The sequence below is a fragment of the Symphalangus syndactylus genome, chromosome 1 (assembly GCF_028878055.3).
Source record: "Symphalangus syndactylus isolate Jambi chromosome 1, NHGRI_mSymSyn1-v2.1_pri, whole genome shotgun sequence".
NCBI lineage: Eukaryota > Metazoa > Chordata > Mammalia > Primates > Hylobatidae > Symphalangus > Symphalangus syndactylus.
In genome coordinates, this window is record NC_072423.2 from 16,434,603 (window position 1) to 16,506,691 (window position 72,089).

Here is a 72,089-nt window from a genome sequence, read left to right on the forward strand (position 1 = left end):
CTCTGCAAGGGTGGCTGGAAAAAATGAGTATCTTGCTTTTTCAGCATCTACATTGAGAGGCAGGCAAGGAAAAGGTGGATGAAGACCAATTAACTGAAGTGTCTGTCACGACTAACAAATTCTTTTTCTCTTTTCCTCTCTTCTACTCCACAGAAATCATTGCCTGTCAACAGCCCCTAACCCCACCTCCCCACCCCCACTCTTGGGAATGGACTCTGAAACTCACCATCAGGAAAGTTGATGTTTCCCATCTAGGATGGAAGAATGGGATTCTGAACTTTGTCACTGTTTCTGAAACATCATCAGCTCCTGTAATTGCATGGTTGGGACAGATCTGTTTAAATTGCTTTGAAGTTTTCCCAGGAAATCCCCACAAAATTGTGCAACCCAAGGAATTGAGGTGGAAAAAATGGCACTGGCATCTCACCACGACCTTGTGAAGGAGGCAGGTAGCCACTCATATTTATGATTTAAAAAATGAGGGATCAACAATTAAAGGGGTAACAGTTCTAGGTGCTTGGACTATTAGTTTTATCAAAAACACAGTCAGTATAGGTTCATTGACAGCTGGTATTCCTCATGTGAAATTAGATCCCCCTTTGAAATTATTGTTTCTCTCATTTTCCTTGCTTTTACATAAAAGTTTTTTTTTTTTTCTGTAAATAGTTAGATAATGGCATGGGATGACACTGTAAATAGGCAATATACCATACAATCAATTCTATGTATTAATTCCATAACAGTTTCCTCATTAATAGAAATACAGGATGCATTCTGGTATCATTATTGTTGACATTTCTCTTTGTTTTTATTATATTCAATAAAATATTGTATTCAACAGCTTACCTCAGAAGAGAAGTTTGATGAGGTTTGATTGTCCTTTAGTTTTACCTTTATCACCAAGACAGGACCCAAAACCTGTCCTCCTCCTAGTGTGGCAGGGCTGTTGCAACGAAGCATGCAGACAACAAACACATCCTTCTAAAGTTCTCCTTCATCTGAAAATAAAGATGACAACTTGATATGAATAAAACCCATAGAATTTTGGAAAATTTTGATGTTTCTCAATCTGCACTCTCTGGTTGGGATTGATTTAACTGAGAGTAACAGAAACGTTGACACCATTTAAACAAATAAGAGGTTTATTTATCTTGCAAACACTACGAAGGTATTCATTTCAGGGCCCAGTGCAGCTGCTCCAGGGCCAGCTCATTTGACCTTTCAGCTTTTCTGTCCTGCATGTGTAACTGCCGAGCATCGGAGAGTTACATTAGCAAGCCAAGAGAAGAAGAAGAAAGATGAAGAAGGAAGAGTAAGTGGCTATAGCAGGAAGTGGAACATTTCCAGAAACCCCAATAAACGTGTATCTTGCCTGAACTACGTCTCACAACCACCTTTAGCTGCAAGAGAGTCTGGTAACTGTAGTTTTTTCACCGGGCACACTGCCATTCCTGTAAAAATTAAAATTTTCTTAATGAGGATGAAATAGAGACATGATGTTGCCTCAGCAACTAGCAGTGTACACCACACCCATCATCACCAGGCAAAGTGTAGTGTCTATGATTTCATTTGTTAGTCATCACTTTCAACATCTATTGCCATAGTAAACGTAAGCCAAAATGATTAGATATCAAAAACTGATTTACCATATTATTTTGTTTTTCCAATAAGTAATAGTAGCCTTACTCATTCACCTTTGAGAAGAAGTGTGATTTTGTAGGCACAATTTTACATATATTTCTATTTTGGGGTGTGGGAGTAAGTAAAGATCTGTGTCTTTGTTTGGGCTGCTGTAACCCAATGCCATACACTAGGTAGCTTATACACAACAGAAATTTCTAATAGTTCTTCAGGCTGGGAAGTCCAACATCAAGGCACCAGAAATCTGGTGTCCATGGAGAACCCACTTCTTGCTTCATAGATAGCACTTTCTCCAGGGGCGAATGAGCTCTCGGGGGCCTGTTTCATAAGGGTGCTAATCCCATTCATGAACGCAAAGCCTCATGACCTAATTACCTCTCAAAGGCCCCATTTCCTAATACCATCACCTTGGGTATTAGGATTTCATCTTTTGAATTTTGTTAGGACTTAAACATTCAGTCCATTTGGATAGTAAAGTGAGCTTGAGAGGGACAAAACTCACTGGATTGTCAAAGGGGTCTGGGATTCATCTTGGGACTGCTGTTTCCCTGCTACACTGTTTGAGCACCTTGGCTTTACCCTTTAGAACCATGGCCCCTCAACCCTGACTAAACCTGGAAACAATTTGAACTCAAGGCTGAAAAACAGCTTCTGAGTCAATGGGTGGCCTATTTTGGGCTCTGCCTGACCTAGCTGTCTGGCTGGGTCTGTAAGAACACTCTTGATGGTGTCATAGGCAACAAGTCAATGGTGTATTTAAACAGAGCTTGAGAAGTGCTCCATGCACTGCCTGGTTACATCATGACTAAAAGGCTCTTATCCCAGGAACTTGTATGAAATGGGCATACCAAACCGATGGACTCATTGTGGACTCAGCCTATTGCAACTATGTTACAAGTTTGAACTTTTTTTCCTTCTAGCTTTTTTTTCCCTCCAAATCTTTTATTCTTTTTCTCTATTTAGACTTGTTTTAGAAATCTTATTAGAAATTTCAAGTTGGAAAGACTTTAAAAAGACCTTTTCCAGCTCCCTACCTGCAGGAATCCTAGAGCACCACACCTACATTTTTCAAATGTGGACACCTAAAGCTGAGACAATCATTATCTCACAAATCTGCCAGTTTTGAGTAACATGTAAGAAAGGTATTTCTTATTATTACACTGACAGCTTCAACTGGAAAATTTCATAATCTCATACCCACAGGGAAACTCTAAAATCCTATTTAACAAAATGACCAAAAAACCTGATGCACTGAGTGGGAATTACATTGCTAGCTCATCCCTTTTGCATCAGCTTTGTTGATTCAGAATTATGGGATAGCTTAAGGGTCTCTATGAGAAAATTTGGAGAACTCTATAAGAAGCATAGCAACAATTCTGTGTAAAAGCTGAAGGTTTTGATGGGGTGTGAAAAAGAAAAAAACTGAACAGTGTCATGTGCGTTTCTGTCATCTTTAAAATTAAATTGTTCTATGAGGACATACATCCTTATAGGGATCATTGAACATATTCTCCTTCATTTTCAACAGTGAAACAGGTTGTATCTCCTCCCTTCCTTTCTTCTTTCTAAGGCTTATGAGAGTTTCAAGGAGAGGTTAATCAATTTGATTTGAGATAATGAGAGAAGACATTGTGAGATAAGGCTTGAATTACCTTCAGAGAATGAGTATTGAGTGTCTGGTTGGGTGGGATGGGAAAGATTGAATAAAGACAGATGAATAAATGCAGTAATTTTTATTGACTCTGCTTGGGTGGCTAAGTCATGATTACTCAAGCCACTATTATGCAAAGTAAATATGCAGCCCACAGGCAGCCATTACTGTTCATACTTCTTTATCCCTTCCTTTGGGGAAGGCAAAGCATTTGTTACTATTGACTCTGTATCTGCTGGTTTGAATCCACAGAGCTAGAGGCCTTTCAGGGGCTTGAACATCAGTAGATTTTTGTATCCACAGGTGGTGGGGGGGGGGAGGGTAGAGTGTGGTCCTAGAACCAATCCCCTGCAGATACCCAGGGACACCTATATATTCACCTTGTGACCTAGTGTAATTAAATCCTAGTGTCCCTGGATGCCACCATATTAGACCCATGAAACCAAGTGAGAGATCCAGAAAAACCCTTTTATCCGTATCTGTGCTTCCTAGAGCTTTCTTGGTGTGGGGAAATCCATTGCTTGTGATTACAAAGTGAGTCTTCCTTTTCAATTTAATTTTTTTTTTTTGAGATGGAGTCTTGCTCTTTCACCCAGGTTGGGGTGCAGTGTCGCAATCTCGGCTCACTGCAACCTCCGCCTCCTGGGTTCAAGTGATTCTCTTGCCTCAGCCTCCTGAGTAGCTGGGATTACAGGTGCACAACACCATGCCTGGCTAGTTTTTGTATTTTCAGTAGAGACGGGGTTTCACCATGTTGCTCAGGCTTGTCTCGAACTCCTGACCTTGTGATCTGCCCACCTCAGCCTCCCAAAGTGTTGGGATTACAGGTGTGAGCCACTGTGCCCGGCTCAATTTAATACTTACTGTTTGTAAGCCAAAGTTAACCAAGGACAGGATTTGATAGCCCACAGTTCTCTCTAGGAAAGACAATTGGCCCTATTCATAAACCCTGATCTAGCAAGCTCTGCTTGGCTCTTACTATGTAAGGGAGCCTTTCCCTCCTATGACTCCTCCAAAACTGGTCAAGGTGAGACTGCCTGGTATTAAGGAGGGAAGAATATAGGCTGGTACGGAAGTGTTCTAGGAATCTGGCTACAAAACTCAGCTGTGCTCCGAGATGAATGCCTGCCCAGATATTCACTATTATTGGTTCTTTGCCAGCGTCAGGCCTGGGACACTCCCAGGGGTCTCTGGATTTGACTTCTATAATCAAATCTTAACAAGCAAAAGGTCCTTTTCACTCTCAAATCCACTGGTTGTTTCCTGGGGTTTATGACTGATCTTCCTACTCGGACTGAATTATGTAATATCATAAACCAACACTTCTCCATCCAATCTGCTGTTTCCATAAAGGAACACGAAGACCCTATGGAACCATAAAGTCTCACAGGTGAAGGTCTAGGAAAACTGTCCTGGAAAATTCCAACATAAGGGGGAGCCTGACTAGAGCCGCAAGGGTCAAAGCAGCTGTAAATCCATCAGCAAAATGAGCCATACACAAAGGGAAGGAAGAGAAGAGTCACATTTTGCTAAAAAGAGGACTCAAAAGGTTAGGTAACCCCAAAACTAGAAACTGAAATACAAATAAAGTTAAAAGAATTAAACAACCATTAAAAAAAAAATGAATTGTAAATGAAGCTGAAGATTTGAAAGCAGAAAAGCCACTAGGCCAAAACAGCAGACATGAAAGCTAAATTCAACAGAAATAAAGGTTAAACTATTTTTGATCCAGAAAGCTGAAAGCCTAGGAAAAGCAGAAGTAAAATCTGTGAGGCTTTAAAAAAAAAAAAAAAAAAAAAGAAGTAAAAATTTAAAGGTGGGAGTAAAAAAAAAAATTGGCTATAGCAAACGAAATTATGTTATTATTGAAGTTCTGAAACAGGGCCAGTATTTTCTGTGTTATCTGGCAGCCTAGCAGCTGGTCTTTCATCTTCTGAGAGCATCTGCCTGCTCTCACCCTCGCCCTCCTCATAGGTGGCCTTTCGGGACCATGAGCACCTACAAGGAATGCAGCTTGGCCTCAACAAACTTCCCTATTCCTCTATCTTGTTAAATGAATACCCCTAGAGAAGAGGTAGATGAATATGAAACATTTTCTAAAAAAGTTAAAAGTCTGTTTACCTGGTGATGGTGTACGTTTGTGAAGTCTGTTCTTTTGCACAATTCTTGATCCCACGATAATCTCATAATACAGTATTTCGTTAGCACCGTCATCAGCAAAGTATAACGTTAACATCACAGATTCCAAATTGGGTTTCACTGAAGTGAAAATTTGTGATACATTCTAAACAAGATCAGTTTAAAATTCATCTTTGAATTAGCCATGGTTTTTTAAAAAAAGAATGTCTACAAAGTATTCAAACAAAATAAAGTGGGTTTTAATCCCATGTTTAAGAACTCTGAAAGATACAATACAGTGGATATAAGAACTCTTTCTTATCTATGAAAAAATTTCTAAATGACCCCTATATAAACTTCAATGACCTGGTTCTATTTCAATGAAATATTAATAGTGATACGCTTTTTTAATGTCCCAATCCAAACCCTGTATCATTTAGCCTAGCCTTGTTTCAGTGAGGTTTCATTACTGTGTCAGTTTTTAGTCTTTTTGCTTAGTACAAGTTCTCCAAACTCACTCCAGCCTTCAGGGGGAAGGCTTTCATAGATTAGCACCAATAGCTGACATCTTCCACTAGGGACACGATTCTGCTTTCCCATTCTTACTAAAATTTGCTGGTTCTCACCCTCCAGCCCCTGCGCAGTTCCTGGGACACCCAGAAATTATCTAGTTAACTCCATACTAATTAATATCAGGCACCTCTCAGGGTATTAAGTAGACTACAAGGCAGGTCTTGTGAACGAAATTTTTTATTTACACACTGTATCTAGAAGCAGATACATAAATTCTTATACAATTAATTTCCAAAAATGTGCAAGAAATTACTATAATTTGTTTACAAACCAAAACACGTATTCAAATCAATGGACTTTGGATAATTCATTCTGTGGTGTTCTCGGTACAAATGGTACACACCTGATTTGAAACATACAGAAAAAGTGTAAACTACCGCAATCTGAATTGCAAGTATTAATTTCATGGCACTCCAACAACTATGAAATTTCTTTAACCCAACATGTATATACTTATTACAAAATTCTATAAGAATTTTTCATAATCTCTGGATGTAGAGTTTGGATCACTTTTCAGAAACAGCAACTACACACTTTGCCATGTTATGACTGATTAATAAAAAGACTGTTTATAAAAAACCTTCTTTACAGGATTAAAAAAGTATTAAAAGAAACCACATTTGTGATTGCTAGTGTACCAACACTTTTAGAATTTTAAAGTTATTTATGGAACTGGCTATTGTTCCTTATTAGAGTTTTCAAGAAAACTGTCTATTGCTGGTAGTGTGATTTCATTTTGAAATTAAGACTTCGCATTTGATGAAAAGCAATTAAGATTTAAATGAAAATGTATTATTCCGATTCATTCATAAAGCAGTATCTCTCATATACAATCAGTAATTAAAACTGGCATTTCTGAAAGCATTGTTACAAAGATATTTTAGACTTGTAGCACTAGCAGAGACATTGCATTAACCTATGTTAGATTTTAGTAACTTTTATCCTGTTTCAGTAATACTGGCTCAAAAATTACAGCGTAAACTTTGGGTTTTGTTTCCTTTATGCCAATGATTTAGCCTTTTGGAACTTTGTTTTCTTCAACAGCAAGATGGTTGGTTGCCCCATGTAGCTGGTTTCCTTAAAAACTATTTTTAGTTCTATGATCATTTCCTGTGACATATTTTGACCTTCTAAATTTTCAGATTATTGCACCAAGTAGAAAGAGTTTTCCTTAGACAGAAAGAGAAAGAATTAGACATTTTTCAAGTACTTTCTACAGCCTTCTTATTATTTATAAAAATGCATAATAGTGTTATAGTAAGCCTAAAAATAGCTTCTGGCCTCCATCATATTGCGTGATGAAATATTTAATAGAAAACAATTCTGATTCATCTATTATGGCAAATGGATACAGCTTTCCTGTTTTCTTTTTCTTGCTTTGAGCTCAGATTTTTAGAAGCACGTATTTAAAAAGCACTCACAGGCTGTGTCCATGTCATCTATGTTAACTGCCAATAGAATCCTGAAATTTAACCAAATTGTGTCTAGAGCAAACTAAATGATGAGTTTTCTCTCTCTCTTTTCCTTGTTTCCACTTTTAACCGGACTGTGTTAGTAACATATAAAGCCAATCTTTCACATTCTGTTGTGCTGCCTACCCCAAATGGTTATCTTTCTACACAAAAGTAGAAAATATCACAAAACATCTTTCTGCTTGTAAATTTAACTTTTTGGCAAATAGTTTGACTTTATCATTATACTATCAGAATCTAACAATTTCAAACTAGATTAGAATAGGGCATATTAAAGTATATATTATGAATATACAAAAGCGCATCAAAATTTGGCTTTCTGAATTAGAACAGTATCAAGACTGTCCTCCACTAAAACACAAAATACAACTTTAAAAACATTTAGATGAAAATCTGAATAATCTTGACACTAAGCAGGTAGATCTTAAACACATGGCATGATGAGAAAACGAAGGGAATAGGTTATGTCCACATCAGACGGGTTCAGGGCAGTCCAAAGACCTCTGTGCACCATGATCTCACAAGGAGGACATGTAAATGCTTCTGGAGACACGGAGAAGCCATTTCAACATTTATTATTAATACACAGTGACTCTGTGACGAAACCTGCCATCTAATATAGATGCACAGGGACTTTTAACTCACCCTAGATATACTTTAAGTTGTTTTAAAAATAAATAGTTTTGCAAAAAAATAGTTTAAATGTCTTGCATTAATTTGATAACAAGCTTACAACTCTGTAATAGTTCTTAATCCAAATAGTTTATAATGAACACTTAAATTATATTATTACAGTATACTCCATATTCCATCTTATTAGGAGAAAACATATGAGAAAATGAGAGTCTTTGTAACAAGGTACAATCAACATCCCACCAAAATTAAGTACCTTTTCCCCTTTAAGTCAAAATACCATAACACCATATTATGGCATTGTGCCTTTTCTTGGTAATATCTCAGTTCTGACCCTAAAAAACAAAGAGAAAAAAGTGAGGATTCAGATATGCTTGAATGACAAAGCCAGTAAGTTTGACCTAAACCTTTACCCTCATGTTTAAAGTGGGTAAGAGACTTTTCCTATTATCTCTTCCTTTAAGTGACAAAGGAAGAACCATCCCAAATTACATGTTTCATCTGAGACAGAAGCATTTTCCTTTAAAGGTGTGTAGCTGAAAATTTTCTGGACAGGGCAATCCCAAAATACTACATCCATTGCAGAACTGTGAAATGAATAAACACGCTGCATTTCAAAATAACTAAAAATTATTGAATATAACATCCCTCCCCAACAACCAACTCAAGGAGATAAAATTATTAGCAACGGCAAATTACTTAAGACTTAGCTAAATTTTAAAAATCTATTTTTAAATGGCAGTACATATGATAGACAGTATGACTTCCACATTATCTAATATGGTTTAGAATTTTTCTCACGTTGTGAGAAAAATTGCTCCACAATTTCCACAATTTTTAAACTAAAGTCATCAAGGGTTCTCTTTATAGTGGGGGTAAGGATTGGTCAAATCCAGCACACTTTTATAGTAACTACGTAGAAGAAAAATATAAATCCAACTTTAAAACAATGTTTTCTTTCTATTCAAATCAATTTAAAACTTTTTATAAACATTAATGTCGCAAGAGAATCCAGTCCATTTATGAAAATTAGTTGACAATCAAGTTCACCCAAGAAAATGTTGACTAAGCTAAAGAAACCACAGATAAAACATTTTACCAAAAGTATAGGTAACACACAAAAAAATGCTATCACAGGAAGCTATGATCATCTAATATTTCTTTAATAATAATTCTAGTTCCATAGGTTTTCATGTTATGCCAATTTGTACCCGAGTTTAATTATAGAAAAGGCAACAATTTCTAAATTGGTGGTATACATTTCTTTACAATTTTTTAATGTAAGGCCATTTATTAAAATAGACAAACTAGAAGATGAAAATGAAGGCAACAGAAAAATTCAACTTTTCACAACCAAAAGAATTAGCACAACCTTAGAAATAATTTAGAAAAAGGTGTTGTTAAAAGATATGTTGCAGATCTCCATTCCATTACCCAAGATTATGTCAATTCACGATTCTAAATAAATCTTTTTAAAGTAAGAGATTAAAAACTCATCTTCAGTGTATACGTAAATTCTGTGTTTTACCACACAGGTATGTTTATTCAACGCTATCTTTTGAAAATGGGCCATTTGAAAAGACATAGCAATTTCCATTCTGTGAGTTTCATTCAACTTTACTTAGGGTTGAATACAAATGAAATGTGCTTTTAATGCATAAAAATCACAGTGGATAGCAGCAAAGGACTGGGCAGGAGGGGCATTGAGGAGAATCTGATAATTCACATTGTGATTATTCTGCACATTGATGAAACATAATTCACACCTCTAAAACCGCAAGACTTCCCTTTTTAAACAACCGAAATAAACCCAAGACACCTTGCTGACACTTCCCCACCCCTAAACAAACTGATGACTCTTTTACACATAAAACTGAAATAGTTATGGCAGCAAAAGATTTTGATGGCAATGAAAGTTTGTAAACTGTATTTCAATCTCTTGTTCTTATTCCCAAAGTGCAAGATGCAGGGTTCTCATTCTTTCAGTAGTGCTTCTCCTGTAAATAATCCTTCATTTTGTTTGGCAAAGGCAGTTTCTGAATTAAGTCTATTCTGGTATACTGACGTATAACAAAACGACACAGGTACTGCAAGGAGCGCACCTGCATGAACCGGGACACTGGGTTGGTCAGTCTGACGGGGTAAGTTGCAGATCCAGGCAGCCGAGACCTTGAATAACAAAAAGCTCCATTTTCAGAGTCCCTGATTGAATGCTCAATTAGATCAACTATGGACGTATGTCCTTCCACATCTGGCTGTTCATAAAAGCTAAACCTACCATTTGAGTGCTCAATTCTAGTGTGAAGTGTTTTACCATGGGAGCGAAAGCTCAAGCTTAAAAGGTAACGGTCGTCAGAACTGTCCCGAACAAGAAAAGAACCATCTGGCACGTTTGCTAGCTTCCCTTCTGCCTCCCAACGTGTGATTGGTCCCCAGTACCATCCTTGCTTTGCAAGTTTTTTCAGCTCCTCTGTAAGGCTCGTCACAACCATGGAACCACTACTTTGCACTGAGTCATAAACTCTTGCAACCCCAGGAGCAGAGTTCGGATCAAAATTCAAATGACAGCGCATACTTTCAGCCACGTGGGCTTCTGTGCCAGTGAGTCCACTGAAGTTCCTTTGGATTTGATTATTCTGCATTGGAGGTAGCAACGGTGAGAGTGGAGGGACATCATCGTGACCCGCTCTCGGGCTCTGCAACATGACTCCCGTGGTGCCAATCAACAAGCCATTCACGGACTGATCCACAAAGATCTCTGGGGCGACAACTAGGTCCTGGTCTACCTGACTCTCATCTTCGAGGAAGGAGCGCCCTCCCACTTGAGGAGGAACCGCAGAGACTTCCATGGGAGAAGAGCTGTCCAGACAATAGCTCCGTGATCCTTCCAAAGGATACATCCCCTCATCTAAAGGCACAGTATACTGAATGTAGTCCTGAGGCATAAGTCCAATAACGACAGGCACATGTTCATCCAGGTGAAGATGCAGGTCCCCGTTATGAGAAGCCGAGCTCTTCAGTGAATTGGCTTGCTCTTGGCACGCGGTCTCAGACTGGAGGTCGTGGAAATCCTTCCGGACGCCATTCAGAGCTGGACTCGGGCTGGAAGAGTGAACCAAGGCCTTGACTCTCACCTCCATCTTGATGCAGGTCTCCTCGGAGTTTGTGGGCCGCAGAGGCCACGGCGTGGGACTGTAGTGATGGCTGCGGAGTGAGGTGGACCTTATCGGCCTCTGAGCTCTCACGTCTTTAAAGACTATGGGTGCTGAGGAGGAGGAGAAGGTGTCCTCATCGGCAGAGCTCCCAGAGGGTGTGCCCGCCTTGCCTTTCGACTTCTGCTTTGCAGAAAGCCGCCTTTTTAGCGTACCCATCAGGCTCTCGCTTTTTGATCTGTTTTTTCCGCCTTTTTCATCTTCACCATTGATATCGCAGCTGGCCATATCTTTACCGTAGCAGCTACCAAATAAGGAATCATCTTTTCCAAAGTCACTGGCTAGCGATGGTTGTTGTACTACCATGAAATCAGTTTCTTCTTTACTTTTATTCAAGTTAAAAGATTTCCGTAAGGTTTTAAGACTAATTTTCTTCATTATGACTAGTTACCTAATCCAAGGGATCAATATTTCTATCTGGAATATTATCGCCAAACATCTGGAGAGGCTGCAAGGCTGCATCTATGTATTTTTCCTGCTTCATTTAACCTTTGGAGCCATTTTCTAAAAAATAAAAATAAAAAGAGAGTCATATTAAAAAATATTTCCACAAAAGTTTTATTTTAGTCAGTTTTAATCCTTTAACTTCTGAACAAGAACACCCCAGTCTTTTCTTGATGTCAGCTCTGTTAGGACCAGGATTTCTTTCTATTGCACCCAGCAGAGCAGATCACTGCCTACTACACAATGAGCATTTGGCAAGTATTTGATGATTTTCATTTTATTATTATTATTATTATTATTTTGAGATGAGTCTCACTCTTTCGCCCAGGCTGGAGTGTAGTGGCGTGATCTCGGCTCACTGCAAGCTCTGCCTCCCAGATTCACGCCATTCTCCTGCCTCAGCTTCCCAAGTAGCTGGGACTACAGACGCCCGCCACCACGCCCAGCTAAGTTTTTTGTATTTTAATAGAGACGGGGTTTCATCGTGTTAGCCAGGATGGTCTCGATCTCCTGACCTTGTGATCCGCCTGCCTCGGCCTCCCAAAGTGCTGGGATTACAGGCTGAGCTACCACGCCCCGCCCGATGCTGTTTATAAAGAACAAGCCTGCATCTCCCTTTTGTTCTTTTGGCACCCTGCTTTTTGGTATAATCTCTGATGTGTGGGCCAGTGTTCACATCCTTCCCAGCTGGCCTCTAGCTAGACCTGTGCACTCCTTCAGCACTGACCCCGACTGCTCCTCTGCTGCCCGCCCATGTCCCAGCCTGTGTCCCAGCATGACAGTAAAGGCGTTCCAGAGAACTGCAATAACAAGCCTAGTCAACTCAACAACTGATGCATATTGTAAATACTTAAGCATGTGTCAAAATAAACGAAAAGAATTTCATTATCTATAATAAACTATCTAGAGATGTTCCTCTATACTCGAGAGTTCCTTGAGAACAAGAATCACTCACCTTCAAGTTCCCAGTGCACAGAGGAGGAAGAAGCTCAATGCGTGCAGGTTGAAAAGCTTCACCTCTGAAGTACACCCATAAAAACCTATGTGTCTAGTTTTGATCTATTTGGAAGATTATGAAACATATTTCCAGAATTATTATTTCTTACTCTTCTTTTTTTGCAATTTCCCATGGCAAATTTTTACTTCTATATCCAGAAATATCTTTTCTAAACTTTTTTTGTACATTGTTCTACACTGAAATGACAGGATTTCAATTCTGTAAAGACTTTCTGAAAGTCATTTCACAGGAAAAAATCTTGGTTCCATAACCACGTTAAGTGATCCTAACACTACTTTACAAAGGCCTCGTGTTTAGGTTGTGTAGAATGCTTTCTTTCCTCCAACACCGTGTTCTGCCTTCTCTGCAACCATCAGAGTATGCCTTGACAAGGTGATTCGCTTGACTTGCGCGAAATGCTAATAAAGCCCAGAACAAGATTCTGGCCTCCCAAATCAGCAGTTTAACACCACTCAGTTTCTTGGCACAAGACTACGGCTCTAGCTTTGATCCCGTTCATGAATTCACTCTGCAATTACTAAGCCCCTACTCGGCCTCCGCTGAGTCAGCTTGGCTCAGCCCTGTGTGGCAATACACAGATTGATAAATAACTGATGGTCGCCTAATCCAGTATGAGAGACAGATGTATGAACAGATAAACTGTAGTATCAACCCTTCAGTAATATAATGGTACACACGGTGGGAACTGACAGGAGAGGGAGAACCTGACGATTGTCCCCTTTTAGTTACAGATAGGATTCGGGTGGTGCGCAGATAGAATCATTCTTACTAAAAACCACTCAGATCAGACAACCTATCAGGGGATCAGTAATATCACGTCCCCAAAAGGAAGAAGCAATTTTTAAAAGTCTACATCACGTACTATGTGTCTGGATAAGTTGTAAAAAATAAAAAACTTAAAATATTTGAAGCACCAGTTACTTTTAAATAATAAGTGAAGTTGTATATTAGGTGAACTCAGTGTCTCAGTAGCATGTCTTCTACCCAAGCATAATGAAATATCATAACTGCCAGAATCAATAACTGATTAACCCTACTAAATGTGAGATTCCAATAGTTCTGCTTCCCACTATCATGCCCATACCCCAAAACACGAGGGACTAGCAACTACGGTAAAAGTACTTGGCAATTACCTGCTTGAAAATTATTCCTTTTTCAACTACCAATCCGTATTTGTAAGCTATTAATCAATACTAATATTAAAGAAACAAAATTCAATCCTAGACATTACAAACTATAAAAGTTCTATTAGGCCATATGGTCTTTTATCTCTTCCTTTCATATTCTAGGCAAAGATTACTCTAAAATTTTTAAGAGTATCTGTTTTTCTGTTTGCACATCCAAAAATATATACCATCTTTTTATAGGATTACCATCTGTCTCGTGCCTAAGTAAATGTTCTGAATTAGTTTTACTGCTTTTCTAATTGTAAACTTTTAAGTTTATACATATACTTGAAAATGTATATAAAGTTTCAAGGGAAAAAGCTTTATACATTTAAATACTTTATCCATATGGGTAAAGGATAACTTCTTCAAATAATTTCAACCTCTTCTTAAATGACTTGAGGTAGTCATGTCTGTCAGTCATCCTAACACATAATGAAAAAATTAAAAAGATCAAACAACTACTTAAACTTCAATAAACAAAACAGCTTTATTATCCCCGTTTTATAAAATGAGGAAACTGGTTATCAGAGAGATTGGAATTTGCCCAACAAAGTTAAACAATTTGCTAGTAGAAACAGCAGATCCAGAATCTGAACCTGGCTGTTTATTTGCAAAGCTCACATTCTTTCCCTATGCCAAACTGTCCTGTCATTCTACTGCTTACATCAGTGATTCTCAAACATTCTGGTCTCAGAACCCCTTTATTCTCTTAAAAATTATTGGAAGACAGGAAGAAGCATTGTTTATGTGGGTTGCGTCTCTTGAAATGTACCCTACTAGAAAATAAAACTGAGAGGCCGGGCATGATGGCTCACTTCTGTAATCCCAGCACTTTGGGAGGCCGAGGCGGATCACCTGAGGTCAGGAGTTAGAGACCAGCCTGGCCAACATGGTGAAACCCCATCTCTACTAAAAATACAAAAAAAAAAAAAAAAAAAAAAAAAAAAAAAAAATTGCCGGGCATGGTGGCGTGTGCCTGTAATCCCAGCTACTCAGGAGGCTGAGGTTGCAGTGAGCCAAGATTGCGCCACTGCACTCCAGCCTGGGCAACAAGAGCGAAAACTCTGTCAAAAAAACACAAAAACAAAACAAAAAAAAAACCTTGAGAAAATCTGTTATTTATTTATTTATTGAAGACACAGAATCAGAGTCTCGCTGTGTTGGCCAGGCTAGAGTGCAGTGGTTTGATCTCGGCTCACTGCAGCCTCAACCTCCTGGGTTCAAGAGATCCTCCCACCTCAGCCTCCTGAGCAGTTGGCACACACCACCACGCCTGGCTAATTTTGTCTGCTTTTGGAAGAGATGAGGGCTAATTTTGTCTACTTTTTGTAGAGATGAGGTCTATGTTGCCCGGGCTGGTCTTGAACTCCTGGCCTCAAGCAATCCTCCTACCTCAGCTTCCCAAAGTGCTGGGATTACAGGTATGAGCCACTGTATCCAGCCTAATTTTATATTTGCTTTAAAATGACAATATACTCATTACATGTTAACATAAATAACATTTTCATGAATGATAATAAAAATCAGTGAAAGTGGTACCACATGACATTACTGTAAATCTCTTCTGCCTGACTAAAGGAAGACAGCTAGACTCTCGTGTCTGCTTCTGCACTGAATCTGTTACAGTACAGTAGCCCTCTCTTATCTGCAAGGGATACACCCCAAGATCCCCTGTGGATTCCTGAAACCACATATAGTACAGAACCCCATATAAAGTATACTTTACTTTTTTCCTATACACACATACCTACGATAAAGTTTAATTTTTAAGTTAGGTACAGTAAGAGATTAACAACTATAACTAATAATAAAATTGAACAATTATAGCAAAATATTGTAATAAAAGCTATGAGAATGTGGACTCTCTCTCTCTCACAAAATATCTTACTGTACTGCACTTAGCTGTCTTCAGATGACTATCGACTGTGGGTAATTGAAACTGTGCATAGGGGACTACCTGTAAGAAGAAAATTCAGCCTCCTCCAGATACATAGCTGGAAAAAGGAACAATATATTTTATTTAATAACCTTTTCATATAACTATGGATATTTTTCTTTGATACTGTATCAAAACTCGATGAATGATAGTTTCTTAATGTTAAATTGCCCTGTAAAATCTGAAACCATAACACAAAATTTTTTTACTCTATTAACATTCAAACCCATTGGTCATGCCTATAATCCCAGCACTCTGGGAAGCCAAGGTGGGTGGATCACTTGAGGCCAGGAGTTCGAGACCAGCCTGGCCAACATGGTGAACCCCCATCTCTACTAAAAATATAAAAAATTAGCCAGGCATTATGGCTCACACCTGTAATCCCAGTTACTCTGGAGGCTGAAGGAGAATCACTTGAGCCCAGGAAGCAGAGACTGCAGTGAGCTGAGATCACACCACTGCACTCCAGCCTGGGCAACAGAGCGAGACTCCATCTCAAATTAAAAAAAAAAAAAAAAGAAACTTTGAATCTTATCACTGGCAACAATACTGTCATTTGTTTTTATGAAGTGACAGACTCATGTTGTTTATGGGAAAATATCTATTAAAACCCACATGGAATAATCATGTGTGTCTGTGGATTGTTGTTTTTAGTAAAAGTGGTTATTTCACACAAAAATAGGAGCTAGTTAGCTAGTGTAGCCAGCAATTCAAACAAGCACTTCCCCTGGAGACACTCTTCATTCTTCAGTATGTACTGGAAAGTGTCTTTGAAATATTCACATTTCATAAAAAGAATTTTAGAAAGATGTATGCTCAGGGTGAAGATCTCATAAAATTAATAATTTTTATAGCTTCATCAATGGCATCCATAAGTATAACCAATTTTTTTTTTTTTTAACTGAAGTGCTTGGTTCTTACTAAAGAACATACAACTATTATTACATTTACTATTACAGTTTGGTGCCACTGCCTTGACTCATGGTAAGGCATCATCAGTTTTATCCATCATTGCTTTCTGTACCATCAGTGAAAATGGCAAATGATGTTTCAGGATTATGATGAAAGAGGATCCACAGACCAGAGCCACAGGCTTAAATTATCTGTGAAGGCAATTTAAGAGAACAAAAAGACTTTAACGTAAAGCAAAGAATCCACATAAAAAGCTAATAGCGTTGTAAATATCTCTCTAAACCGTAAGTTGCATTGTCAATTTCTGAACCTGCATGGTTCATGTACTTTCATCTCAGTTTCTTAGATTCTACTCCACTGCTCCTAAACCTGTGAGAACACTATTTGCCATTCCCTTAGGAAAAAAAGGAAAAATAAAAAAGAGACACCAAAGTCTTCCCAGAAAGGGAGAATAGAAAAAGAATGGAACAGACCATATAATAAGAAAGAATTACAATACAAATATAACATGAAATATGATAAGATGTAGGCTCCAAAATGTTATATCAATACATATAAATGGAGTAAATTCAACTATTAGACAAAATTTTCTCTTTCTTTCTTCTTTTCTCTTCTCTTTTTTCTTTTTGTGAGACGGAATCTTGCTCTCGTCGCCCAGACTGGAGTGCAATGGCACCATCTTGGCTCACCACAACCTCTGTCTCTCGGTTTCAGGAGATTCTCCTGCCTCAGCCTCCTGAGTAGCTGGGATTATAGGTGCCCGCCACCACACCCGGCTAATTATTGTATTTTTAGTAGAGACAGGGTTTTGCCATGTTGGTCAGGCTAGTCTCAAACTCCTGACCTCGTGATCCACCTGCCTTGGCCTCCCAAAGTGCTGGGATTACAGGCGTGAGCCACCGCGCCCGGCCTAGAAGAAAAACATTTTTTTTTTTTTTTTTTGAGACGGTGTCTCGCTCTGTTGCCCAGGCTGGAGTGCAGTGGCGCAATCTCGGCTCACTGCAAGAAGAAAAACATTTTAAGATCTGATTAAAAAAACAACAACAACAATCATATGTTATATATGGAAAGGACACACTAAAACAAATTGTCTCAGAAAGTTTCAAAATATCATAAAATCTCTCCAGTATTTCCACTCTTTCCAACTATTCTCTTCTTCACTGTGCCTGCGATTTTCTTATGCTACCAGCTAGTTGTACTAAATGTGTTCTACTTGAGATCAGGAATGTTTTCGGTAGTGGTCATGACTATACCTCCAATACCAAAGATAGCTCCTGGGCATGGGTGATGCTCAGATGCAAACTTTTTTTTTGTATTTAAATTCATTATGCAATTTAAACATATGAACAAATAAGAATATTTTTGAAAGTTATTTATATGAAAATAGTGTGAATTGATTTAGAAATAATAAATAAATGCAAGTGGCTAAAAATGTTTTCTGCAGAATCAGGTACAGGCAAAAAGACTAGGGAAACATTCCTTTAAAAAAAAAAAAACTATGTCTATAATAAATAATAGGCCAGGTACAGCAGCTCACGCCTGTCATCCCAGCACTTTGGGATGCTGAGGCAGGTGGATCACTTGAGGTCAGGTCAGTCTGGCCAAGATGGTGAAACTCCGTCTCTACCAAAAATTACAAAAATTAGCTGGGCGTGATGGTGTGCACCTGCAGTCCCAGCTACTTAGGAGGCTAAGATGGGAGGATTGCTTGAACCCTGGAGGCAGAGGTTGCAGCAAGCCAAGATCACACGATGCATACCCACACACCAACCTGGGCGACAGAGTGTAGGGCACTGTCTCAAACAAACAAAAAAGATGTTGGTGCGAATGTGGTAAAAAGGGAACACTTCTACACTGTTGGTGGGAATGTAAACTAGAACCACTATGGAAAACAGTATGGAAATTCGGTAAAGAACTAAAAGTAGATCTACCATTTGATGCAGCAATCCCACTACTAGGTATCTACCTAGAGGGAAAAAAAAAATTATACAAAAAAGACACTTGCACACACATAGCAGCACAATTAACAACTGCAAAAATATGGAACCAGCCCAACGTCCATCAACCAATGAGTGGATAAAGAAAATGTGGTGTGTGTATATACATATGTATACACACACACACACACACAGACACACATACCATGGAATACTACTTAGCTATAAAAAGGAATGAAAGAATGGCATTCACAGCAACCTGGATGGAATTGGAGACCATTATTCTAAAAGAAGTAACTAACTCTGGAATGGAAAATCAAACATCGTATGTTCTCACTTACAAGTGCGAGCTAAGTTATGAGGATGCAAAGGCCTAAGAATGATACAACGGACTTTGCAGACTCAGAGGGAAGTGTGGGAGGGGATGAGGGATAAAAGACTACACACCGGGTACAATGTACACTGTTCAGGTGATGGCTGCACCCAAATCTCAGAAATCACCACTAAAGAACTTCCATGTAACCAAAAACCACCTGTTCCCCAAAAACTTACTGAAATAAAAAATACATTATAAAAAATAAATAAATTCCATTATGCTACCTTGAAAAAAATAGCTGGGCCTTTGTACAAAGATTGCTTTGCAAAGGCAATTAAACTTCTAATTGTACTTAAAAGAAGTGCTAAACTAGAAATCCTAGACATATTACGTAAGGATATAGATTGTATCATTTAGACTGATACACAGTTCAGTCAATAGATATTTAAAGAAAACACACTGGTCCTACATTTAGAAATTAATGACAGAGGCCAGGCACGGTGGCTCACGCTTGTAATCCCAGCACTTTGGGAGGCTGAGGCAGGCGGATCACGAGATCAGGAGATCGAGACCACGGTGAAACCCCGTCTCTACTAAAAATACAAAAAATTAGCCGGGCGTGGTGGCGGACGCCTGTAGTCCCAGCTACTCGGAGAGGCTGAGGCAGGAGAATGGCGTGAACCCGGGAGACGGAGCTTGCAGTGAGCCGAGATTGCGCCACTGCACTCCGGCCTGGGCAACAGAGCGAGACTCCATCTCAAAAAAAAAACAAAAAAAAAAAACAAAAAAAAAAAAACCTGACAAAAACAAGAAATGGGGAAAGGTGTACAAGAATGCTTGTGATTTTTGTACATTGATTTTGTATCCTGAGACTTTGCTGAAGTTGCTAATCAGCTTAAGGAGATTTTGGGCTGAGACGATGGGGTTTTCTAGATATACAATCATGTCATCTGCAAACAGGGACAATTTGACTTCCTCTTTTCCTAATTGAATACCCTTTATTTCCTTCTCCTGCCTGATTGCTCTGGCCAGAACTTCCAGCACTATGTTGAATAGGAGTGGTGAGAGAGGGCATCCCTGTCTTGTGCCAGTTTTCAAAGGGAATGCTTCCAGTTTTTGCCCATTCAGTATGATATTGCCTGTGGGTTTGTCATAGATAGCTCTTATTATTTCGAGATACGTCCCATCAATACCTAATTTATTGAGAGTTTTTAGCATGAAGGGTTGTTGAATTTTGTCAAAGGCCTTTTCTGCATCTATTGAGATAATCATGTGGTTTTTGTCTTTGGTTCTGTTTATATGCTGGATTACATTTATTGATTTGCATATGCTGAACCAGCCTTGCATCCCAGGGATGAAGCCCACTTGATCATGGTGTGTAAGCTTTTTTTTTTTTTTTTTTTTTTTTTTTTTGAGACGGAGTCTCGCTCTGTCACCCAGGCTGGAGTGCAGTGGCGCGATCTCGGCTCACTGCAAGCTCCGTCTCCCGGGTTCACGCCATTCTCCTGCCTCAGCCTCTCCGAGTAGCTGGGACTACAGGCGCCCGCCACCACGCCCGGCTAATTTTTTTTGTATTTTTAGTAGAGACGGGGTTTCACCGTGGTCTCAATCTCCTGACCTCGTGATCCGCCCGCCTCGGCCTCCCAAAGTGCTGGGATTACAAGCGTGAGCCACCGCGCCCAGCCGGTGTGTAAGCTTTTTGATGTGCTGCTGGATTCGGTTTGCCAGTATTTTATTGAGGATTTTTGCATCAACGTTCATCACAGACAAACAGAGAGCCAAATCATGAGTGAACTCCCATTCACAATTGCTTCAAAGAGAATAAAATACCTAGGAATCCAACTTACAAGGGATGTGAAGGACCTCTTCAAGGAGAACTACAAACCACTGCTCAATGAAATAAAAGAGGATACAAACAAATGGAAGAACATTCCATGCTCATGGGTTCGAAGAATCAATATCGTGAAAATGGCCATACTGCCCAAGGTAATTTATAGATTCAATGCCATCCCCATCAAGCTACCAATGACTTTCTTCACAGAATTGGAAAAAACTACTTTAAAGTTCATATGGAACCAAAAAAGAGCCCGCATCACCAAGTCAATCCTAAGCCAAAAGAACAAAGCTGGAGGCATCACGCTACCTGACTTCAAACTATACTACAAGGCTACAGTAACCAAAACAGCATGGTACTGGTACCACAACAGAGACATAGATCAATGGAACAGAACAGAGCCCTCAGAAATGATGCCGCATATCTACAACTATCTGATCTTTGACAAACCTGACAAAAACAAGAAATGGGGAAAGGATTCCCTATTTAATAAATGGTGCTGGGAAAACTGGCTAGCCATATGTAGAAAGCTGAAACTGGATCCCTTCCTTACACCTTATACCAAAATTAATTCAAGATGGATTAAAGACTTAAATGTCAGACCTAAAACCATTAATATCCTGCAAGAAAACCTAGGCAATACCATTCAGGACATAGGCGTGGGCAAGGACTTCATGTCTAAAACACCAAAAGCAATGGCAACAAAAGCCAAAATTGACAAATGGGATCTAATTAAACTAAAGAGCTTCTGCACAGCAAAAGAAACTACCATCAGAGTGAACGGGCAACCTACAGAATGGGAGAAAATTTTTGCAACCTACTCATCTGACAAAGGGCTAATATCCAGAATCTACAATGAACTCAAACAAATTTACAAGAAAAAAACAAACAACCCCATCAAAAAGTGGGCAGAGGACATGAACAGACACTTCTCAAAAGAAGACATTTATGCAGCCAAAAAACACATGAAAAAATGCTCACCATCACTGGCCATCAGAGAAATGCAAATCAAAACCACAGTGAGATACCATCTCACACCAGTTAGAATGGCCATCATTAAAAAGTCAGGGAACAACAGGTGCTGGAGAGGATGTGGAGAAACAGGAACACTTTTACACTGTTGGTGGGACTGTATACTATACTAGTTCAACCATTGTGGAAGTCAGTGTGGCGATTCCTCAGGGATCTAGAACTAGAAATACCATTTGACCCAGCCATCCCATTACTGGGTATATACCCAAAGGACTATAAATCATGCTGCTATAAAGACACATGCACACGTATGTTTATTGTGGCACTATTCACAATAGCAAAGAGTTGGAACCAACCCAAATGTCCAACAACGATAGACTGGATTAAGAAAATGTGGCACATATACACCATGGAATACTATGCAGCCATAAAAAATGATGAGTTCATGTCCTTTGTAGGGACATGGATGAAACTGGAAAACATATTCTCAGTAAACTATTGCAAGGACAAAAAAACCAAACACCACATGTTCTCACTCATAGGTGGGAATTGAACAATGAGAACTCATGGACACAGGAAGGGGAACATCACACTCCGGGGACTGTTGTGGGGTGGGGGGAGGGGGGAGGGACAGCATTAGGAGATATACCTAATGCTAAATAACGAGTTAATGGGTGCAGCAAAACAACATGGCACATGGATACATATGTAACAAACCTGCACATTGTGCACATGTACCCTAAAACCTAAAGTATAATAATAAAAAATTAATGAAAGAGTGTATTTACTTGTTTTAATTTAAAATAAAATGTTTAAAGTACACGAGTCCCTAGTTTAGTGAAGTTTTTCAATTAACTGAAAAATTCAATTCTGAAAAATTTTGAAGGAAAAAAAGAGTCCTCTAACAGAAAATGGAAAAAGGCATAGGCTAGCAACGAGGAAGCTAGGGTAACAATGGTAAGATGGCACTGCATTCAAGAAAAACTGGTCAAACAAAATGAAAAGGGGCACATTATGAAAAGTATAATCCATAATATAATGAAGAAAAAATCTGCCAAAAATCTTTGAACATAAAATGGAACAGCATTAAAATGTCTCTTTCAGCCCAGGAAAATGAGTAAACAAAAATGAAGGATATAGCAAATTTAAATTACAAAATTAATTTATCTTTTAGACATACGGGATTCTATACCCTAAAAAATGAGAACACATCTCCTTTTCAAGAACTTATGGAACAATTACTAAAGGCCCCAATGAAAACCTTCATAGATTTTAAGTCAGGGAGATCTCCGTAATTAACCACAAGGCAATAAAAGCATACAGGACAAACAAAAAAAATTAAGTAAATTAAATTAAAATCAAACATCTTTAAGTCAGAGACAAAATCTCAAAGTGAACAAAAATGGTATACTAACATAATGAAAACTACTACATATCAGCTGGGCGAAGTGGCTCACGCCTGTAATCCCAGCACTTTGGGAGGTCGAGGCGGGCAGATCACTTGAGGTTAGGAGTTCAAGACCAGCCTGGCCAACATGCTGAAACCCTGTCTCTACTAAAAATAAAAAATTAGCTGGCTCACGCCTGTAATCCCAGCACTTTGGGAGGTCGAGGCGGGCAGATCACTTGAGGTTAGGAGTTCAAGACCAGCCTGGCCAACATGCTGAAACCCTGTCTCTACTAAAAATAAAAAATTAGCTGGGCGTGGTGGCAGGTGCCTGTAATCCAAGCTACTCAGGAGGCTGAGGCAAGAGAATTGCTTAAACCCATGAGACAGAGGTTGCAGTGAGCCAAGATCGTGCCACTGCACTCCAGCCTGGGCAACAAGAGTGAAACTCCATCTCAAAAAAAACAAACAAAAGAAAAAAAACTACATCTCAAAATCTATGTGATTCTGCAAGACCCTAAAACTGGATCCACAGAAAAATTCAAAAATTTAAATACTTACAAAACTACCTGGTAAGGAATTAAAAGAAATAAATTATGCATTCGATTCGAGAAGTCAGTAATTATAAACCCCCAGCCAGCAAAAGAAAAATCAGGAAAAATAAAGATAAAAGCATAAATTAATGTATTAGAAAATAAAAAGTAACAGCATTAAACATTACAAGAGTTGATTTTTTGATTATACAAGAGAAAACTCAATTGGTAAACAATTAGCTGGCATAATCAAGAAAGGGAAATGTGCTTATACAAAATTAGAAATAGAACAATAACCACACATTCATGAAGAATCAAAATGTGTAAAACTACTTTGAAAATTCTATGAAAATTAATTTGAAACTCAGATGAAAAGGATAATTTTATAGCAAAATATATATCATCAAAATTTGCAGCACAGCAGAAGACACAGGAATCCAAAAGAAGCTAATAATTGTCAAGGAAACTGAGAAAGTGATCAAGGAGCCACCATGGCTCTTTTTCCTTCAGGAGAAAGAAAAAAGGGAAGGACAATAAAGACATAGGTCCAAAATTCACAACACACTTCAGAGTACACAGAAAACAGAAAGCTCCCAAATTTATTTTTGAGGTCAAAAGAATACTGATACCAAAATTTGACAAAGATGACCAAAAAAAAAAAAAAAAAAATCACTGATCTCACTTATGAACACTGAAGTACAAACCTTAAATACCAGCAAACACTGGGAGTGGTAAGGAGAAAACAATTCAACTAGATAAGATATATCCTGAGATTGCTAACGTGGCTCTAATTTGGAAGTTTATTAATACATATTACCTTAGATCAAAGGAGTAAAACAATATGATCATAGCTATGAGTCACAAAAAGGATCTGAAAAAATATTAAACATCAATTCCTGACACCCCAAACCCATTGTAAAATAGGAATAGATAGACATATATATACACACACACACACAAAGTCAGAGCTGTAATGAAGAAATGCTGAAAGCCAGCAACGAGGACATCAATTGTCAGTATTATTAATTACCATTATTTCCAACATATTAGCCAATGAATTAGACTAGAAATAAATATAAATATTGGGAAGGAGAAGACAAAATTATCCTTATGAAATGATTAAACACCTGAAAATTCAATAGATGCCGCTGAACAACAGGGGTATGTTCTGAGAAATATGTCGTTAGGTGATTTTGTCATTGTGCAAACACAGAGTGGATTTACGCAAACCGTGATTGTATAGCTTACCTAGGCTTTATGGTATAGCCTATTGCTTCTAGGCCACAAGCCTGTAAAGCATGTTACTGTTCTAAATAATGTAGGCAATGTAACACAATGGTAAGTATTTGTGTATCTAAACATATCTAAAGAAAGAAAAGGTAGAGTAAAAATATGGTATCATAATCCTATAGGACCACATTACACACTCGGTTCATCATAGACTAAACTGCCATTTTGCAGAGCATGACTGTATCAGGGGAAAAAAAAAGGGAACTCAGTCAAGTGACCAATTACAAAATTCCTATGTAAAAGTCACTAGTAATTCTATAACTTTTTTATTTTTAGTTTTGAGATGGGGTCTCACTCTGTCGCCCAGGCTGGAGTGTAGTGGTGCCATCTCAGCTCACTGCAACCTCTGACCCCCGGGTTTCAAGTGATTCTCCTGCCTCAGCCTTCCGAGTAGCTGGGATTACAGGTGTGTGCCACCACACCCGGCTAATTTTTGTGGATTCTATAATTTTAAGAAGCAGATAAGAAAACATAATAAAAGACTGGATCCTATTTATAACAGCTTCAAAAAAGGTGAAATAATAGCAAATGTAAAACTACATGAAACACTTTAAAACTCCTCAGAGAATCATAACAGATCAAATATACATGGACACATCTTGTTCTCAGGTAAAACAATTCAATCCTGTCAAAATATTGACTCGAGATCCCAAGAAAACATCAATAATGCTTTTTCAAGAAAGTCAACAAAATGACAGTAAAGTTAACTTTGTTATGCAAACAACAAAAAGAGAAAAATTCTAAAAGACTAACTGAAGGAGAATGAGCTACACGACATATTAAAACATGCTGCAACAGCTTAACACTGGAGGAGGAAAAAGATAGAATAGAAAGTCAAGAAATAGACCAAGAGACATATGGGAAGAGTATATCATTAAGAAGACATCTTAAGACCACCAGGGATAGGTGAACTATCAATGAATGATGATGAGTAGGTGGGATAAACTTTTGGGACTAGTGGGTCCAGCAGGGGCTCTTACTTAATTTCTTATACCAAAATGAATTCCAGAAACATCAATTATAAAAATATTTATTTTTAAAAAATATAAAAGTTGGAGAAAAATATTTTTTAGAAGTCTTGCACTGCCGAAGGCCTTCTAATACATAACATAAAACCTTGAATCCATAAAAGAATAAATCTGACAATGCAAAATGTACAAATTTCTTGATAACCAAAAAATGGCATAAAGAAAGCAAAAAATAGAGAAAAACTGCAAACATATATGACAAAGGATTAATGCTGTAACATAAACTGTGCTGTTAGAAATCAGTAAGAGAAAGGCAAACAATTCTATAAGCAAACAGGCAAAGCATAGAAACAAACGTCACACAAAAAGAATGATGAAAAGGAAGAAGAAAGGCAAGAATAAGAAAGAAATCACAAAAGCAAGAGGGAGAACACAAACTCAAGCGGCCAATCAATACCCTAAAATATTCTCAATTCATTCACCATTAAAAAATCCACGGGCCGGGTGTGATGGCTCACGCCTATAATCCCAGCACTTTGGGAGGCCGAAGCAGGTGGATCACGAGGTCAAGAGTTTGAGACCAGCCTGGCCAACATGGTGAAAGCCTGTCTCTACTAAGAATACAAAAATTAGCCAGGCATGGTGGCGCATGGCACTTGCCTGTAATCCCAGCTACTCAGGAGGCTGAGGCAGGAGAACTGCTTGAACCCGGGAGGCGGAGTTTGCAGTGAGCCGAGATCATGCCACTGTACTCCAGCCTGGGCAACAGAGCAAGACTCCATCTCAAAAAGAAAAAAAATATGAAGAATTTTGGCTTAATGGAAATTGTTCTATATCTTGATTATGGTGGTGTTTATATGACTGAATGCATTTGTCAAAACTCAACAAAATACAACTAAAAAAGGTGATTTCACTGTATGCAAATTATATCTCAACTTTTAAAATTCATTGAAAAGGAAATTGAAACCAAAACAAGATAACCTCTTTGTCTGCGTCTCTGAAAAACTTAAATTAGTAACACTTAATGTTGGGAAAGGCATCCCGAACTGAGCACTCATAACTCATGATTGAAGTAAATTGGTAAAACTTTGTAAAAGATTATTTGAAAATATTTATCAAAAATTTAAATTGATATACACCTAACCAAGTAATTATGCTACTAATGATTTGTCCTTTGGATATATACTCATGCCAAAAACAAAGACATATGGACAACAATGTTCCTTATTGCATTAATTGAAAAAAACAAAACAAAACAAAAAGCAAACATTACTTGATCATTGACCTAATATTGGTAAATACAGACCACATATTGGCCTACTATGTGCCAAGTCTTTGTTATAACCCTGTAAGTTTGGTACTGTGCACTGTGGACCCAGACTGCATAAGTACTATATTCTGGCTCCACCATTGAATAATTTTGTGATCTTAGAAATATCAGTACCCATCACTCAGGCTAGTTGTAAAGTTTAAATGCATTAATATATGTGATGTTTTTAAAACGATGCCTGGCTCATATTAGGCTATACAGATATTTGCAGCTAGCAAAAGTAGTAGTACTAATATTCTCAACGTATAGATGGGGAAGCTGAGATACACAGAGGTTAAGGAACTTGCCTAAAATCACACAACTGATTTTAGAGCTCACTTCCCTACATGAAACATTTACTATATAATTCATTTTGGCAAAAATGTGGAACCTAAATGTCAGGAGGCAACAATAACCATAAAAAATCATCAGACTAGCTTAATAAATGATAATCAATACAAGGGAATGTTGTAGAGATAAAGCGAGATGTCCACTACACATTATTGGGGAAAGAAGCTATAAAACTAAATGCAAAGATCATCTCATTTGTATATATATTTATATGTCTAAAATGCATAGTAAATGTTTCAAAGAATATACACGTAACAGTGATTACATCTCTAGTGAACAGGAAAAGGGATAAGGAAGTTGACTTTCATTTTCTGTATTAGACTTTTCTGTAACCGTCGAGCCGATTTTACATTACTACAAAATGACCACTCCACCCCATCAAGTGTTCAGGTACAATTTAAGGTAAAATAAGGCACGCTAAGTAAAAAACCCTGTCTCTGTGTTTCAGTTACTTGGTATCATGAAAAGCAGGACCGTGATGCTCTCAGGGCCAAAGGTATAAACAACTTTCCTTAATCCATCTCCCCCATAAGCCTTCCCAAACTGTTCCAATTGTTCCTCGCTTTTAATCTCATGAAGCAAAGTATTAGCCTCATGCCTTGCCTCATTCCAAGTACCTCATTTCAGCCTTTTGCTTCCCTCTTCAAGCAATAGCAAAAACACAAGGATGAAAGATGAACTCATTACCTTCTAGGATCTTAGATTCTAATGTAGAATACATTGGGGAACATCTGCAGGAGACTGTGAGAAGTGCTCTAAGAGAAACATATTTCAGAATGCCATCAGCACTCAGAGCCACACCTAACTCAGACCAGGAGGAATGAGGGAAGGCTTCCTATCACTAAGGCTGTTACTTCTGCTGCTGCTCCAACCACCACTCACGTGGAGGTTATGTACTAACAAATGTTATGTTTATCTTCTTGAATCCTCACAAGAGCTCTACTTGGAAGACACTATTTTTATCTCCGTTTTATAGAAGAGCAAACTGAACCTTAGCTTAATAATTTGCCCAAAGTCACAAAAGAAGTTACCAAGTAACGGATACAAGTGCTGAACCCTTGGTGCATAATTCAGAAACTGCCATGTTACTTGAATGTGCACTCACTTGACATCAGGCATGGCACTACAGAACCTCATGATTAAAAGCAGACAGGAGACGGGAGACGAGAGTCCACGTTGCGACTACTATTTCCTAATGACCTTGGACATCCATGTCTCAGTCTCCTCATGTGAAAATGGGGACAAAAGCAGTATATACCTAGGGGATTCACTTCTGGCGTGATGGAATGAGGTGGTCAGCCGGGCTTGGTGGCTCACGCCTATAATCCTAGCACTTTGGGAGGCCGAGGTGTGCAGACTGCTTGAGCCCAGGAATTCAAGACCAGCCTGGGCAACACAGGAAGATCCTGTCTCTGCACACACACAAAAAAAAAAACCCACAAAAAATTAGAAAATTAGTCAGGCATGGTGACAAATACCTATAGTCCCAGCTACTAAAGAGGCTGAGGTGGGAGGATCACCTAAGCCTGGAAAGGAAGGTCAAGGCTGCAGTGACCTGTGACTGCACCACTGCACTCCAGCCTGGGCAACAGAATGAGACCCTGTCTCAAAAAAAAAAAAAGAAATCATTTACAAAAACTATATTTTAAAAAAAGGAATGAGGAGGCCAATAAATCTCCTTCCCCAAAAGTAACTATGAAGCTGGACTAAACTGTCAATAGCAACCATTTCAGTACTTTGAATTCATCACATTTAGTGATGACTGGAAATTGTAAGTGTGTATGTCAATTTAAAATACTATAAATATATTTTTTTCATTTTTTCTCTTCTTCAAAGGGCATGAGATTGTATAAGTTAATAACTGTTAACAGTACTGTTGAGGTTATAACATACAACATATAGTAATTTACATAAATAATAGCACAGGCTGGGCGTGGTGGCTCACGCCTGTAATCCCAGCATTCTGGGAGGCTGAGGCAGGAGGATCACTTGAGGTCAGGAGTTCGAGACCAGCCTGGCCAACATGGTGAAATCCTGTCTTTACTGAAAATACAAAACAATTAGCCAGGCAAGGTGGCACATGCCTGTAATCCCAGCTAATCGGGAGGCCAAGGTAGGAGAATCACTTGAACCTGGGGGCGGAAGTTGCAGTGAGCTGAGATCATGTCACTGCACTCTAGCCTAGGCAATACAGCAAGACTCTGTCTCAAAAATAAAAATAAAAATAAAGGCATAAAGTTAGGGGAGGAAAAGGAGACACGAAGCCAAGTATACCTTATCAGTATTAAGGTAGCATTATTTTGAAGTAGATTGTGGTAAGTAAAGATACATGGAGTGATTTGTGGAGCAATCACGAATAAAATTACTTAGACAATATTATTTAAAAAATAAAACATCAACAGAGAAATTAAATTGGCACACCAAAAAATATGCACTTAACACAAAATAATGCAGTAACAGAGGAACAAATAAAAATAAATTTTAAAAAGAATAGCAAAATGACGAACATAAATCCAATGGAATCAATAATCACATGAAGTGTGAATGGACTAATAAAACCCTTACTCCAGGAGTCAGCAAACTTTAGTTCACAGGCAAAATTCAGCGCATCATCCTTTTTGTGTATTTCATAAGCTAAAAATTTTTTTTTTATTATTTAATGATAAAAAAACAAAAAAGTGACACACGGAAATTATATGAAATTCAAATTTCAATGTTCATAAATAAAAGTTTGGAATAAAGCCACTCCTACTTTGTTACATATCTTTTATGGCTGCTTTCTCACTGCAACAAAGTTGCATTGTTAAGAGGCCATAAAGCATGCAAAGCGGAACACATTTACAATCTGACCCTTACAGAAAAAGTTTGCTGATGTCACTCTACTCAAAAAGTAGAAATTGTCAGACTAAATATTTTTAAAAAAAGAAACAACTATATGCTGGCTACAACAGACTCCCCTAACACAGAAAGACACAAACCACTTAAAAAGGACAGGAAAAAGTTTCCATGTAAATAATAACCATGAGAGCTAGAATAGCTATATTAATATCAGACAAAATAGACTTTTAGTATTACTAGGGGCAAAAAGGGGCATTTCAAAATTATAAAAGGGTCAATACATAATGAATACACGGCAATTGTAAACACATATGCACTTAATAAAACCTCAAAATACATAAAGCAAAGCCTGAGAGAACTGAAAGGAGACACAGACAATTCAACAATAATACTTGAAGATTTCAAAAAGCCAATTTCATAAATGATGGAACAAATAAAGATGAAATAGCAAGGTATATAATACTTCAACACTATCAACTAACTTGACCTAATTAATATTTTTTCAAGGCTTCATTTTTCCTGATAGACCAAAACAAGCCTCAATAGCCAGGTGTAGTGGCTCACACCTGTAATCCCAGAACTTTGGGAGGCAAAGGCAGGAGGATCACGAGTCCAGGAATTCAAAACCAGCCTGGGCAGCACAGTGAGACCTAGTTGTTGCAAAAAATTAAAAAAAAAATTAGCCAGGTATGGTGGCACATGCCTGTAGCCCCAGCTACATGGGAAGCTGAGGCAGGAGGATCACTTGAGCCCAGGAGTGTTGAGGCTGTGCCTTGTCCATGATTACGCCGCTGCACTCCAGTCTGGGTGACAAAGCAAGACTGTCTCCAAAAGCCTCAATAAATTTAAAAAGACTGATACTATAAGTATACCAAGTATGTTCTCTGACCACAGTGGAAGTAAATTAATGATATATCTACAACAGAAATAAATCTGGAAAAACACCAAATATTTCTAAATGAAACAAAACACTTCTAAATAACCAATGGGCCAAAGACTAAAAATCACAAGAACAAGTTAAGAAATATTTTGAACAGAATGAAAATAAAACATACACAAATTTATGGGATGTGGCTAAAGTAGTGCTTAGGAAAAAATGTACAGCTTTAAATGCCTATATCAAAAAAGGTCTCAAATCAATAACCTAAGCTTTCACCCTTAAGAAATTAGAAAACAACTAAACCCAATGAAAGCAGAATAAAATAGTAAATGTTAGAGTAGAAATTAATAAAACAGAAAACAGAAAAACAAGAGGGAAAAAACAAATAAAACCAAAAGTGGGTCATTTGAAAAGATAAAAAACAGACAAAGCTTTAGGCTAGACTGACAAAGAATTTAAGAGAGAAGACATAAATTAGCAAAATCAGAAATGAAAGAGAGGCTATCACTATCAAGCCTATGGAAATTTAAAGGATTATATGGGAATACTATAAATCACCTTTTACCAACAAATTAGAAAACTTAAGAGAAAATGGACAAAATCCTAGAAAGACACAAATTACCAAATCTGACTCAAAAGGAAACAGAGAATCTAAATAGACCTATAACGAGTAAAGAATGAATTGATAATTAAAAACCTTCCTATAAAGAAAGGTCAGGCTCGGGTGGTTTCACTGGTAAATTCCACTAAAGATTTAAACAATTAATACAAATCTTCACAAACTCTTTCAGCTAATAGAGAAGAAAGGAACGCTTCACAAGCCATTCTGTGAGGCCAGTATTACCCTGATAACAAAGCCAAAGACAACACAAGAAAACTACAAATCAATATCCACCATGAACACTGATAGAAAAATTCTTTTTTTTTTTTTTTTGGAAACGGAGTCTCACTCTGTCACCAGGCTGGAGTGCAATGGCGCGATCTCAGCTCACTGCAACCTCCGCCTCCCAGCTTCAAGCAATTCTCCTGCCTCAGACTCCAGAGTAGCTGGGATTATAGGCATGCACCACCACGCCCGGCTAATTTTTTATTTTTAGTAGAGAAAGGGTTTCACCATGTTGGTCAGGCTGGTCTTGAACTCCCAACCTCAGGTGATCCGCCCACCTCAGCCTCCCAAAGTGCTGGGATTACAGGCATGAGCCACCACACCCGGCCGAAAAATTCTTTATTATTTTTAGAGACAGGGTCTCATTCCGTTGCCCAGGCTGGAGTGCAATGGTGCAATCATGGCTCGCTGCAGGCTCCATCTTCAGGCTCAAGTGATCCTCCCATCTTGGCCTCCCAAATAGCTGGGACTACAGGCACGCACCAGCACACCTGGCTAATTTTTTATTTTTTGTAAAGATGGGGTCTCCCTATGTTGCCCAAGCTGCTCTAGAACTCCTGGGCTCAAACAGTCCTCCTGCCTAGACCTCCCAAAGTGTTGTGATTACAGGCGTAAGCCACCATGCTTGGCCAAAACTTCTTAACAAAACATCAGCAAACTGAATTCAGCAACATATAAAAAGCATATACTTTGACCAAATGAGATTTATCCAGGTTGGTTTAACATCAATAACCAATTGATGCACTACAGCATACTAATAAAGACGGAAAAAAAAACACACATGATCATCTTAATAGTTGCAGAAAGGCACTGACAACACCTACTGATGATAAAAACTTTTTATAAGCTAAGAATAGAAGGAAACTTGCTCAAACTAATTAAGGGCAACTATGAAAAACCTACAGCTAACATCATACTTAATGCTGAAGGGATGAATGCTTTGCCACTAAGACTGGGGGCAAGACAAGGACATTTGCGCTCATCCCCTCTACTCAACACTGTACTCGAGGTTTGAGCCAGTGGAACAAGAAAAAAAGTATACAAATTGGAAAGGAAGATTTATTTTTAAGATTTAAAGATTTAAAGATGGTTTTATTACCATCTTCATTCATAGTTGACACAATCTTAGTTTTTGGCTTTTTTTTTTTTTTTTTTTTTTTTTGAGATGGAGTCTCACTCTGTCACCAGGCTGGAGTGCAATGGCATGATCTCAGCTCACTGCAATCTCTGCCTCCCAGGTTCAAGAGATTCTCCTGCCTCGGCCTCCCCAGCAGCTGGGATTACAAGCACACGCCACCACACCCAGCTAATTTTTTGTATTTTTAGTACAGACAGGGTTTCACCATGTTGGCCAGGATGGTCTCGATCTCCTGACCTCGTGATCCACTCACTTCGGCTGCTTTTTTGTGATAGGATGTTACTCTGTCACCAGGCTGGGGTGCAGTGGCATGATCACAGCTCACTGCGGCCTCGACCTCCTGAGCTCAACCAATCTTCTTGCCTCAGCCTTCCAAGGAGCTTGGACTACAGATGCATGCCACCACACTCAGCTAACTTTTAATAGAGACAGGGTCTCCCTGTTTCCCAGGCTGGTCTTGAACTCCCAGGCTCAAGTGATCCTCCAGCCTTGGCCTCCCAAAGTGCTGAGATTATAGGCATAAGCCCCCACACCTGGCCAGCTGACAAAATCTTATACGTAAAAAAACCCAAGGAACTCACACAACACACACACACCCCCTACGAGCCTACAAACCTAGCAACAATAAAACTACTAGCACACCAAAGTGAATTAAGGAAACAATTCTGTTCACAAAATATAAAATTACTGAGGAATAAATTTAACACATGTAGTGCAAGATTCATACAGTCAAAACTACAAAACACTGTTAAGAGAATATAGAGATTCTAAATAATTAGAGATTCCATGTTTTTGAACTGGAAGATTCAATATTATTAATATGGCAATTCTTCCAAAATTGATCTATAGATTCAAACAATTCCTATCAAAAGCTCAGTAAGCTCTTTTTGATATTGATACAACATTCCTAAAATTCATATTGAAATGCAATTTTGAAAAAGAACAAAGTTACACTATCCAATTTCGAAAGTGCTTACAAAACTAGGAATCAAGACAGTGTGCTGCTGACATAGAGACTGGCATACACATCACAGAATAAAGGAGTCTGGAAATAAATCCTTACATTTATAGTCGATTGATTTTCAAGAAAAGTCCCAAGACGAGTCAGTGAGGAAAGTCTTCTTGACAAATGGTGCTGGGACAACTGAATAACTAAAAACAAAAATGTAAACCCTTACTTCACACCATAGGTAAGAATTAAGTCAAAATGGATCATATACCGAAATGTATGAACTAAAACTATAAAACTTTTTTTTTTTTTTTTTTTTTTGAGACAGAGTCTTGCTCTGTTGCTCAGGCTGGAGTGCAGTGGCACAATCTCAGCTCACCGCAACCTCTGCCTCCCGGCTTCAAACAATTCTCCTGCGTCAGCCTCCCAAGTAGCTGGGATTACAGGTGCATGCCACCATGCCCGGCAAATTTTCGTATTTTCTTAGTGGAGATTGCGTTTCACTATGTTGGCCAGACTGGTCTCGAACTCCTGACCTTCAGATCCGCCCGCCTCGGCATCCCAAAGTGCTGCGATTACAGGCGTGAGATACTGCGCTCGGCCATGAAACTATAAAACTTCTTTAAAAAAACTTTGTGGGGAAGTGATGATTAAAGTGTGTGGCTAAATACAGAGAACAAAAAAATTTAACACACAGCAGGTAAACTTCAGACTCCTAGAAATCATTCTATGTCAGTTCATACAGATCATCCTGTGTCTTTTCTCTTTTTTCTTTACTGTTGCATTGACCTTGTATCTTGACTTTTTATTCTTTTTCTAGTACCTGAGGATCAGAAGTTTCTCCATTTTATTTTAGTCAAATTTATCAGTTTACCTTTATTATTTGCCCCTTCTATTGTCTTAAAAAATTCATCTGACATTGAGATCACATGTCCTCCTGTACTTGCTGTAAAGAAGTTTTGGTTTTCATATTTAAGTCCTTGATTAATCTAGTACTGACTTATGCGTGAGGTAGGTAAGGATTTACATTTTTCCACACATACAACCAATTCACTCAACACATTTACGGAAAAATATTAACCCTCACAAGAATCAGAGATATACAAATTAAACTATTAACACTATGATTTTCCAAAAGTCAAGTCAGCAAAGATTTTTCTAAATGGTTGTCTTGATTGCCTGAAAGTGTCTTTTTTAAAAAATTTATTATTATTATTTTTTTGATAGTCTCAGTCTGTCACCCAGGCTGGAGTGCAATAGTGCAATCTCAGCTCACAGCAACCTGTGCTTCACAGGTTCAAGTGATTCTCCTGCCTCAGCCTCCTGTAGCTGGAAATACAAGCACATGCCACCACTCCCATCTAATTTTTGTATTTTTAATAGACATGGGTTTCACCATGTTGGCCAGGCTGGTGTCAAGCTCCTGACCTCAGATGATCCACCTGCCTCAGCCTCCCAAAGTGCTGGGATTACAGGTGTGAGCCACTGCGCCCAGCTGAAGGATCTTAATACAGTCATAAAAATTAATTTGGCAATATGCAACTGAAAAATAACCATACTCCTTGACCCAATAATGCTGTTTTTATAAATCTTAAAGAAAAAAACATAAAAATATTCCCTGGATCATTATTTATGACAAAAAGTAAATTTAAATTAAAAAAAAAATTGGAAACATCCTAATTTCCAACAGTTATGAGTAAACAAAATCCTGGCACATTTACACAATGGAACTTTAGAGAACCACTGAAATTGATATTTATACAGAGTTATAAATAACATGAGGGGAAAATTCATATTGTTCGTTTGTTAAGTGCAAAAACACAGGAAACAAAATTATACGTATGTGGTTCAATTACATAGAATAGGGAGGAAAACTGGACTACAAAGTACAGCAGAACTGTTAACTGGATGGCAGAATTTTTGTAAACATTATTTTCAAAACAATCTATAATGAACATGCAGTGTTTTTATAAGAATAAAACCTGTGGGCTTGTTTGTTCTTACTTTTTTAAAGGAAATGGTTGAGTAAATCCATTAAAAATGCAGGGCCTTTTCTTGGCTTTCAGTTATACCATGACTGCCAAACAAAAAATAAATCAGAAGATGAGACTATTGGGTTTTTTTGTAGCTTTTTGTTTTTACTATTATTCTTTGGCTTTGGTAGAACCTAGACAGCCTCCTCCTCTTTACCTGCTCAAAATAACTTCTTGCAAATCTGACTTAAATTTTTTCTTATACTGGTGTGTATATATATACAGTTAGGAACTGGCCTTGAATATTCAAAGTCTAAATGACAAGAATGATAAGCCTACCAGCTTTTCAAGACCCTCTTCCCTTACTCAGCTGATATTCCACAATTCAACACTGTAATAATTTCCTTGTGTATACTTCTATTCCCTTCCTCTACTCTCCTGAAAAACTCTCTTGGTAAAACCATATTAGTAAATTCAACTCCACTTATGTCATGCCTGCACCCATAGAGCTAAATAAGGCTAGAGAAAAAGAGAACTGGTCTGATGGGTCTCACTTTGTAGTCAAGGCCATGACCCGCAGGTGGGTCCTTAATGCTATCTGGAAATCAAACTACTTTTCCCTGGTCCATTCTTCTCCTTCCCTGCCTACCATTTCACACCTTCCCTCTCTTTTCTCCACCCCTGGAACACTCCCATTACCCCTGGAACACTCCCTCATTTAATATCGCAGCAGATGGCCCAACTTCCTGTTTCACCGAGAAAAGGAACAACATCAGAAGACCTTGGACTCGGCCCCCATCTACCCACTCAGCACCATGTTTCCATCTACTCCATCCTGCTATCTTGCTCAAGGGCCCCCACCGTCAGCTGGCACACTTAATCTCCCAACAATTTCCCCACTCCACTGGATCATTCCTGAAAATGTTATTTCTCATATATAAACAAACTTGTGGGGACCCCACCTTCCTCACCAGCTGCAGCCCCATCTCTCTGATTCCCTTTGCGGCAAAATGCCTTAGGAGAATTGTGTCTACTGATGCCCACGATTCCTCTCCAATCTTCTCTGACACCCATACCAAAGCCTTCTCTACCAATCATCGCACAGAGCAGCTCTTGTCTAGCGGGAGTTCTCGGTCCTAATCTTAGAGGCACTGTGTGACCACTGACCACTCCTTTTCCTTTAATATAACTTTATCTCTTTGCTAAGCACACCACACTCTCAAGGTCCCTCAGTCTGACTCCTTTGCTAGTTTCCCTCTGGAGTCTTAACGGGAGTGCCCCAACACTCAAGACTTTGGTCCCCTCTTCTCCATCTGTGATTTCACTCATGCTCATGACACTGTATAGCATTGATGTGCCCTACACTCCCAAATTCTCTCTCTTCATTTACAGACTAGTTATATTCAGCTCCCTTCAGGACACTGCCACTTTGATGTCTTGCAGATATCTGAAACTTCACAAGTTCAAAACTAAACTCGGGCTCTTTCCCACCCCACCCCCACACCCGCCCCACCTGCAGGTTTAAATCTTCTCTATCCTACTTCCATTTCTGGCTACTCCACATTCTTCCAATGATCAGATCAGAACATTCAGAATCACCCTTGGCTCCTTTCTTTCTCTCATTCCTCATCCAGTATGTCATGAAATCCCAATTTCAGCTACCTCCAAAACATATGCAGAATCCAACTACTTTTTGCCACTATACTAGTCCAAGCTACCATCCTCTTTCTCCTGCATTATAGCAATACCTCCTAATTAGTTTCCTTGCTTTCCTTCCCCTGCCCCATTCCATTCTCAACATGTCTCAGCAAACTGGGACAGATGCTGACACTCTGGCTGCTACTGTAATAAGGTCCTTTCTCTCTGACCCAAGAGTCTTATGTCTTCTGCCAGCATCCGTGAAACTGTAGCAGGCTAACTGCTGAGCCTGCCTTTGAGCTTGTGTTGAAGGCAAAAATCTCAGACATTTTACACTTCTCGGCAACTACATTCAAACATAATAAATATTTACAACTACACAAAAACAGAATTACATTTACATAATAAATAGAATACAGTTGCTTTGACTTCTTTCAGGGCCCTTAGCTCTTACCACAATAAGCTCTAATTTAAATGCAATAGGAACACTGCATGGCTACAAAGGTAGATTAAAAAAAGTTAAATATAGCCAAATTAAGAAAAATGAACTTAAAGTCGCCAAATAATTTAAACTTAAATTAAGAATAAATTTATATTTACAGCAAAAGTTCTAATAAATTTTCAAGTGATTCACTCCTACTTTATAGGCTATTGACACAAAAATATGGGGTGGCACTAGCTTAAGTCTACAGGGGGATACTGAGTGAATCTCCATATAAAATAAGTGATAATCTCTAAATCATGTCCAGTTCTAAAAGCATCTGACTCAATGAAAATAAAAATATGTACAGACTCAGATATCTAACCAGCAATGAACAACTTTCCCATGAGCATTTCTAAGCATCCTTCACTGTAATTGTGTTCAATGCATTCTTATTCAATTATTAAACTGAATATGAAACAAATATTCGTAACGTCAATCGTAAAAATGCTATTTGTGTTGGCTTATAAGAATTGACTAATGAGGCTGGGCACTTTGGGAGGCTGAGGCGGGCAGATCACTTGAGGTCAGGCGTTCGAGACTAGCCTGGCCAACGTGGTGAACTTTGTCTCCACTAAAAAAATACAAAAATTAACCAGGTGTGGTGGTGGGTGCCTGTAATCCCAGCTACTTGGGAGGCTGAGGCAGGAGAATCACCTGAACCCAGGAGGCAGAGGTTGCAGTGAGTCGAGATCATGCCACTGCACTCCAGCTTGGCTAAGAGACTGAGTCTCAATGAAAAAAATAAAGAAAGAAAGAATTGATTAAATGACTGCACACCTCTCCTTAAGATTTTAATTCAGATTTTAACAAGTTGCATTTAAAAAGTAGTACACATATACACCAATTCATCACTGTCTTTATACATATACAGTCATCCCTCGGTATTCATGGGGGATTGGCTCCAGGACCCCCACCAATAACAAAAGCTATGAATGCTCAAGTCCCTTATATAAAATGTCATATTATTTGCATATAACCTATGTACATCCTCCCCATGCTTTAAATCATCTCTAGATAATTTATAACACCTAACACAAATGTTATATAAATGGTTATATTATTTTTTGTTGTCTTATTTGCACTTAACCAATTCAAAGAAATGTGATATAAAAAATATTTCATCTCAGTCCCTAGTTCCTGGCACAGTTCCTCTATCTTTGGGATTTCCTGAGATAGGGATGTTTTTTATTGTTCAAAACAAGCCCCTTTCAATCACAACTGTTAATGCTAATGCTGTGATTAAAAGTAGCCCTCCTAGATGGCCTCAGGATGCGGCTGGTCACCCACAGACCCAGTGCCTAGAGTGTGGAACTTTCAGCCTCGACCCCCAGTCCCTATCCTGAAGAGAAATGAAGAGAAAATGAAAGGATTAGAGATTGAGTTCTACAGAAACTCTAACTACAAGATTCGGGGACCTTGTGCACACAAGGGCGAGCTGGGCCGGAGGCTACCCTAGGAGGGCACAGAAGCTCCATGTCCCCCCGTGCTTGCTCCGTGCACCTCTTCTACTGGGCTGTTGCTGAGTTGTGCCCTTAATAATAATGTCTTCCTGGGTTTTATCCCAGCAAATTATCTAATCTGAGGAGGTAGGGGGAACCCCTGATTTGTAGCCAGTCGGTCAGAAGTATGAGAGGCCTGGGACTTGAGACTGGTATCTGAGGACAGGGCAGTCTGATGGGACTCAGACCGTTGCCTGTGGGGACTGTACTTACTCTGGGTAGGGTCTGAATTAACTGAAATGTTGGACACTCGGTTTTCTTTTTTTCTGTTTAAGATGGAGTGTCACTCCTGTTGCCCAGGCTGGAGTGCAATGGCATGATCTTGGCTCGCTGCAACCTCCATCTCCTGGGTTCAAGTGATTCTCCTTCCAGCCTCCCAAGTAGCTGGGATTACAGCATGTGCCACCGTGCCTGGCTAATTTTTGTATTTTTAGTAGACACAGGGTTTTGCCACATTGGTCAGGCTGGTCTCGAACTCCTGACCTCAAGTGATCCACCCACCTCGGCCTCCCAAAGTGTTGGGATTACAGGCGTGAGCCACCGCACCCAGCCTGGACACTCGGTTTTCATGCTGAAGAAGTGGTTGTTGGTGTTGGAAACACATCACAAGAAATAAGTCAGCCTTTTATCTTCACCACTGTGTGTATCAGGCCTGAGTCTCCCATGAAATAACTATGACACTTTTCAACAAATTAATATAGGTATCTTAACTCTAAATCAGTGGAGACCTGAGCAACACTGACAATGGAAATCATCTGCACACTGAAAAGACAGCACCCCGACTTACTACTAGTAAGATCCTTAATGATGTCCACATCTGCAACCTTATTGGCTAAGGTATAATTACATTTGGTGGCTTTGAAACAGCTATTGTAATACTTTCTGATATAATATATATGTAATACATCCTGACCTCCAGAATGATAAATGTAAAATACTATCTTATATATAGTTCTTTTAATACCATTCACCTATATATGATCATAGCTGACAATGACAAATTAAAAAACAATTATTTAACATTTTAATGAAAACAAAATTATTTTAACTAAAAATATAGCAAATTCCCTAAAAATCTCACCACATTAATTGTCTATGAAAAAGAATGACCTCATGAATTATAAACTACCAAGTAGGTAAGATTCTTTCAGAATTTGACAAATTATGAACAAAGATGTTTTGTTTTTATTCTGTACTGTAGCAAAGCGTTTTAATAGTTTCTTCATTGCTTTTTTATTTTTTCAAGATTAAAAGTAATTTGTTTATATATTAAAATATCTTAAATGTAATGAACTACTAAAGCAAAAATACCTAACTTGTGAAAGGCAACATGCATGTAAAACTAACTGAAAAGTAACACAACTGTTATGACTGCTCTCAGAGCCTTCAGATCAACACAAAGGCTCTAAAGAGCAATTTGTCCATTATTCAAATGCTTTCACATAGAACATACAAGATTTTTGTCATTCAATTTGCAGTAGAGAATTTGAGTTTTCAGTTAAAATAATCTTTTCCCCATTTCTAAAGTAAATCCAAATGAAGAATGGAGTTTTAAATAGCAGATTTGGGGAACAAAAAGTAATCCACATGAAATTTGTTATTAAATGTACATTAAGAGCCAACATAAACTTCATTCATTGATCATTAGAGCTGAAGGGAATCTTGAAAAGCAATAATTATTCAATTTAATAATATATCCCTATTAAGCAATAATATAAAAATCCTGGCCGGGTGCGGTGGCTCACGCCTGTAATCCCAACACCTTGGGGGGCAGAGGTGGGCGGATCACGAGGACAGGAAATCAAGACCATCCTAGCTAACACGGTGAAACCCCATCTCTACTAAAAATACAAAAAATTAGCCGGGCGTGGTGGCGGGCGCCTGTAGTCCCAGCTACTCGGGAGGCTGAGGCAGGAGAATGGCGTGAACCCGGGAGGCGGAGCTTGCAGTGAGCCGAGATTGCGCCGCTGCGCTCCAGCCTGGGCGACAGCGTGAGACTCCGTCTCAAAAAAAAAAAAAAACTTACAAAATGAAAAGATTACTTGCATTATAAAACGATAATTTGACTGCCAAAAGTAACCATTTATTGTGGGTTCCCAAATATGCGATCTCTTGATGCTTTTAAAATAGTCCAAATTAAAATAATTATGTTACCACCCACTACAGATCAGCAGGCATTTCATCAACTAAGTTAATTGAACTCAGTGACACAGATGTGGCTTCATGAGAGCACTAACTGAAAACACTACCTTTATTTAAAGAAAAAAATAGATCTGGTTTTCCCCAAAAACAAAGGGTTTAATATTCATTGACGCTAGCAAAATAAACAAAAACTGTTTAAAACAAGGAAAAAAAAATCCTCCTGATTAAACATACACTTCTTTATCTCCATCATTCCCCCCCAAAAAACCACAGGAACGAAGAAAATCACAAAGCGAATTATGGCAGATGACAACAGTGTTAAGTGGCTAAAACTGGAGTAAACCGACATCTAAGACCGCTGGAAAGGAAGACAACGAAAACCCAGCCTGAGAAAAGGTTTCACAAATCTGAACCGAGAGGCGGATGCTATTTGTTTAAAAAAGAGGGGGTGAGGAGAACAGTTTAGAAAACAAAACTCCCACAGCCAAAAAGTAAACATCCAATAAAAGAAAAATCGAGGGAACTCCCCTCCAAAGAACAACAACAACAAAAAAAACTGACAAGAAAAATGGAGAAAAAAGCTAAGAAAATAAGTAGATGGATTTAGGAGTTCCTATGTCCAATGAAGAAGAGCTTAAGGCAGAAAAAAAAAAAGAAAATGAGAAAATGAAAGGGAAGAAATTATAAAAGTCATTTTAATAGTTTTCTTAGAACTGAAAAACACAAGTTTATAGACTGAAAAGCTCTGTGGAATGCTCAGCACATCCAAAGTAGAAAAGAACAATCACCAGACCCACCATGGTAAAATGTTAGTATTTAGGCAATAACACAAAAGTCCCCCAAAAGCTTCTAGGGGGAAAATAAATGGCTTACAACTGCCTGGGAAACTGGCGGCATGTGACTTAACAGTAACACTGAAAACCGGAAGACAACGGAGCAATGCCTGCAAAATTCCAAGAGGAAACACACTTACGGCTATGACCCTCACTGACAGTTCAATGACTCTCCTTGTGCCCTTGCACGTGTCTGGCATTCTTGCAGGGACTAGGCCTGGTTCTGGCCTATGGTCACCAGCGTGCGACCTGCAGATACACCTACATCCGCCATGGGGACAACAGACAGGAACTGTAGGTGAAAGCAGACTGGACCCAAAGGAAGAAGCCAAGGGAGGCGGCACCCACCGCAGACTTTGTGAAAGCAAGACACAGACCTCTATTCATGCACTGAGATTTCAGAGCTAATTTGTCACTGCCAAATAACTTATTTGATCTGAACTAGAATATTAACCTAAAATTTTATACACAGCCAGGCATACACCAAATACTTAGAACACAGATATTTTCTGACACACAAGGCTCAAAAAAAAACAGTATCATCTTCCCCATCACCTTTCCCAGGAAGTCACTAGGAGGATGAGCTTCATCATATCAAGGCAGTAAACTAAGGAACAGAAAACAAGGAACCCCACTTGGGAAGGAGAAAATAATTTCTAAGTTGACAGTGGAGGCTCCTGTGATTCGTACTGTTTTAGATACTGTCCCTGCCTTCTGTATCTTTCTCCAATCAAACACACGTCACCCTGCAAGGGCCAGCTCAACTGTAACATCCTCCAGGAAGACACGAATCCAAATTCCCCAGTTCCCAGGATTAAATTAAAACCTTAAGCATCAACAGCAAGAAGGGCTGCATACACCAGAGTCCATTCTGAAATCAACTACTAATGTGGTGTGTGACTCTGGGCAGATGACACCCTGCTTAGACCCAATTTCCTGATCTGTGCAAGGACAAAGATAATCTATAATCAGAGCAGTTCCTTCTGGCTCTAAAATGCAGTAATTCTGCTGCAAATGTATAAAATCACTAAAATCCTACTGTAATTCTCTGCATTGGTATTTGCTTACATTATCTGCCAGTCTGTGATATTCGGCAATAATGTTATTTCCTAAATATGTCACTTTTTTTTTTAACTTTAAAAGCAATGTCAACAAATAAAAATGACTATTGTCTGAGGGATGGTAATATGTTACTGAAAACCAAAATTAAGCTTTAAAAACAAACACCATTATTATAAACATCGCAACAAAGTTTAAACAAGTAACATACAGACACAGTAAAAATCTAGCAGTAAGAATTCATCTGACTTTAAAAGCATGCTAACCCAGCTGCTTCAACCATCTAGTATATTATTAATATGGTCAGAACAATGTGTACCACAAAAATCACTTTAAGTGCCACCGTAAACAGTACCAAATAATCGGCTACCCAGAGCGCTGAGTAAAAATACCTTATCTAAAGATTAACACTGAACTAGTGAAATTGCTTTTGATGGAAATCTTATCTAATAGGAGCCATACATTCCTCTGTTTTCAAAAAGGTATTTTAGGCACAGTGTGTATATTAAGTATAATCTCAGACTGTCACAAACCGCTGTATATAAATGGATGCCTCTCCAGATGACCAAATTTATCTGCTGGAAAATTTCAGGATGGCATAATGACACCATTAGGACTTACTGATATTTAGATTACTGCCTGCCTCCCAGGCCTTCAGATATATCCTGTCTTCTTTCTTTTCTTCTCTATACTCAAGAGTCCGATGCTATGGAAAATAAGATAATCATCATTCCCCAGTCTCCAAGTGTGATGTCCTTTTAATAATTTTAAGAAAGTATTTTAGTGTGTTGGCTGTTAGGAGTGATAAAACAGTATCAGAACAAACGTAATCAGAGCAGAAGGCTCTGCAGAGAAGGCAAGTGGGGCATCTTTTTTGTTCTCGGTCTCCCACCAATGAACTGCGGTGACCCCACAGCCAAGTCAGGCAATGCTACTAACACTGTGACCACCTGTAATCCTTACCAGTCTAGCAGCTTGCACTAGCAATCCTTCTGAAGACGCCCATTCACTCACTGCTTTCATTTCCATTTCTCTTGCTCCTTTGGTCTCAAACCCTTTTCCCACATTAGGCTTCCTTAACAAAAACACTCAAGTCTAACACAGGTGTGGCTGATTAATCAGAATACTACTTTTGACTAGTCAGATTGTTTTAAATTAATAGTAATAATTACTTTAAATAGGAATTATTACCATTATTATATATGATAAAAGAGGGGATGAGGAGAACAGTTAAAAAACAAAACTCCCAGGCCGGGCACAGTGGCTCACGCTTGTAATCCCAGCACTTTGGGAGGCCGAGGTGGGCGGATCACGAGGTCAGGAGATCGAGACCAAGGTGAAACTCCGTCTCTACTAAAAATACAAAAAATTAGCCAGGCGTGGTGGCGGGCGCCTGTAGTCCCAGCTACTCGGAGAGGCTGAGGCAGGAGAATGGCGTGAACCCGGGAGGCGGAGCTTGCGGTGAGCAGAGATCGCGCCACTGCACTCCAGCCTGGGTGACAGAGCGAGACTCCGTCTCAAAAAACAAAAAAAACAAAAAAAACAAAACTCCCACAGCCAAAAAGTAAACATCCAATAAAAGAAAAATTGAGGGAACTCCCCTCCAAAGAACAACAACAACAACAAAAAACTGACAAGAAAAACGGACTCCTACTCAGTGGCCAGGCCCCCTGGGATGTGTCAGGGACACAGAAAAGAATAGTAATAATATTAATAGTAATAATTACTTTAAATAGGAATTATTACTATTACTTTAAAACATAATCTGACTAGTCAAAAGCAGTCAGATAAAGGAGTAGAATACTAGTGTTAAAGTATTAGCACTCGTTATATTTCAGGCACTTAATACACTAACATGCATTATCTCATTCCATTTTCTTTCTTTCTTTCTTTTTTTTTTAAACGGAGTCTCGCTCTGTTGCCCAGGGTGGAATGCAGTGACACAATCTCAGCTCACCACAACCTCCACCTCCCAGGTTCAAGCGATTCTCCTGCCTCAGCCTCCCAAGTAGCTGGGACTACAGGTGCGTGCCACCATGCCCAGCTAATTTTTGTATTTTTAGTAGAGACGGGGTTTCACTATGTTGGCCAGGCTGGTCTTGAACTCCTGACCTCCTCATCCACCTGCCTTGGCCCCCCGAAGTGCTGGGATTACAGGTGTGAGCCACCACGCCTGGCTATCTCACTCCATTATCTCAACAGCTCTGAGAGAAACATCATCATTATCATATATGTAAAGGAACAAAAACTTTTTTTTTTAAATCTACCCTATAAAATTGAAGTGCTGAAATTCAAGCCTAGATCTGCATCCCCATGAGAGACTGTCTTCCTTAGTTAGCATGGAAGGCTTCTAAGTCTCTGGCTTTTCTAATTCCAAAGGAGTTTTTCCTTCTGGCTTAATTCTACACCAGAAAACTGAGGATACCAGGAGGTTTCAGATAACTGAGGATTCACTTTACTAAGCTATGTAAGCAGGGGAAATCCGTTTTGGAATGGTGACTTTCTACACACTATACATGACTATACTTTCAGAAGTGAAAAAGATCTGGGCGTCTACACTGCGAGTCAGTCTGGTACTCGAGTCACTCAGACACACATCATAGCTCTACAGGCAGTGACAGTTCTCTCTCCGTGGGGCTGTTGGGGCCATGTAATGATAAGAACTTTGGTTTTATTAGTGCTATGATTTACTCAGCCAGGCAAGCAGACCAGCTCAGAAAAGGAGAAACGACATGAAACACCAACAACTTTCTAACACGTACACAGCATGTCTCTGCCTTTAAGGTGTAGATAACAACATGAAAACTGCAAGTACTCTCTGTATACCCACACCCCTCCTACTCAGTGGCCAGGCCCCCTGGGATGTGTCAGGGACACAGAAGAGAAGGACCACAGTAGACATTCTGTCCTCATAGAACTTATTGATTGGCTGGGGGGGGGGAACAGCAGAAACAAGTAAACAAAGTAATTACAGACAATAATAGAGGTTATGAAGGAACCATACAAATCAATTACTTGGGATTACTGAAGGAGCTGTAAGGTAGTCAAGGAAGTCTTCTCTGAGGTGGTGATGCTCTGAGGTGGTGATGCTCTGAAGTGGTGCCACTGGCATTAAGGTCTGAGAATGAACCAACCACAGGAGCCACCGAAGGACACTGTAGGCAAACAGATCTACTGTGTCAAAGGTGGCGGAGCAGGAAGCAGCTCAGATTGTTGAGGAACAGAAAGGCTAGGGCAGAACCCTGGTAAGGCAGAGACGGTTGTTCAAGATGAGAACTAGGGAGAAATGAAAACACATTTCAGAACTAGGCAGAAATGTTATAGTCGATGCGGAAGAGTCTGGATTTTTGGCTGGGCACGGTGTCTCATGCCTGCAGTCCCAACGCTTTGGGAGGCAAAGGTGCGAGGATCACTTCAGCCCATGATTTCAAGACCAACTGGGCAACATAAGGAGACCCCACCTCTACAAAAAATAAAAAAAAAATCAGCTGGGCATGGTGGCGTGCACTTGTGGTCCCAGCTACTGGCAGAGGGGGTGCTGAGGAGGAAGATCGCTTGAGCCTGGGAGGTCGAGGCTGCAGTGAGTCCTAACCGTGCCACTGCACTCCAGCCTGGGCAACCAGAGCGAGATCCCCGTCTCAAAACAAAACAAAACAAGAGTTTGGATTTTACCATAAATACATATTCATTATAACTTTGTGAGATAAATTATTGTCCCCACTTCAGCCCCAGATGAGGAATAAGACTCAGAGGGCATACAGAACGTGTTCAAGGTGACAAAGCGGGTAAATGGATGCCCCAACATGTCCAGAGTGTGCAAGGCGAGAACTGAAATCTTACGTGACTTTATCTAAGTATGTTTGTTCTCGAAACATCAAGACCAACGGCCACCTAAAAACAACTGCCCCAACTAAGTAAAATGTAATGTGTGTATGGGTGGGTAAAGACCTGAAATCAGTTTAAGTAAACTGTGTCCTCAGTCCTAAAGCCATCACGACTTATTAGCTAAACAAACACGCCAAACAGCATAATAAATTACCCATAAAAACATTAATGACAATTTCACTTCAAAACAATATCAAACACGTCTTACGTTGTTCCTCTTTTAACAGCTGAACAATTATTTCTATCAATCTAGCCATATGAGAAAGTTTCTCCTTTTTATGACATATACTAGTATTAGGAATTTCTCCCTTGTAAAATGAATAATTTTACAAAAGTACTTCGGCACCACAGATGTAAATATAATTTCCAGAATTGGAAGAGGTCATAAGTGCATATTTTTAAGAGAATAACAATAATTGAGTACCAATAAGCCCATGATAAATTGAAAATTAAATCTTAAAGTCAAAACTCACAGTGGGTTTATCTGGATGTAAGTAGAGGTGCATATTGAATGTGTATCGTTTTTGCTCCAACGAAAAGTCAAAAAGTCCAAAATTCGGGACCATCTATATGTTTGGACTTTTAAATAAGATCACATCTCTATGAGCAAAATAAAAGATATGATCAATAACCCCAAAGTTTCCTGAAAACTGGCCACAATGGAGAAAACTAGCAAGATTTTTCTCTGAGGAGTGTAGTCACACAAGGCTTAAGACGACACTTGCAGGCTGGGTGCGGTGGTTCATGCCTGTAATCCCAGGGCTTTGGGAGGCTGAGGTGAGAGGATCTTGAGGCCTAGAGTTTGAGACCAGCCTCGGCAACATAGCAAGACCCCACCTCTCCAAAAAACAATCAGCCAGGTGTGGTGGCACATGTCTGTAGTCCAAGCTACTCAGGAGGCTGAGGGAGGTGGATCACTCGAGCCCAGGAGTTCAAGACTGCAGTGAGCCATGATTGCACCACTGCACTCCACCCTGGGTGACAGAGGAAAAACGAAAAAGATACTTGCTTTCTGTTTCCTAAAAAAAAAGGGCCATTAAAAAAAAAAAAACACCTTTTCCAGTTCTAAAGCAAGAATGAAGAAAAACATTGGAAGGCAAAATGACTAGAAACCCAGTCAGTACAGCACCATTTTCCACCCTACGCCCAGTCAATGGCTCTCAAATTCCTTCCCTGCCACTCCCTGCAGGGGGGCCCCACCAAGAGAGGGGGTCATGGGATGACCCCAGGATGTGCACTTGGTGGGAGGCCCTGCTGAAGAGAAAGGGGCAAGACTACCAATTTAGAGGGTAATTTAAAAGATAACGATAAAGGTAAGAGAGAAACAGTGTTTCAAAAGAGATGCTGAATGGAGTTCTAAAAAGCTATAGATTCGGGTGAATACCAGGCAGAAGGGGAAAGCCCTGGCCAAACTCCAGATAGAAGTTCTTCTAGGAATCCTTATCAAATCCACTGTCCACGAACCAGGTTCCTCTAAGGCACCAAGGCAGGCTTAGGGAGGGTGTTGGAACCAAAGGGTTAAGACCACATATTTAATTTAGAGCTGAATGGATCCTAGACCTTACCACATCCACGCGTGCACAAAACCCACTAGGAGGAGAAATTAGAAAGCCCACGGAAAAGTATTACAGACTTTTTTTTCCGGTTTTTGTGAAACCTGGTGAGCAATGCCATTCGTGTTTTAAGTAAGGCTGACTGTCCACAGCATTAAATATTCCACTTAAGATTCATTCATTCAAGTAAGCTAAATGGATTTAATGTTGTGGTAGTTGGTTAAAAAAAGTCAAGATAAATTGCTACCTTCTGTGGTTAAGAAGATGTCAGATATTTTATCTTGAAGTAGAACGTTTACTTTTGTTTGATTCCAAATGTATCTTTATCCCAAGGAACACAGTAAATTTAAAATGTCTCTGGGAGACGTTCAGTGTGTGTAATTCACGTTATTTCTGTCATTACTGTGTTCTCTGTCCTCATGCACAGTGCATGTTGCCTTATCCGGACAGACGTTGCAGAAACATTTGCTGAAATGAATTCAACATTATTTATTTTGCTACCGGAAGACTGAGTCCTGCCACATATTCCCACCTGGCCCTTCATTCCAAACAGTGGGGATGCGAACCCCAATTTCACATGCCAACTGAACGTTAAGTTGGCACACACACTACCGCACACATCCCAAGTTTTGTGCCAGGACTTGCCCCTGAGAAACGTCCATAATTCTGTTCCGTGAGCCACAAGGGTGTACCTGAAGTTGCCAACTCCTGAAGGAAACTGAAAATTCAGGCCTGTTTCGGTCCCAGGAGCGGTTTAAATTCCACAATCGTCCCGTCCCTACACCCGGGTGAGTGGGCGGCCGGCCGGCGGCACCTTCAGCCGCAGAGCAGCCCCGGCCTGCACCTCCACCAGCGCCGGCGCGACCTCGCGGTGGGGCGAGGGCGTCCCCGTGTCCCAGCGCCGCGCCCCAGGCCCGCCCTCGCGCCTGCGGCCTCGCCGCATCCCGACCCCGAGCCCGAGCCCGCGGAGGTCCGAGGGGGGACCCGGCCGGGGCGCAGAGCCGCGCAGGCCCCGCGCCGCCGCCCAGGCCTCGCGGAGCCCCGGCCTCTCCCCGGCGAGCTGCGGGCAACAAAGGCGGCGGCCCGGGCCGGCGCGCCGCGGCCGAAGAGGCCGAGGGGTCGAGAAGAGCCGCTCGCGGCCGCGCAGGCCTCGGCCCTTTAGGGGCCGCCGCGCCCCGGCCCCGGCTCCCCGGTTTCCGCGTCCCCGCTCCCGGGCCCGGCCCCGGCCCCCGCCCCCGTTCCCCGGCCCCCGCCCGCGCACTCGCCGAGACGGCGCAGGGCCTCGCGCTGACCCAGACCCGCCGCTGCAGCCCCGCTCCCGGCGGCCTCCCCGGCCCGACCCGCGCCGGATCCGCCCCCTGCGCTCCGAGGCGAAAACCAGCCCCGCGAACGGTGCCCCGGACCGTGGACGAGCCGGAGGCGGACGGCGAAGCCCGGCCCCTGCCTCCCGCCCGAGCTCCCCGGACGCTCACCCGGAGGCGGCCCGGCTCCGCTTCCTCGCCCAGCGCCGGCGCGACTGCCGCGCTCGCCTTCTCTTCTCGGCAACTCCTCCTCCCGCCTCCTTCCTCCTCCTCCTCCAGGAGGGGCGCGCGGCCGCGGCGCCTCGGCCCGAGCGGGGAGCGGGTGCGGAGGAGCCGAGCGGGCCGCCCCGCGCCCACTACTCGGGCCCGCGGCGCAGGCGGGGCGTCGGGGCTGAGGCTGGGGGCCGCGCGGGGCGGGGCGGGGGCCGGGCACTAAATGGAGGTTCCGATGGGAGGGGCGCCGAGCCGGGGTCGTGGGGCTGACGGAGCGCGGAGCCCTGATCCCTTCCCCCACCCCCGCGCCCCTCCGCTGGTGCCTGCAGGCGGCCGCTCCTCCCGTCCCCGGTGTCCCTGTCCTGGTTTTTCCTTTGGTGCTTTCCCTCTGGCGGGGGTGGCCCCGGCTAACGCGGAAAGGAAAGTCTCCTCGGCCCCCCGGCCCCGCGGATTTGGCGGCTGCGGTCCCTGTGCCCCTGCGGCCGGCGGCCGGACCCCCGCACTGTCCAGGTCCGCTGGGCTCGCGCGGGGACCCCGGCCTCGTCCCCGCGGGGAGGGGACCCCAGGGCAGACGCGCGCTCACGCTGTGCAGAGCCACAAGTGGGGAAACCCTCCCCATACCTCGATTAAATTGTGAAAAATGCTTTTTAAAAAACCAAACATTCCTTGTTTCAAGCCATCTACTTTTCCATGTAGTCGTTTTCAGGGAGGTTTTGTACAAGGAATAGCTGTGCCGCCGAATTCCAAGGTAGTGTGATATACAAGTTGCATGTTGGGAACTTGACTAATTTCTTTGGAAACTGGCTGAACATACTACTAATGTATAGCAGTACCACAAAAACTTGATTTTTGTCCATTAGAATCAATAGGAAAATCTGTATTTCTCTTACGATGAAAAGTGGTTAAAAAATGAATATCGTTAGTATTTCAATAAAGCTTGTGGGGAGATAAATATTATTAAAATCTAACAAGAATTATTGTGGACTTTAAAAGTTGTGTTTCTTGAATAGTATGGACCTTTTTTAAAAGAAAACCGAAAGTACAGAGAAAAAAGGGCTAGAAAAAAAGTCTAAAAAGTTGTTTAGGTATGAGTTGGTACCCGAATTATATCTCAATAAAGTTGTTAGTTACAAAAAAGTTCAAGTACAGTAATCTTAATTCCTATGTCCAATATACAATCTAGATTTCCCCAAGAAATCTAGATTCATAACAGAAAAGTTGGATCTTTAGGTGATGCAAAGTTGATGTAATTTGTTATGTATCATACACTATCATTGTCATCTTCAGTTTTTACTTGAATTTATTAATAAAATACTACCATTATTGTTGCCGTGATTGAAATGCAACACAATTCTCAAATATCTAATTACAGTGATTGGAGAATGTAGGTTGAAATAGAATTGTCAGAGAAGTTAGTGGGAAACAAAACAAACGGTAATTAACGGTGGCTCATGCCTGTAATCCCAGCACTTTGGGAGGCTGAGGCGGGCGGATCACAAGATCAGGAGATCGAGACCTGCCTGGCCAACACAGTGAAACCCCATCTCTACTAAAAATACAAAAAGTAGCTGGGTGTGGTGGCAGGTACCTATAATCCCAGCTACTAAGGAGGCTGAGGCAGGAGAATCGTTTGAACCCGGGAGGCGGAGGTTGCAGTAAACCGAGATGGCGCCACTGCACTCCAGCCTGGGTGACAGAGCTAGAGGCCGTCTCGAAAAAAAAAAAAAAGAAAAGAAGCAAACTTCTCAGTCCTACTGCCTCAGGGTGCCAGTGTCTCCCTATTTTTTTCTGAAAATGACAACCAGCAGGAGCTGTGCAATGGGGTTAGTGAGCCTCTCACGCAGCAATGGGGCTGTGCAGGATGAGGAAGTGTTGACTCTTCCAGGAGACACTTAAATGTATGGTTAAGACCCTGGGGTTCTGAGTCTGGCAGAGCTGGAGCAGAAGCACAGTTTTGACAGGTCATACAGTTGTGTGACCTCAAACAAGTTTCTCAGTTGTAACCTCAGTTTCTACTTTTGTAAAGGGTGAGTGAGGGGGCTCGATATTAATTATGTCAAATAGTTGTCAGATTACATGAAACAATGCACAAAAACCACTAGGGGCATAATCTAGGTAATAAAACTTTATGAGTCAGGCCTTGCATTCAGCTCTTTTGAATATGTTAATGTCCTTCAATTTTCATATCAATCCTATAAGGTCAGTATTAACATCATCCCCACATTTCCGATGAGGAAACTGAGACTTGTAGTGTGAAAGTAGTAATTTACTCTCCCAAAGTCACAGCTACCATGGGGCAGAGCTGGAATTCAGGCTTAGGCCTCTGTGATTTCAGAATATGAGCCCTTTACCACTAAATAGCGATAACAATAACATAGCAACAACTTCAGTGTAGAGATATTAGTGTCTAGATATACTACTAAAATCTCCGTGCGTGGCTGAATTCCAAACACTTCTTGGCCATAAACATGTGATATCTTCTTGGCTGTCTGCCCATGAACCCTTTTTTCCAACAGCACTCACTCTCTCTTTGGAGGAAATCTTATCTTTGCCCTACCAACACCCAGCACAGCTAAGATATGTGCCCATGACTCACTTACTTAAACTCTTGCCTAGGGCAGACAGGGAGGCTTACACCTGTAATCCCAGCACTTTGGGAGGCCAAGGTGGGAGGTTCACTTGAGGCTAGGGATTCGAGACCAGCCTGGGCAACATGGCCAGATGTCATCTCTACAAAAAATTAAAATATTAGCAGAGCATAGTGGCATGGAGGTGGGAGGATCGCTTAAGCCCAAGAGTTCCAGGTTGCAGTGAGCTATGAACATGCCACTACACTCCAGCCTGGGCAATAGAGCAAGACTCTGTCTACAAAAAGAACCAGGCTGGGCGCAGTGGCTCACACCTGTAATCCCAGCACTTTGGGAGGCCAAAGCCGGTGGATTGCTTGAGCCAGGGAATTTGAGACCAGCCTGGACAACGTGGCAAAACCCTGTCTCTACTAAAAATACAATTAGCTGGGTGTGATGGCGCATGCCTATAGTTCCAGCTGTTCTGGAGGCTGAGGCTGGAGAATTGCTTGAGCCCAGGAGGCAGAGGTTGCAGTGAGCCACTATCATGCCACTGCACTCCATTCTGAGCAACAGCACAAAACTCTATCTCAATAAGCAAGCAAGCAAGAAAGAAAGGAAAAGAAACCAGAAAAGAAAGAAAAGAAAAGAAAAAACTCTTACCCAGATGCTTACTGTTGTGCAGGTGATATAATCATGGAAAGTTCCTGGAAGAGGATGGGATCACATCTACTGTAATAAGGTGCCTGCACCAAATTGATCCTGGTGCCGGTCCCCAAAGCCTTAACCAATTTCTGTTGTTTACCATTACAAATGCTGTCTGATAGATATGCTTGTTAAAAAATGGGGATAGCCACTGGTCATATTGAAAATCTATCCTCTTAACAGTGACAGGGGAGCATAGTTCCACTGCTTCTTCCTAGAGCAATAGCTTATAGAGCCAGAAGCACCCTTACTGATCATCCTCAACATCCTCTTTCCACAGACATGAAAACAGTCCAACATCCTCATTTTAAGGAGGAGGAAACAGACTGAAAGATCAAATGATTTGCCCAAAGTGACAAAGTTTTGACATTTCCCAATTTTGAGTCTTGTTTGATTTCTAATATTAAACCTCTTCCCTTCATCTAAAAGGGGAAAAAGAGAAGCCTAGACTTGAGAAAATGGGTGGAAGCAGGGTGGGTTGCAGTGTGCAGCCTTCCATTCTAGTCCTGGTGATTCAAGTACAGTCACTTAACGACAGTGCTATGTTCTGAGAAAAGCGTTATTAGGTGATTTCGTCCTGGTGCTAACATGATAGACTGTATTTACACAAACCTAGAGGTAGCCTACTACACGCCTATAATAATAGGGTATAGCCTGTTGCTTCTGGGCTACAAACCTGTACTGCATGTTACTGTACTGAATTATGTAAGGCAATGGTAACCCAATGGTATTTGTGTATCTAAACATATTTAAACATAGAAAAGGTTCAGTAAAGATACAGCATTATAATCTTATAATGGGATCACAGTCATGTATGCAGTTGACCAAAACATTATTCGATGCATGACTGTACATCCTCAGTGCTAAAAGCACTCTCGGGGCCCTGTGAAAAGCTGCAAAGCAAGCAAAATTGACCACCCTCCACTTCCTTCCCTCCCTCCCATTGCCCTTCTGCTGTTCCTGCCTTCCTGTCTTGATGCTTTAGCCGCCATACTCCACGCACATAAATTTCCCTTGCATGGTACTTGTCCTGGGTTACGTAATGTCCTCCAAAGAGTCGTGTCCTTTCCAGAACCTTAGAATGTGACTTTGTTGGAAGTGGGATCTTTGCCACTGTTAAGTTGAAATGAGGTCCTGCTGGGATAGAGTGGGCCCTTAAATCCAATGTGATTGGTGTCTATATTAAAAGAGAACAAGAGACATAGAGACAGACACACAAGGAGGGGAGAGGCGGTAAAGACACATAGAGAGAACTCTGGGGAGGCAGAGACTAGACTGATGCATCTGCAAGTCAAGGAACACCAAGAATTGCTGTCAACACCAGAAACTGGGAAGAGGAAAGGAAGGATTTCATCTGAGCCTTCAGAGGCAGCCTGGCCCCGGTGTCACCTGGATTTTGTAATTCTTACATCCAGAACTGTGAAAGCATAAATTTCTACTGTGTTAAGCCACCTAGTTGGAGGTACTTTATTATTTTATTTTATTTTATTTTATTTTAGAGACAGGGTCTCGCTCTGTTGCCCAGTGGCAGGATCTCAGCTCACTGCAACCTCCACGTCCTGGGCTCAAGCAATCCTCCCACCTCAGCCTCCTGAGTAGCTGGGACTACAGGCACACCACCATAGTCATTTCATGTTTTGTTAAGAGATGGGGTCTCACTGTGTTGCCCAGGCTGCTCTCAAACTCCTGGACTCAAGCGATCCGCCCACCTGAACCTCCCAAAGTGCTGGGGTTACAGGTGTGAGCCACCATTCCCAGCTGCAGGTATTTTATTGTGGTAGCTCTAGGAAATGACCACAGTGCTCCCAGGCCTGCCCATCCTTGGTGCCTGTTCTCTGTAATGAACTCACTGCAGTCTCCTCCTGTCTTAGTCCCTTTTCTGTTGTTATAACAGAATACGTGAGACTGGGTAATTCATAAACGACAAGCAGCCGGGTGTGGTGGCCCATGCTTGTAATCCCAGCACTTTGGGAGGCTGAGATGGGCAGACCACCTGAGGTCAGGAGTTTGAAACCAACCTGGCCAAGATGGTGAAACCCTGTCTCTACTAAAAATACAAAAATCGGATCACGAGGTCAGGAGATCGAGACCACGGTGAAACCCCGTCTCTACTAAAAATACAAAAAATTAGCCGGGCATGGTGGCGGGCGCCTGTAGTCCCAGCTACTCGGAGAGGCTGAGGCAGGAGAATGGCGTGAACCCGGGAAGCGGAGCTTGCAGTGAGCCGAGATTGCACCACTGCACTCCAGCCTGGGCGACAGAGCAAGACTCCGTCTCAAAAAAAAAAAAAAAAAAAAAAAAAAAAAAATACAAAAATCATCCAGGCATGGTGGCACGTGCCTGTAATCCCAGCTACTCAGGAGGCTGAGGCAGGAGAACTGCTTGAACCTGGGAGACAGAGGGTGCAGTGAGCCAAGATCGCGTTGCTGCACTCCAGCCTGGGCGTCAGAGCAAGACTCCATCTTGGGAAAAATAAAATAAAATAAAAACATAAATGAGAGGCCTATTTAGCCCGTGATTCTGGAGGCTAAAAGTCCATTATCAGGCAGCTGCATTTGGTCAGCTTCTGGTAAGGACTTCATGCTGTATTGTAACATGGTGGAGAAGCAGAAGTGGAGGCCAGTGCATGTGAGAAAGACCCAACATGATGGGCAGCCTCACTTTATTACTAGACCAGCCCTCCCAGAGTGAGAACTTGCTGTCTCAACATGAGTCTTGGTGCAGACAGACCATATTCAAGCCATGGCGCTTCCCAATCAAACCTTCTCTTTGAAGAATTTTCCAATGATTGGGTGACCATAGATCCCAGTTTGTTCAGGACAATATCAGGTCATAACTGTTGTTCTGGCACAACTGTTAATCATGCCACCTTTCTTCTCGAAATCATCCCAGTTCATATAACAAATTCCACCTCAGGGTAAGATCATGACACATTGACCTGACATCCAAAGCTCTTGGAGAAGTGGCCCCCGCCTGCTTCTCCGTCCTCACAACTCACTGCTTCTTTCTGCTTCACTTTGCCAGGCCAAGATGGGTAACTCAATCTCTAGACAGATCCAGCCATGTATCTTAATTTATAGTTTTCTGTCTGCCTAGAATTTTCTTCCTTCTCACTCCCTACCACCTAATTATTTTTATAAATAGAAAATCTTACTCATCATCAGTCAAGGTTCAGCTTTGTCCCATCAGAAATGATGTAATCCCATTTGTGAACCTCACTGGGGTTCAGTTCTTTTTAGAGTCCACTTCACACTCTACCCTGAATTGCAATGTTTCTTATCTCTCCTCCTTTGAATGCAGATGTTTTGTCTTATTTCTCCTTATATTATTTGTACTGGTGCCTTGAAAGATAATTTTTCACACAATAGACACTCAAGAAATATTTGATGAATAAATATGAGTATACCATTCCTCTCTGCATCTATTTAAGAGCCTCCCTGTGAGAAACGGACTCTGAAATCCTTTTAAAGCTCCACTTCAAGATATAGGTGTGGCTGGTTTGTCCTTCGGGCAGTGACAAATGCCTGCTTTCCAGAGCATAATTATTGAGGGAAAGTGTCTTTGTTGTTTCAATCAGCTAGATTCTACTAGATGGGAACAAGCCAGAGTCAAAGGAGTGTCTACCACCCTGAACAATGAGCTCTGAGGATTTTTAAGACCTGGCAGAAAAATACGTGGTGCTGTTTGTGTGGGTACCTGTTTGTTTACTCAGAAAGGTAAACAAAGGTATTTAGCAAACCATTTTTCCCACTTAGTCCCTGGTACATTTAGCTGAGCTTAACATTATTCTTTATTTCAGATCAAAGACTCTCACTTGTAGATAAATTTATTTTATTTATTTATTTTATTTTTTTCGGACAGGGTCTCACTCTGTTGCCCAAGCTGGAGTGCAGTGGTGCGATCTCAGCTCACTGTACCCTCTGCCTTCTGGGTTCAAGCCATTCTCCTGCCTCGCCTGCCTGAGTAGCTGGGATTACAGGCACCCGCCACCACAACAAGCTGATTTTTGTATTTTCAGTAGAGACAGGGTTTTGCCATGTCGACCAGGCTGGTCTTGAACTCCTGGCCTCAAGCAATCCACCCACCTCGGCCTCCCAAAGTGCTTTACTTTACTCTTGCCTGCCCTCTTTACTTCTAGGATTCGGGGTCCCCTCTGACTGCTTACTCAGCCTTTCACTATAGGGTAACTGTATTAGTCTGTTCTCATGCTGCTATGAAGAAATACTAGAGACTGGGTAATTTATAAAGGAAACAGGTTTAATTGACTCACAGTTCCATAGGGCTGGGGAGGCCTCAGGAAACTTACAATTATGGCAGAAGGGGAAGCAAACATCCTTCATGTGGCAGCAGGAGACAGAAGTACAGAGCGAAGAGGGTAAAAGCCCCTTGTAAAACCATTAGGTCTTATGAGAACTGACTCTCTACTAGAAGAACAGCGTAGGGGAACCGCTCCCATAATCACCTCTCACAAGGTCCCTCCTCCAACACGTGGGATTACGGGAACTACAATTCAAGATGAGATTTGGGTGGGGACACAGCCAAACCATGTCAGTAACCCTATAGATTTAGTGCAAAAATCTAGCAAAAACTCATTATTACGAGTCAACAGCATGTATTTGCCACTTTAGAAAACGTAGGAGGTATGTCCTATGATAGAGAATAATATTATCTACAATTCCCCCTATTAACCCAACAATGGAAGAATGTGTTAGAATTCTTCTCTACAATAACCAGACACAAGGATTCCTATGACCAGCTCAGGGTCTTCAACTGCCACCACTGCTTTCCCTCCCAGTGAGACTATCAGAGGCATTCAAACTAGAGTGACTGTATCTTGAATAGGGGCTAGGTGAAATAAGGCTGAGACCTACTGGGCTGCATTCCAGGAGGTTAAGGTGTTCTTAGTCACAGGATGAGATAGGATGTTGGCACAAGATACAGGTTATAAAGGCCTTGCTGATAAAATAGGTTGCAGTAAAGAAGCAGGCCAAAACTCACCAAAACCAAGATGGCAGCAATAGTGGCTGCTAGTCGTTGTCACTGCTGATTATATGCTAATTATAATGCATTAGCATGCTAAGAGACACTCTCACCAGCACCACAACAATTTACAAATGCCATGGCAAAGTCAGGAAGTTACCCTATATGGTCTAAAAAGGGACAGGAACCCTCAGTTCCAGGAATTGCTCACCCATTTCCTGGAAAACTCTTGAATAATCCACCCCTTGTTTAACATATAATCATCAAGAAGTAACAATAGGTGGAAGAAGCTAAGCAGCCCAGAAGTTCTTTGATACCCTATGTCCCTTTCCCTTGAATCTAGGATTACTGTTGTGACTCACTTTTAACCAATAAAATGCTGTAAAAGTGATACTCCATGACTTGTGAGGTTAGGTCATAAAAGGGGATATGACCTCTACCTATTTTGCTTGATCACTCTTTCTGGAGCCCTATATTGACATGTAAGCCATACATCCAAATGGCCTGAGGCTGCCATGGCCTGAGGCTGCCATAGACACCTAAACTGTACATCAAAAGACAAATGTACATGTGCAAACACACACACACACACACACACACAAAATACAAAAGACAAAAAACTTATTTAGGAAACTGGAAAATCACTTGAATGGCAACTTACAGAAACTCAACATGATAAAAATCTTATAAGAATATCCTCAACCTAACTAGGGAACTGGGAATAAAATTGATACAACCCAGAGTCAGATAATACCAAGTGTTTGTGAGGATGTAGGGAAAAGATGAGGCCTCATATTAAAATTAGTGGTGGGATTACAACTTAAAAAATGCTGATGGAAATACAAAATGGTTTAACTACTTTAGAGAGTAATCTTGAAATATTAGTAAATTTGAAGGTGTAAATACACTTTGACCAAGCACTGACACTTTTAGATGTATGCCATCAAGATCTGAAAACAAGAAATGAGTCAGGCATGGTGACTCATACCCGTAATCCCACCTGTAATCCCACTCCAAGGCAGGAGGATCATCTGAGCCTAGGAGTTCAAGACCTGCCTTGGCAACATAGTGAGAGCCCATCTCTATAAAATATTTAAAAATTAGCCAGGCATGGTGGCGCATGCCCGTAGTCCCAGTTACTTGGGAGGTTCAGGCAGGAGTATTACTTTAGCCCAGGAATGAGAGGAATTGGAGACTGTGGTAAGCTATGGTCATGCCACCGCACTCCAGCCTGGTCAAAAGAGAGAGACCCTGTTTTAAAAAAGATAATAAAGAAAACAAGAACTGTTTGATGAAGCACTGTTTGTGGTAGTGAAAACCTCAAAACAACACAGTGACGACAATGCAAATGTCTACAGCTGGATAATGGGATAAACCAAATGACTTCCATTTAAACAAAAACATGAGTAAACTAGATTATATGTATCAACATGTATATATATTAAAGACATTATTTAGTGAAACAAAAAACTAGTTCTAGAAGGATACATACAGCACAAAACCATATATGTAAGGTTTGAAGCATTCAAACTAATAATATACAATTTTATGGGTACATGCATATATAGAAAAAGTACAAGGCTGAGCGTGGTGGCTCAGGCCTGTAATCCCAGCACTTTGGCAGGCTGAGACAGGTGGATCACCTGGGGTGGGGAATTCGAGAGCAGCCTGGCTAACAAGGTGAAACTCCGTCTCTACTAAAAATACAAAATTAGCTGGGTGTGGTGGCGGGCACCTGTAATTCCAGTCACTAGAAAGGCTGAGGCAGGAGAGTCTCTTGAACCTGGGAGGTAGAGGTTGCAGTGAGCCCAGATAGCACCACTGCACTCCAGCCTGGGTGACAGAGTGAGACTCTGTCTAAAAAAAGCAAAAGTATATAAACATGAATTGGAAAGATACACACTTTAAGGTAGGTGTTATCCTTGGGGACAGAGACAGGAGAATCATCAGAGAAGCATACAAAGGGGATTTTTCCTTAAAAAGGGAAGGACATATTCTTCCTTCAAGAAATAACCCAAAAGTAAACAAAGTGAAATGCGAACATTTGTTAAATTTCAGTGGTGGGTACATGGCTGTACATTCTATTAGTCTGTGTTTTTTCAGCATGTTTGAAATCAAAAAAAAAAAAAAATTTATGTGGGGATTCTGAAGTCAAACCCAAATTCAAACCCCTTCTCTACTGCTCCTAGTACTCAAACACCATTCTGCCGCTAAAGAAGATACGAGTTGGCGACCACATACACGGGAGTGGGAAAAGTCCTGTTTCTTTTTTTTCTTTTTTCTTTTTTTTTTTTTAAGAAAGAGTCTTGCTCTGTCACCCAGGCTGGAGTGCTGGAGTGCAGTGGTGCAATCTCAGCTCACTGCAACCTCCACCTCCCAGGTTCAAGTGATTTTTTTGCCTCTGACTCCCAAGTAGTTGGGATTACAGGCATGTGCCACCATGCTCGGCTAATTTTTGTATTTTAGTAGAGATGGGGTTTCACCACGTTGGCCAGGCTGGTTCCAAAGTCCTGACCTCAAATGATTTGCCCCTCTCGACTTCCCAAAGTGCTAGGATTATAGGTGTGAGCCACCATGCCCGGCTCTTTTTCTTTATTTGCTTTAAATCAGGTGAAATACAGCCCAGAGTTTTTATCTTACTGGCTTGGCAGAAACATTCAACACTTACTATTATTGAAAATGGGGTTTGAGCCGGGCACGGTGGGTCACTGCTGTAATCCCAGCACTTTGGGAGGCCGAGGTGGGTGGATCACGAGTTCAGGAGTTTGAGAGCAGCCTGGCCAACATGGTGAAACCCCGTCTCTACTAAAAATACAAAAATTAGCTAGGCGTGGTGGTGGGCGCCTGTAATCCCAGCTACTTTCTGGAGGCTGAGGGAGGAGAATCGCTTGAACCTGGGAGGCGGAGGTTGCAGTGAGCTGAGATCGTGCCATCACACTCCAGCCTGGGCAATAAGAGCGAAACTCCATCTCAAAAAAAAAAAAAAAGAAAAAGAAAAAAGAAAAGAAGAAAAGAAAATGGGGTTTGTTTTCCTTCTCTAGGTTTACACATGAGTCTGCTAATGTGATTCCTGCAGACCCAGGGCCTTCTCATCTTCCTCTCATCGTGGTTCCCCTGATATCCTATTAATCAGGTCTAAGTGGTCCCTAAACAGCAGGCTTGGAGGTGGGATTCTTTGCTGTGTTGGGAGCTTGAGGTCTGGCCCACTCTTTTCTTGCCTTTTGAAGCATTGCACTTGTCTTTAGTCATTTCTGTCAGAACTGGGATTCGAACCCACACCTGCATTCAGAGACCAGAAGCCATTTCTGCTTTTGCCTCTCTCAGTGATGCCAGAGGAGAGAGGGAATCTTTTCCCACAGGGAAGGTTCTAACTGGCTGACTTGAATAATAAATGACATCAGGGAAATGCGGTTCTCTGGCTGACAAGGCTGGGTCCTGTGTCCACGCATGTCTGTGGAATTAGGCATGGAGCGGTCCACTTAAACTCTAGGGAATGGGTTTCCTATAAGGTAAAGATGGCAGTGGCACAGGGCAAGCCAAAAAAAAAAAAAAAAAAATGGAAGCCAGTCACAGTTAAATAAAACCGGAGCTGGGCAGGAGTTAACACTGTGAGTGCAGAAAGAGACCTCAGTAGAACCAGGCGCAATTCTAAATACAGCATGGACAAATGGCCATTTATAGCCAAAAAGCAGGGTGGGGTCAGTGGTTGGAAAAGTACTGAGAGGAAACATCAGACGTAAGGGGGGATTCTGGCTAAACCAACTTGACAGGATTCTTGCTAAAGGCGGGCCAGGGTGATCAGACATCACCTGGGGGATGGTGGAGATAAGGAATTTGACCAGATATTCAGGATAAACGTCCTTTGTAAACTGACTTAGCAGGATTCTTGCTACAACTGAGTGATGCAGACTGACAGAAACCAAGGTGTCCACTGATTGTGGAGGGCTAGAGGGCTAAGAGAAGCCTGACTAGAGTTAGGTGGAGAGCGTATTTGTCAATAGACATAATAGATCTTACCTCAAAGGGTTTCTCAGGGGATTAAATGATTATCTAATACCCTTAGCACAGAGGTGGGCTGAGAGTAAATCCTCAAAAAATGGCAGCTGTTATTACTTTTCTTTCATGGGCCTTATTATGACTGTAATCATGTAATTGTTCACATGATTGTTAAAGTCTTTCTCTCATGGGAGACTTCAAAATCCGAAAGGACAAAGGTTTCTTCATTCACCACTGTATCTTCAGCACCTGAGAGTGGGCTGGTACTCAGTGGGTGTTTAGTGAAACATTGTTGAATAAATGAAGGATTTAATGATGTCATCGTATTTGGTTTTTAAAAAACATATGTGAAAATACTAATTTTGCGTGGGACCAAACGGATGATAGAAAAAAGACTGACGATAAATTTATTTCACAGTGTTTTTATTTCCGTTCACAAAATTTCCAGATGTGCTTAGTAAAATTATTGCCAGTTTGTGAATGAGAATCTGGATGAGTAATTTATTTGAAGATCATACATGGAACTAATTATGTAAGAATCACTAAGTTTGCCAAACTTTTCGGTTGCTTTTAATTCAGTCACTCTTTAACAAACTTTATAACACGTTTTCAAAACAGATTTTTGTTTATTTATCTCAAGTCATGTGTAAAGTCCCACTTAGAAAGATTTTTAGGTTCTAGATATAAATAAGGTTTTAATTAGAACAAGAACATATGTTCAAGGTTAATGACTTACTTTTATTTATTATTTATTTATTTATTTATTTAGAGAGGGTCTTCCTCTGTCACCCGGGCTGGAGTGCAGTGGCACAATCATAGCTCACTGCAGTCTCATATTCCTGGGCTCAAGTGATCCTCCTGCCTCAGCCTCCCAAGTAGTGGGACTATAGGTCGTGCCACCATGACAGGCTCAATATTTTCTGTGGAGACATGGTCTTGCAATGTTGCCCAGGCCGGCCTCAAACTCCTGGCCTCAAGTGATCTTCCCACCTCAGCCTACCAAAGTGCCGACATTACAGGCATGAGCCACCACACATGGCCTAAGGCTAATGACTTTTACAAAGCCTAATTCCTTATGTTAAAGAGACCTAGAAAGTGACAGTAGTTCAAGTAGCATCTTTGTTCAGGCTGCTATAACAAAATACCATAAACTGTATAGTTTATAAACAATGGAAATGTATTTCTCAGAGTTCTGGAGGCTGAAAGTTTGTGACTGTGGTGTTGGCAAATTCAGTGTCTGGTTGGGTCCTCACTTACTGGTTTGTGAACAACCATCTTTTTGCTCTGTCCCCATATGGCAGAAAAAGTGAGGGAGCTCTTCAGAGCCTCTTTTATAGGTGCACAAATCCCATTCGTGAAGGCTCCTTCTTGAGCTAGTCACCTGCCAAAGGCTTTACCTCCTAACATTGTCACATTGGGGATTAGGATTTGAACATAAGAATTTTGAGAAGACACAAACATTCAGACCATAGCAAGTGATGAAACAGATTTTACTCAGGAGCTATTGCAATAGAGGAAAAGAGACCTGAGTATAGAGCAGGGTTCGATTCCAAGTACAGCATGGATCAGCGGAGATTTATAGCAAAGAGCTGGGGCCAGTGGATAGGAAATTGCTAAGAGGAAACATAAGGGGTAAGGGGAGATTCTGGCTAAACAGGCTTGATAGAATTCTTGCTGAAGACGGGCCAAGGTGATCAGACATCACTTGCGGGATGGTGGGGATGAGGAAGTGGATTAGATATGGGAAGTGATCAGATATCAAGGGTGAGAATTCTCTCTAAATTGACTTAACGGGAGTTTTTAAACTGGGCTGTGCAGGTTTGACAAGGATGGAGCCTTGTCGAGAAGAGAATTTAGAGGAGCTCGACTTAAGTTTGGTCAAGATGAGAGTTTCCATCACTAACAAACCTTTTATTTTTCCACTGTTATTTTTCAGAAGGTATTAACCCAAAGTTACAAATTGCTAGAATGGTGTAGGTAAAGAAAAATACTTTTTTCTTCAACCCTTCTAGGTTCTTAGTTGGAATGGACCCCTGTAACAAAAGACAGGTTAAGAAGAAAAAAGTAGTTTATTTACATGTATATTTCACATCTACCCGGGAGAAACCCAGGGAGTGAGTACTTCCCAAAGAGGTGGCTTTGCCAAAACACAGTAAATTTTGAGAGAAGTGACAGGACAAACGAAAAGCACTGTTCATCTGTAGGGGTGGCAAACGGGGTTGAGTGCAAATAAATGATAGATAAAAGCTAGTTAGAAAAGCTTATTCATGTAGATTCCTCTTATACCATCTCCAGATGGTTGAGTTCAGTGGTTAATCTTCATTCTCCCTGGTAGAAAGGAAGGCGGGATACCTTTTGTCTTCGTAAGTCTATGTCCTGCTTTTAGGTGAATACGGGGAGCACAGGGAGCTTTTCTACATGGGCTTCTTTTTAATTGCCTTTAGCTCAACTATCTTTCATATTTTGGGGTGTCATATTCCGGTCTCCCACATTGTCAATAATTATTTTAAAGTAGTTGTCCTACGATTTGCAATTCAGACACATTCCTTTTTCTGTTTTGATTTGTGTTTTTTTTTTGTTGTTGTTGTTGTTGTTTTTTTGAGACAGAGTCTCTCTCTGTCACCCAGGCTGCAGTGCAGTGACGTGATCTTGGCTCACTGCAACCTCCGCCTCCCAGGTTCAAGTGATTCTCCTGCCTCAGCCTCCTGAGTAGTTGGGACTACAGGCATGTGCCACCACGCTGGGCTAATTTTTTTGTATTTTTAGTAGAGACGGGTTTTCACCATGTTAGCCAGGATGGTCTCGATCTCCTGACCTCGTGATCTGCCCACCTCAGCCTTTCAAAGTGCTGGGATTACAGGCGTGGGCCACCACACCCAGCCTCAGACACGTTCTTGAGAATGAAATTAGTCAGTCATAGATTATGACATACTTTAAATCTGATGAAAGTCAGATTTATTTAACTAAAGAAGAACTATTGAAAGGAGCAGATATTGAAAATGGAACAATGTGGTGTTATTTCACTTGGTGAGCAACCCAGAACAAACATATAGGATGTAAATAGTGATACATAGGCCAATCAGTGATTACTGAGGCACTTAGATTAATAGTATAATTTATGTAGAAGTAACTTTACTCTCTTCAATTAATAGCATCCGTATCTAAGAAGTATGACATTTGTGCTAGGTCAGGCAAAAGTGCTGGTCATTTCAGTGTTTTGTACAATAATAAACATACCTTAGACATTGGTATATATAAATTTCCCATCCTGAGTCACATTTTAGTACTGGCTCACCAAATGACTTAAGATCAAAAGTCACTCTCTTTGAACTAAGTACTGTACAAGTGGTTTCAGTGTGTGTGACTTTCCCCTGCCAGGACCCATTTTACTGTCAGAGTTGGCTCAGAGTTTTGGCTGAGGTTGGGAATAATAGGTGCTAAGTACCCTTATATGAAGTGCTTGGCTATCTTTGCTAGACTTGCAGAAGGCTTGCTCAACAACCTGTTTTGCCTGAATTGGCCCACCCGCCTAGCTTCCCATAGAAAACAGAAGTTGTGTGTTTCATCCTGTAATGAGGGAGAGGTGGAACTGTTTCCTCCCCATTTTAAGGCAAGTGATGAGAAGGCTAGAGAGAAACAAATTTGAGAGCTTGACCTATGCCCTTGGTGTCTGAATGGTGCAGAGACTGATGTCAGATATCTAAGTCCATTGCAATAGTTGGTCTCCCATGGTGCAATAGTCACTCCCCCTGTTAGAGTAGGCAGATAGTTAGACATGAACAGGAAAGGAAGCCCGTGGGGGAGGAAGCTCTGGGAAATCTCAAGCCCCAGAGACCACCTGAAACCTGCATACTAAGTATGAGCAGAGAAGAGGGGAAATATCTACACAGAGAGAAACACCCTGAAACGCCCCTTAGGATGTCTAGTCAATGCTCATTCTGCAGATAAAATTGTCAGAATCTAGCTAGCTACAGGCTGATAAGAAGGGCAAAAGGGAAATTAATAAGAGATATGCAGGCACAGTAATTACAGACCTGACCACTATACGACCTTCCTGGGGTGGTGGTAACGAGCAATACCACCAGTAGGTAGGATTAGTATTGATCATGTGGTCCCACACATGTGCATCAACTGACAGTAAGGAGAATCCCACAAACCTGAGCAGGGAATTAGGCGGGGTCAAAGGCGGAGAAGCAGGAAACTAGACAAAGACTTAAGACAGAGGCAGGAACTTAAAGGAAACATCCGACCTCTTAAAAACTACAACACAGAACTTTCAGGGTTGTTCCCGGGAAGGTCAGGCCCCTTCTCTCTTGGAGTGTACTCTTTTTTTCCTTAATACGCCTTTTTGCTTACTTTACTAATTGGTCTCTTGGCTGAATTCTTTCCTTCAAGAAGGTAAGAATCAAGGACCCCCACACTTCCCAGTAATACCCCCACATTTGCAATAATGTTTTTGAATAAAGTCTTTCTTCACTAGGTCAAGATCTCTTTTTTATTTGCCAGGACTTGAAGTAGCTGTATCAGATGGGGAGCAGTTCACTGCATGTCTGGAAAGACAGGAGCTGAGTGCAAGTCTGTAGGTCAGTTGGTAGAGACACGCCCTGAATGAATCAAGAGAACTGTAGATAAGCGAACCCAGTTGAGTGAGGGAAGAGGCAGGAAGAAATGTCTCTAAAGAACCACAAATGCAACCACCCAAAGAATTCATTTAGCCTGCTGCCCAGATAGAGCCAATTTATCAAGAGAGGGGAATTGCAATAGAGAAAGAGTTTAATTCCTGCAGAGCCAGGTGAATGGGAGACTGGAGTTTTATTATTACTCAACTCAGTCTCCTGCAAAGTTGAAAATTTGGAGACTGGAGTTTTTTAAGGATAATTTGGGGGGCGGGGGACCAAGGAGTGGGGAGTGCTGATTGGTCAGGTCAGAGATCATCTTAGCAAGGTAAGCCTGTTCTCGTGTTGAGTTGGTTCCTGTGTTGAGTTGGGTGAGGGCTGTAAGATCAGATGAGCTAGTTTATCTGTCTGGGTGGTGCCAGCTGATCCATCAGGTGCAGGGTATCAAAAATATCTTAAGCACCAATCTTAGTTTTTACAATAGTGATGTTATCCCTAGGAGCAACTGGGGTGATTTAGAAACTTGTGACCTCTGGCTGCATGACTTTTAAACCATAATGTCTAATCTTGTGGCTAGTTTGTTATTCCTACAAAGGCAGTCTTGTCCCCAGACAAGTAGGGGATTTATTTAGGGAAAGGGCCATTATCATCTTTGCTTCAAAGTTAAACTATAAACTAAGTTCCTCTCAAAGATAGTTTGGCCTATGCCCAGGAATGAACAAGGACAGCTTGGAGGTTAGAAGCAAGATGAAGCCAGTTAGGTCAGATCTCTTTCATGGTCATAATTTTCTCGTTGTTATAATTTTTGCAAAGGCAGTTTTACAAAGGTACCTAATGAGAAAAAAAATCAGCACTGGGGATCTGCTACATTGAGCTCACTAATGGCAGGTGACAACTTTATCTCTGGCAAGAACTTTCTGTCAATAATAATAATAATAATTTTTTCTTAGGCTAGTAGGTCTCAAGACAGTAGCTAGAAAATGTGGGTTGACATGGAGGGAGGAAATGACCCAGAAGCTGACCACAATCCTGTCCTCTAAACCTGAAGCTCTGATTCCTAGAGGAGTAGAGAGACATTTTACATTGGATAATGGTTCTGAGTTTTGATATTACCAAGGACTGGATTTTTTTTTAAATCTAGAAATGATGAGACAATTTTTTGCTGTCTGATAATGCCTGGAGTCAGGAGTGGGAACATTTATGTCCACTGAGTGGTTTTGATGAGACATGTTGGAAAAGAATAATGTTTTCTTTCTTAACAGATGCCTAAGTTTACATACATGAATTCCTTAGTACCACACATTGTCAACTATGGTTTTTTGTGGTTAAAATGAGAAAAAAAGAAAAGTGAATGATCTGGTTTGGCTGTGTCCCCACCCAAATCTCATCTTGAATTGTAGCTGCCATAATTCCTACATGCCATGGGAGGGACCTGATGGGAGGTAATTGAATCACGGGGGTAGGTCTTTCCCATGCTGTTCTTATGATAGTGAATAAGTATTACGAGATCTGATGGTTTTATAAAGGGGAGTTCCCCTGCACACTCTGTCTTGCCTGTCACCATGTAAAACATGACTTTGCTCTTCTTTCACATTCCGCCATGATTGTGAAGGCCTCCCTAGCCATGTGGAACTGTGACTCCATTAAACCTCTTTCCTTTATAAATTACCCAGCCTCGGGTATGTCTTTATTAGCAGCATGAGAACAGACTAATACAATGAATATATTACAGATGATGAAAATAAAGCTTTCCCCCATTGATCAGATATGTATTGACAGTCTATTTTGTGTTAGGTACTGGGGATACACAGCCATGTTTTCCTGGACATCATAGGAGATGACTAAGATGATTAATTTTACATGTCAACTTATACTGGAACAAGTGGTGCAAACATTATTCTATGTCTGTGAAGGTGTTCCTGGTTTTGAATTGGTTGACTGAGTAAAGCAGATTGCTTTATGTGAGTAGGCATCATCCAATCAAGTGATGTATTAGTCAAGGTTCTCTTAGAGAGACAGAACTAATAGGATATATATATATATATATATATATATAGATAGATAGATAGATAGATATAGATATAGATATATAAAGGGGAGTTTATTAGGTATTAACTTGCATGATCACAAGGTCCCACAATAGGCCATCTGCCTGCTGAGGAGTAAGGACAGCCAGTCCGAGTCCCAAAACTGAAGAACTTGGAGTCCGATGTTCGAGGGCAGGAGACATCCAGCATGGGAGAAAGACGTAGGCTGGGAGACTAAGCCCATCTCTCCTTTTCATGTTTTTCTGCCTGCTTTATATTTGCTAGAAGTTAATTAGATTGTACCCATCAGATTAAGGGATCTGCCTTCTGCAGTCCACTGACTCAAATGTTAATCTCCTTTGGCAACACCCACACAGACAAACCCAGGATTAATACTTTGTATCCCCCGATCCAATCAAGTTGACACTCAGTAATAACCATCACAAGTGAAGACCTGCATAAAACAAAAAAGTTAAGACAACTACTATTGATGCCTGAATGCTTGAGCTAGGATATCTTTTTTTTTTTTTACTTCCTGACTTTAAAGTTGGACTTAAACTGAAACATTGACCCTTTTGGGTCTTCAGTCTGCCATCCTGGAACTTACACCATCAGCTCTCCTGCATCTCCAGCTTACTGACTGTGGATCTTGGGATTTTCCAGCCTCCATAATTGTGTGAGTAAACTCTTTATAATACTCTTTAACAAATATACACAAATATATGCACCTATGTACACATATCCTATTGGTTCTCTTTCTCTGGAGAATCCTAACTAATACAATGTCAGTATCCTAAAAAAATCACACAAATAAATGTGGGTGGTAAGTACTATGAGAGCATATAATAAGCAGATTTAACCTAGTCAAGAAAGGCTAGAGTAAAGAAATATTGCACTGCCTTCAGACTGAAGAATGGATTAAGAAGAGGCAAAAGCAGAAGCAGAAAGTTAAAAGTTACTGCATTAGTACAAATGAGATGATTATTACATGAACAAAGGGAGTTACGGGTTTGGAAGAAGATGGGTTACACGTGCAACTGGGTAGATGGATGGTGGTCCCTTTTTCTGAGAAAGGAGACACTGGCTTATCAAGGACAATATCGTGATTTTGGTTTGGTTGAGTTTAAGTTCTTTTGCCATTTCTAGGTAAAATGTTAAATAGGTAGTTGATTAGGCATGAATAAAATATATAAGAGTGTAGCATGCTCTTGTTCTAATAATGCCAATTAATGGGAGAGATAGTTGAGTTTCTGACTGAACAGACTTAGTTGTAAAAAAGGAAAAGCAAGAATGAGGGAAGGCTAAAATTATAATAATAGATCAGAGTTGCTGAGTGCTTTACATATAAGATAAGCCCTAAATGCCTTACATACTAAATTTTACATATAAGATAAGCCCTAAATGCCTTACATACTAAATTAGTGAATATGTTACGCATCACGCTATGAGGTCTAAATACTATTATTATCCCCATTTTGTAGCCTGACTTTAAGATGATCCTCAATGATCACCATCTTCTGGTATTTGTGCTTGTGTCATCCCCTCCCACAGTGAGGAGAGCTGACTTGTGTAACCAATAGGATATCACAGAAGTGATTTATTGTCCTGACTTCTGAGGCCAGATCATAAGAAACATTGTGGCTTCCATCTTGCTATTTTGAATTACTTGCTCTGGAAGAAGCCAGTCACCATCTTGTGAGGAAACTCAAGCAGCTCGTGGAATAGCTTATGTTGATAGAAACTCACCACTTGAGTGAGAGCATAAAAGTTTGAAAAATTTGCAGCCTGACAATGTAGTAGAAAAGAAAACCCCATTTTCTGGGGAGAAATTCAAGCTGATAGCAGTCACCATGGAAACCCTGGCCCCAGACAAGCCTTTAAATGACTGAAGCTCAGCCCACATTTTGACTGCAACCTCAGAAGAGAATCCAAATCAGAGCTATCCAGATAAGCCTCTTCTGAATTCATGACCCAAAGAAACTGTGGGATAATATGCATTTATTGTTTTTCACCACTGTGTGTTTGGGGTGATTTGTTATGCAGTAGTAGACAATACATTTCATTTTATAAAGAAAATAAGTCACAGAGAGGTTCAATAACTTGCCCAGTATCATACAGCCAAAAGTGGCAAAACCAGGATTTGAACTCACATTGTCTGGTTTGGCTCCCCTCCTGAACCATCACACCCTATGCCTCTGCCGCTTAAAGAGAGTGAGGCAAGATGTTCAGTATGAGGAACAAAGAGGATTTC

At 40.7% G+C, this 72,089-nt stretch overlaps 2 protein-coding genes and 1 long non-coding RNA gene across 4 annotated transcripts in view; all 3 read right to left on the bottom strand.

The window, feature by feature from the left end:
* The window catches only part of LOC134736346 (uncharacterized), an 18,152-nt gene extending 16,862 nt beyond the window's left edge, over positions 1-1,290 (bottom strand). Inside the window, exons 1-2 of the long non-coding RNA XR_010120302.1 lie at positions 847-1,290; positions 227-309 (exon numbers count right to left, since the gene is read on the bottom strand). This is a non-coding gene — a long non-coding RNA (uncharacterized lncRNA). The remainder of the gene's footprint in view (positions 1-226; positions 310-846) is intronic.
* Positions 1,291-6,144: 4,854 nt separating this feature from the next.
* On the bottom strand, positions 6,145-50,948 carry SOCS6 (suppressor of cytokine signaling 6). 2 transcript variants are annotated; one of them, XM_063636812.1, is made up of 2 exons: positions 50,906-50,948; positions 6,145-11,804 (listed from the first exon to the last, which is right to left on the bottom strand). In XM_063636812.1, exon 2 carries the CDS (start codon positions 11,676-11,678, stop codon positions 10,071-10,073), a length of 1,608 nt encoding a protein of 535 aa, XP_063492882.1. In that variant the 5' UTR covers positions 11,679-11,804; positions 50,906-50,948; the 3' UTR covers positions 6,145-10,070. The 2 variants fall into 2 exon arrangements, with proteins under 2 accessions (XP_063492882.1, XP_063492859.1); XM_063636789.1 differs by lacking the exon at positions 50,906-50,948 and adding an exon at positions 34,482-37,806.
* Positions 46,933-51,566, bottom strand: LOC134736518 (collagen alpha-1(I) chain-like). Its single transcript, XM_063638348.1, has 3 exons — positions 51,249-51,566; positions 50,126-51,166; positions 46,933-47,271 (listed from the first exon to the last, which is right to left on the bottom strand). The coding sequence occupies exons 1-3, from the start codon at positions 51,564-51,566 to the stop codon at positions 47,260-47,262; spliced, it is 1,371 nt and encodes a 456-aa protein (XP_063494418.1). The 3' UTR covers positions 46,933-47,259.
* Positions 51,567-72,089: the final 20,523 nt, after the last annotated feature.

Bases quoted from the DNA above. Each gene is read 5' to 3' on its own strand.
- LOC134736518 (XM_063638348.1), bottom strand. From the start codon at position 51,566: ATGGGGAGGGTTTCCCCACTTGTGGCTCTGCACAGCGTGAGCGCGCGT. The intron at 51,167-51,248 runs GTGGGGGAAGGG...ACCTCCATTTAG, and splicing joins ACCAGCGGAGGGGCGCGGGG to TGCCCGGCCCCCGCCCCGCC.
- SOCS6 (XM_063636812.1), bottom strand. From the start codon at position 11,678: ATGAAGAAAATTAGTCTTAAAACCTTACGGAAATCTTTTAACTTGAAT.